The sequence below is a fragment of the Euprymna scolopes genome, chromosome 9, assembly GCF_053919585.1.
Source record: "Euprymna scolopes isolate OS-2025 chromosome 9, ASM5391958v1, whole genome shotgun sequence".
In the NCBI taxonomy this organism is placed as follows: domain Eukaryota; kingdom Metazoa; phylum Mollusca; class Cephalopoda; order Sepiida; family Sepiolidae; genus Euprymna; species Euprymna scolopes.
The window spans coordinates 128,992-190,000 of NC_136490.1; the positions used below are offsets into that span (position 1 = coordinate 128,992).

At 36.5% G+C, this 61,009-nt stretch overlaps 2 protein-coding genes across 3 annotated transcripts in view; one reads left to right on the forward strand and one right to left on the reverse strand.

The window, feature by feature from the left end:
- LOC145284410 (uncharacterized) overlaps positions 1-1,992 on the reverse strand; it is a 19,786-nt gene extending 17,794 nt beyond the window's left edge. The window contains exon 1 of the mRNA XM_080133169.1: positions 1,873-1,992. The gene's annotated coding sequence lies outside the window, so the exon portion shown is untranslated. The remainder of the gene's footprint in view (positions 1-1,872) is intronic.
- A 27,247-nt stretch (positions 1,993-29,239) lies between these two features.
- LOC145284411 (uncharacterized) lies at positions 29,240-57,037 on the forward strand. 2 transcript variants are annotated; one of them, XM_080133170.1, is made up of 4 exons: positions 29,240-29,725; positions 39,120-39,214; positions 40,036-40,060; positions 42,877-57,037. In XM_080133170.1, exon 4 carries the CDS (start codon positions 51,310-51,312, stop codon positions 53,251-53,253), a length of 1,944 nt encoding a protein of 647 aa, XP_079989296.1. In that variant the 5' UTR covers positions 29,240-29,725; positions 39,120-39,214; positions 40,036-40,060; positions 42,877-51,309; the 3' UTR covers positions 53,254-57,037. The 2 variants fall into 2 exon arrangements, with proteins under 2 accessions (XP_079989296.1, XP_079989297.1); XM_080133171.1 differs by lacking the exon at positions 39,120-39,214.
- Positions 57,038-61,009: the final 3,972 nt, after the last annotated feature.

Genomic DNA, 61,009 nt, shown 5'->3' on the forward strand with positions numbered 1-61,009 from the left:
TTAGATCCAGCAGGGATACATAGGAACCCTGCTGGTGCCACTCTCATAACTTGCTGGCACAAACGTCAGCATCTGCCATGAACGCATCAGCATGCGCGTTCAGTTCGCGATAGTCCATCGCTGGCCTCACTTTTGCTTTTTTGTGCTGAGTGACCGCCATCAGTGGAATCAGGCCTTTGGGAGGTCCAAGTTTCTCATAGGGGTAGGGAATCAATGAGGAAATTATTGATAGTGGTTTCAGCTAAACATTGTTTTTCATGAAAGTCTTGTGAGGGGAGACGGAGACCATAGATTGGAGCTCAGACAAGCACTTGCCATGAAAATAATGATAAAGTAGAGGCAGGCTCACAATATCTCTTCTGTGGGAAAGAGGTTGCATGGAAGAGAAAAGGGCATCCCCCCACTAAGCTATGAAGTCTATTTTTAACTCTGTCAAGGTAGGATAAGATCTTTCTAGCAGCTCCTGCTCAGATGTGGCAACAGTACTCCATCCTTGGATGTACTTGGCTCATATAGTTAGAGAATTGCATCAGGAGTGAGATATCTACTGGAGTGGTAGAAGGATCCCACCATTCAGTGACTTTGGCAACGGATTTGATGTATATGTTCCATTTCAGATCACTAGTAAGGGTCAAGCCCAGAAGCTTGTCAAAACATGGAGCATCCCCAAAACAAGAGGCATTCATTTTAATTGATTTCAGATAGGGATCAGAGCATTGATGATGTAAAGATAGACGCTTGGTTTTCCACCTCTTTCCCCTTGTAGCACATGCTTAAGATCAGAGGAGCAACCCCCTCCACCCTGCCAATGTAAACAGAATTTTTGTGAAATCTTAATCATTACTCTGCCCTATAAATTTCAGCACGTTACTTATGGAAAAACGGTGATGTTTTTGTAAACCGCTCATGAAAACTAATTTTTTTGGATCAATTAAAAAGCATTAAAAACTATGTAACACACAAAAATGAACCACTTTTTTTTAAATGCCCGCAAAAAATTCCTCCCCAATGTGATAAGTCATTTTACACTCATGCACACGTGACCGTAAGAACCGAAATTACGTAAACAAATACAATGATGTGTTGTGATATTTACTTATTACTTACGGAAACTAATAAAATGCTGATTTTTTAAAAATAAATATGAGTTCTCTTCAGTCTGTGCACATGCGCAAACAGCTGACTTACGCCATTATAACTGATTTTACAAAGAAAATAATCCCTTAGAAAAATATTAATATCTCCAAAACTATTAATTTGCTATGGATACGGTTTTCAGATTCTTTTTCAGCACACCGAAATCTACAAGAAATTTTTTTTTTCCTACTAACTACTCATGCTTTATTCTAAAATTTTACCAACAAATCTACGTATTCTTTTTTTTAAATAGGACGTGTTCATTCTTTGACGAGTATGTACATTTGTCTGTATTTTTAATAAGTGTAATTCTAAATAAACACATATAATCTCGCTTATTCAATATGTTGACCAATGCGGAGCATGTTTCTATTTTCAAGTTAAATGCATAATACTAAATGGATTTTTAATTCCAAATGAATCTTCATTTATTAATTTTTAACAAAAACATTAATACCTATACCGATTTATTCTCCCATTTTGTTCTTGTTACGATCTTTAATGTTTAATAGAAAATGTAATGTTGCATTATTTATTTATTTATTACCTCTTTTGTATTCTGTTAATTACAATTAGACATGCCTGGTCTGATTTATAAGTATTCATTTCGTGTTGTATAAATGATAGGGGTCATGATATTTTACCAAACTTTACTTCTTCATCCATCGTTACTTTTTAATCAGTGTGACAAGACTTCCAGACACATAAAATAAATTCAAGTAACATTATACTTACTCTTATCCAATCTTCTTTCCTATCTGATTTATAGAAATAATGGTAAAATTAATGATTAGAAAAATGTTTAGTTGTTTGTCTTTGTATTCTCGTCAAAATTCAAAATGGTGACCAGAAAAGCAGCTCCGCAGAAAAAAAAAATAATAAAAGCCAATCTCTTTGGATATTGTTAAATTATTCATATTTTTATTTATTTCAATATTTTAATGCTGAGTATGTGGAAGAGCATAATTTTGAATTGAATTAATCTTAACATAATGCAGACAATAACAAAACGCCATTTTTAATTGACCGGGACTAATATTTAATGTGTGTGTGTGTGTGTGTGTGTGTGTGTGTGTGTGTGTTTAATCCCATTTATTACTTATTATTCGTTTTATTATTATTTATGCAAATTATTTTTACTATTATGTACAGGCGAATATAATTTGGAGACAGCGAATAAACAACAAAATAATTTTTTTTTTAAGATTTAATGAAAATTGGGCGCTTCTACACTATTGAGACGAGACGAGATTTTGGCAATCGTAATACTGAATTTCACATGAAAACAATGGTATCTACGTATTCCTTGTATTTTAAGATGATTATAATGAAAAATTACGAAAATCGATAAGGTAGAAAATTATTTATTAAAGAAAATAAAAAAATAGAACTTGAAGAAAACGATCGTAAAACACTGGAGAGTTCAAAAGGGAGGTAATTTTCTGTTTCGATTCTAAAAAAGATGGCGACAATTTTTCACCTGCTAACGCGATTAAAGTTTTTTTTTTTTAATAATTCAGTAGTATTCGGGCAATTTCGACTGCATAATTTGGAAGCTACCATCGTAACTTATTAAAATTGACAAAAAAAATCAGTTGAAACTAAATAAGCAGGTCAATGCTATTTTCGGACAACAACTTTATTAATCCAAAATGATGGAGGTCTGAAATATACAATGACATTATGGTGAGACGAGTATGACATAATAATTCAACTATCTGTTGGATTAATTTAAAATGTGCTAATGGTTAGATTATGATGATGTAATGCACTATCCTCTACCCCCCCCCCCGAGTCATTTGACAGTGTTCTGAATGACTGATTTAATGTTTGTTGTTGGTAAGGATTGTGGATAGGATGATGTTATTTGCAAAGCATATTAATAGATGATAGGTGTACTGCTTGTACATAAAATAAAGAAACGGTTGTGAACCATCATTGGGTAGACTGCCCTCCATTTCGGGGATTATTCTTTCCCATGTTATGTTCATAATCCCTGAGCCACTTTGGTTCTTGTCATGGCCGATTGGAGCATCTCGGAAGCTGGTCAAAGGAAAGTTGGTTTTGTCTTACTCCAGGTGTCACGTCCCTTCTCGGTGTGGTTGGTACCATGGGTGAAGGCGTTGGAGCCTGCAGTGTGGGAGGTGGCCTGGTAGATGTAGGCGTGGGATGTTGACTGTCATCCACTACTGTTGGTGGTCTGACCTGTGGTGGCTGAGTGAAATGAGGTGGTCTACCCTGCTCAGCTGGTGTAATGCAGACAGGAGGTGAAACTGGTGCAAGCCCATTGTTGTTCTGTAGTTTTGAGTTTGTGACAGTCTGAGATGGAACAGCTGGGGTTATTAGTGTCCCACTCACTGGTGTAGGTGGGTTGGGATTTCCTCCTTTGAAGTGGTATCTCAGGTCATGGTTGATGGTGTGTTTTTCAGGAGGGGAATACACCGGCATGTACTTTCGTAGGAACTTCCTGTTGCGTAGTTTCACTCTGCCTGATCCATCCATGCGTACAACATACTGGTCATATTGGTGAACTTCAATGACAGTTCCAGTTTTGTCCCATTTTCTTGGATAAGGGCCAGTTTGGTTTTGGATCCTGACCTGGTCTCCCACTCTGAGGGTTGGTAGCCGCTTTGTATGTTCTGTTAAGCGTTCGGCGATTTTCATGTGTCGGTTGCGTAACGCTTCCTCTCTCAGAGTAAGTGTGTCACTCCATGTCTCATGAGGTTTGTAGCGGCCAGGCAGGATCGGGATGAAGTCTCGGATCGCCCGCCCAAAGACGCACATTGCTGGAGATAATTTTGTGTCTCTGTCAGGAGTGTTTCGATACTGCAACATGGCACGTTGAAAGGCACAGGTGTCTAATTCACCATTTGGTCCGGAGTTGTCTGCAATCATGCGTTTCACGGTCTTCACTCCAACCTCTGCTCTACAGTTGCTATGTGGAAAGGCTACAGATGAGAGTCTATGATGCACACCCCAGGTCTTCAGGAAATCTCTGGTTGTTGAAGCTGTAAACTCTGGGCCACCATCTGAAGATAACTCATCTGCTATTCCAAATGTGACGAATGTGCGTCGTAAGCAGTCGATGAGGCCAGAAGCACCATTGTGTGCCTTTTCAACGATGGGCCAGTTTGAGTATCTATCAACAATCACCAGGTAATTACCGCCTTTGTAGTGGAAGAAGTCCGCACATACACACTGAAATGGATACAAGGGGTAGACAGGTGGCATTGGTGGTGCACTTGGTTGAGATGGAGCATTTCGGTTGCAATGATTGCAAGAGTTTCTGAGTTTGGTGATGTCATTCCTTATACCAGTCCAAAACACAGAGGTTTCTGCTCTTGACATCATGGATGAAATGCCTTGATGTGCAGAGTGCAACACTGTAAGCACATCTTTTCTCAGTAACGGTGGAACCATTATCCTGTCTTTGTATATAATGACACCATTGACGGTGGAAAGGTGGTTGCGGAATTGATGGTATTCTCTCAAGGAGGGCGGTAGATCATTTCGGATGTCTGACATTCCACTTTCAATTTGTTGTACTAGCTTGAACATGTCCTTGTCGCTGGCTGTTGCAGTTCTAATCTTGTCCCAGGAGGTGCACTGCAATGATGTGACTGAAGACAAGGCGGATGAATAAAATATGGCTTCACCACATGGAGGGGCAGTGTCTGGCTCTCCGGTCATGACACCCGAAGCTTTGTGCTGCAGTGTTGGGATGGTTTGTGGCGCCTCACTCTGGCTGTAGCCATCAACAGAGGCTATGTCATCAATGAGAACCATACTGTCAGGCCTTCCAACTGGGTGGCGAGATACGGTGTCAGCAGCACGGTGTTTGGCACCAGGCACGTGTAGCATCGTGAACTTGTACCTTAGGGTCTTTTCCTTCAGGTTACGAAGTCTTGAATTGGGGATGTCCTCCAGTGATCTGTCCCCAAGGAGCTTGATCAGGGGCTTGTGGTCTACTGGGATGATCAACTTGTCACATCCCAGAACAAAGTATCTTGCTTTTTCTAAGGCGTCAGCAACTGCAAGGACTTCACCTTCGACGGGTGTGTACCTGGATTCTGTGGGGCTGGTGAACCTGCTGCCAACAAGGGTTATCTTCCACCCGTCTCGGCAACAGAAGGGCACGGTTTTAATGCATGTGCAATGTTTCTGGAACAGCCAGAATCCAATGCCATTCTTCGACCAGTCTGTAGCTAGGCAAGTTGGTTTGTTTTTGTCGAATATCTGGACACCATGTTCAATTTCACTGATGATGACTGCTTTTGACTCCTGAAAGAGGCGTTCCAGTGTGTCGTCCCAGTTGAATGGGGTTCCAGGTTTCAACAGTTGTCTGAATGCTTGCATCCTGTCAGTCATGCTGAAGGCATATGATACCTGGTTTACAAGACCAAACCATGATCTCATGTCCGTGCTGTTCTTCGGTGAAGGAAAGTCTAAGATTGCTTCAAGATAGCGACTACATGGTCGCACGCTGTCTGGGGTAATTTCAAAGCCAGCAAACTCTACAGTGTCTTGAGCAAAGATGAATTTCTCCGGGTTTAAGATGATACCGTTCTTTCCACAAGTTTTCAGCCAGTTACAGGATTGAAGAAAACTGTTCTGTATACTGTTTGACCAAAGAAGGGCGTCGTCAATACACTTTGTTTTGTCAGGGATGTCGGCGACGATTTTATCGAAGCGGCGGGTATAGCCATCCCCAGAGGCTATGTATCCTTGAGGTGCAGTTTTGTATCTGTACCTGCCCCACGATGTGATGAAGGTGGTGAGGTGTTTGTCCTCTTCTCTAATGGGTACACTGTGATATCTGTTCCAGGCATCAAAGACAGTCTTTTTAGTGTTGCGTGGGACGGAGCGAGCCTGATGAAATGGGGACTGCGTGTGGTGGGTCTCCCTCACTGCATGAGCATTGAGTGCTTGGAAGTCTACGGTTCAATGCGGAGTGCCATTCTTCTTTGCGCAGATCACCATGCGATGGCATCAAGTGACCGGTTCTCCAACTGGGACGGGATCGATGACGCCAAGTTTAACATCCTGATCTAGGCCTGCTTTCACTTTATCCTGCCAATGTAGTGGTACTGGGACAGGTGTGTGATGTGCGACAGGTGTAGCTTGGGGGTCGACCATGAGCCGCATCAGTGGGCCTACCATGTGAGGAAGTGGCTGATGTTGACGTATTGAAGGTACTAGATTTGTACCTGTCTAATAGGTACTGTTGAAGTTTCTCTCGGTTAGCTTCAGTTGCAAGAAATGGCAGAGCCGACGGTGGAGGGGGTGGTGATTCACGTTTGGGGCATTTACACTTGTCACTCTCCTTGCATGAAGTAGACATAGTGTCTTGAGGAGATGTTGATTGTAGCTGGATTTGTGGTGCTGGGTTGTTATTATCTTTCTGTGGACATGGGGGAACCACGCATTGGCTGATAGTGTTCATTGCTGCTTGACTGTTGCTCTGTGATTCACCGGTGGTTGGGAAGTTATATGTAATCATGCCAAGTGCTGCACATGCTTCTCTGCTTAGAAACATTTTGTCGGATTTGTCAGTCACGTACACAACTTGGGGCGTTTCATAGGTTTCCCCTCCAGTTCCTTTGCCGGAGATGCGGAGAATGGCTGCTCCAAGAATTCTTATGCTGACATTGTTAGCAGCATGCATCTTCATTGTCACGGGAATTAAGTGTTTCTCTGAGATACCGAGTCGATGAAGCATTTTGATACCGGCTAGGCAACTTTGGCAGCCTGTGTCAGTCATAGCAGTGATAGTAGTTGTCTTTGGCTCTGGTGTGATCTTTGGGTTTATGCCGAAGTGGTCGTAGTCTTTGGGATCAATATGAACAGTCATTCGAATGAAAGGTTGAGGCTGTGATGACTGGCGCACCCAGGTGTCTGATAGCTGATTGTATAGGTGATGGTCTAGATGAACAACATGTCTGTCATAGTTTTTATCATGACTAGTTGCAGCACAGAGGGAGTCAAATACAGCACCTTCGTGTTCAGTCTTAGTGTCCGTCATTTTCTGTTTGCCTCTGCACACAGCCTCAAAGTGGTTCATTCTTCCGCAGTTGTTGCAGGTCTGACCGTATGCGGGACACTCTTTCTTGCGAAGTTGGAAGGTTGCTCTGGCACCGTGACCTATCTTTCCACAATAAGTGCATGCTGTTTCTTGTTCTACTGTTTTCTTGGTTACAACACGTGCAGCATTTCTGTTGCGACGATATGTGCTGCTAGCTGCTTCGGCCCCTTGGGAATCAAGTAGTTTGGATGCAGAGCGTTTTCCAGATTCCTTGGCTTCAAAGAACTGAAAAGTGTCCAAGGAGGTCTAGCTGAATGTCAGGGTCATTGAGTCCACGAATAAGCACATCACGCAGGATTGCATCTGTGTAGTTGACTTCATGGCTGCAGCTGGGGCACGGTATTAGGAATTTGCATACTCCAGCTTGTCCACGGAGACGAGCACCAAATGAGCGCACAGTTTCTTCGCGATCTTGTGTCATATTGTTCAGCATAACCCGAGCCACCATTGTGTTTTCCTCACGCACTGCCAGGGCTCTCATGGCTGTTAGAACATCTTCTTGAGATTTTCCTGTCAGGGAGCCGCCAGTTGATCTTGTAAGGTCTCTGCGCAAAGTTTCATTACAGCACTCTAACAGTTGGATTACCAGTTCTTTGTCCTTGATTTTGGTGGCTTCGACATAATCATTCCATCGTGATAGGAAGCATGACCAGTCCTCACTTGTACCAGCTGATGAGATGGTAGGTCGTTTGACTTTTTCTACCTTGTTGTAGCTTGCAGTACTTGCGGGAGTTGTGGTGTGTACTAGCGCATGAGTTGTCAGGAGTGCTGCCACAATTGCTGCGTCAAGATCAACTGTCTCAAAGTCGTAGTCGGGAATCAGGCATTTTACCACTGGCATCCTGCTGGCGAGGATGTTGGTCTAGTGGTCTCCCAGTTGGTGGAATCCGTCCATTATAGGCATTACTGTACCTCCATCATAAATAAGCAGGTCAATGCTATTTTCGGACAACAACTTTATAAATCAAAAATGATGGAGGTCTGAAATATACAATGACATTATGGTGAGATGAGTATGACATAATAATTCAATTATCTGTTGGATTGATTTAAGATGTGCTTATGGTTAGATTATGATGATGTAATGCACTATCCTCTAGAAACTGTAGTGGACTGGTGGATATATTATACATATCCTCCAATCGTACAAAATAGAAAAAATGAATTGAAGTGAGGAAGAAACAAACAATGCGTTTATTGAAATAAACGAACTAGAATTTATTTTGTGAAGAAACACATGAAAGAATTGGCGTGCGTCTCTCGCTGTTAACTGGTGAGAGGGAAAGTCTATTGTTGTATATATAGAGAAAGAAAGTCAATCCAGTTTGGCATGCGTCTCTCGCTGTTAGCTGGTGAGAGGGAAAGTCTATTGTTGTAGGGAAGAGAGAGAGAGGGAGTGAGAAAGTCACTCAAGGCCATGGAGAGAGAAAGTGTGTAAGGTGTACGTACTATCTGTTGGGTCTTGCCCCACACATAGTAGCAGGGGACGTGAGGCGCACGGCCGTCCCGAAAGGGAGCGGTTGGTCCATCGATCGCTCAGCTCGGGAACCGAATCGAAAAGAAGGAAACAGCTCAGGTCTCTTGCTTATGTAGTTGTTTCCGGTGGTCTTTTGCGCATGAGTGGATTTCCTTTAAAGGGAAGTGACGGTGTCCATGTGTGCGTACATGTGCGTGTATGTGTGCGTACATGTGTGTACGTTAGCGTGTGTGTGTATGCACATGAATGTGAGTGTATGTACGTGAACGTGAATATATGACATGTGTGTATGTGTGCGCATATATGTTTGTGTGCACAGATGTGTATGACAAAAAAAGTGGTTTGAAGTGTGAACACGTGTTTTTGTGTGAGACGAGGAAAGGGCTCATACAAAACCATTGTTTTTTATCTAAAAACTCCATTTATCAACTACAAACTCTCGTCCCCATAATGTAGAAGCGCCGAAAATTGCATACATTTAAGCCTTGTCAGTTTATATTTTGTAAAACAAATTACTATTGAGGAAATAATTGCTTAAATAAACACAAGGCCAAACATTTCTTTTAACAAAACAACAACACAGGGTTTATTTAGAAAAGGCGAGACTGTATCTCAGACTGGAGAGAAAGAAAGAAAGTATAAATGTCTGTTTTAAAGTGTCGTCTGCCATCAGACTGCAGTCCTTAACAAGTAGCAGTGGGAGGAGTGAGTGAGAGAGGTCTGTATAGGTTGCTTGCTAGCGTCCCTCTGTCGATCGCAGCTGAGATCCTAAAGGGCTAAAAATAGTTCTTAAGGCGACAGCTAAAATCAATGTGCCCTACTAACCGATTAGTCAGTGTGGCCGAATCACTTTGGCACAGGACACTGATCCGCTCATAGTAAATAGTTTAACTTCCTACATCACCCCCTGCTTAGGCAAAAAGCCGATGAAGAAAAATAAAAAGGTAGCAGTCTTTAGAAAAATACAGAACACAAGGCAACGTAATGTTTGGAAGTGTACGCTGCCGAAGAAAGAATATATAAAGGGGTAATGAGAATAGAAAGTTCCAGTTAATTTTTTTTTTTTTTTTTTAAATAAACGAACTGTAATTTAGTTCATGAGGAAACAAATAAAAGAAAATAATATGCAATGTATATATATACTTTTTTTAATATAATTAATGTTTTGGGCAATTGACTTTTCGTCCTGTTTTTGTTGTTGGTAAAACGGAGTGTGTTCATAAAAAAGGATTTACTTATGCTTGGAAAAGGCGTTTACTCTTTTTTTTTAGGGCTGACAATTTTTTTGTTTTTTGTGCTGACATGTGTAACGAGTTGCTTGGACAGTGAGGTGAATTGTTCGTTTGGAAGGAAAATTTTTGTTTGTGTTAACGTGGGTAGTTCTAGGAGTCTTCGCAAATGAGTCTGCAGTAGTGTGTGTACATTGCCTGTACGGGCGCTTGTTGCACATTCGTTCGTGTTGAATGGGGGTGTCCAGTTGCCGGCTGTCAACGAAACTTCCAGTTGTGAGTTTATCAGTGTGCGTGGTGCATATCAACTCGTATTGTTGATTCAACTTCTTCCTATGTGTTAATAGGGATGTCCTGTTATTGTTACTTTGTTGTTGCATTTGCTGTGCGAGAGAGAATGTGTATAGGCCTATGTGATTTTGCTCCTCGCGTTTGTTGCAGGGTAATGTAAGGAAACCGTGAAAAATGTTTGTTGAGCTCGAATTTTTTTTTTAATTCGGTATAAAGTCGACAGCTCTGTGTTTATTTTTCTTTGTCGAGTCTAATGAGGGGTTTCGTCATTGTTGTTTGTACGCTGCTGGAGAAATTCTCTTTTTCTTCGCCGTCTGCATACCCAGCATTGCTTGTATTAAACAAGCATTTGACTAAACAGTTTAGCCAAATGACGAGGTGATGATGTGCCAGTTGTAGTGTAGTTGACCTTTAAAAAATAATTATTTTTGGAACAAAGTTCTTCAGTTTTTTGTGTATATATATATATATATATATATATATATATATAGTTTGAGTTTGTTGCGTTGAAGTATGTAATAGCTGGTCTCTTCGGTAAAGAAAATGGACGGCGAAATGTTGTCTGCCCAATGGTTGATTAGCACGTAAAGAAAAACAAACTGTTCGTAAACAAAATGTTTTTCGCTTTCTGTTTGTTTTTTGTTTGTTTGTTTGCTTGTTTTTTTTTTTTTTACCGGGGGTTTTTGAAAACAAAATTCTTCAGTATTTTTTTTCTTATTTTTGTTAGTTTTTTTTTTTTTTTTTTTTTTAGAAGAGAGAGACAGGAAATCTGTTTCAAAGTTTTTTTGTTATTGTTTTTTTTCTTCGACTTTGAATGCGCTGTGACACAGCGCCGCAGTGTCTATTTGTATCGGTGATGGCTGTATAATTAAGAGGGAAGGACTTCTTCACTCATAAGGGAAAGACAACAAGACACAGTAGTTCGATAAGCGACGTACATGTGTACCTTTATTGGGTCCGTCATGACAGTCTCATTTTCTTTCTCCTTCCTGGAGAGCTCGGGTTAAGGGTACATAACTCAGTGTTATGTTTACATGTTATTTTTATTTATTTATTTTTTTTTATTATTTAAAGTCTTTTTTTTTTATTATCATTATTATTATTACCACTATTATTATTATTATCATCCAAGCTGGAAGTCCTTAAATCTAGACGGTAATCGTCTGTTACGGATAGGTCTAGACCTAGCTTCAGATCTTTCATTCTGCCCTGTATCTGTCATTTTCGGGGTTCATTCTTTATTTGAGTACCTGGTGTGGAAGGTGGGGTTGGTGTTATTTGTATTTGAGGGTGTTGTTGGCTGTCTGGGCGTACTGGGTTTGAGTTTGTAGGTGACTGTGGGGAATGGATCCTGATTCTGTTTGGTAGGTCATCTGGTAGGGTGTCATCATGAGCCAGGTTGCGGCTATCCGTGCTTATTTTGCGAAGGTAATGGCGGTTTCGGAGTGTGGTTCTTCTGCTGCCATCAACTAATACACGGTATTGTCTGTGGGGGAGAGTTTCAACAATCGTGCCGGTGTTATCCCAGCGCAGTGGTTTGTGTCCATGTTGGTTTTGAATTGACACATGTTCCCCAATTCTTAGTGGGTTGAGTTGTTGCCTGTTTTCAGTGCGTTTCATGTTGTTGAGGAAACGCTGGTTAATGGCCCTCTCGCGCATGTCAGCGAGTTCCAACCATTCACGGCGAAATTTTGTGGGGTTTGGTAAGTGGTCATTCAGGGGACGAGCGAATAGAAGTTCTGATGGTGACGCACCTATGTCAGGTGGTGGTGTGTTGCGATGGAGTAGCAGTGCTTTTGCCACTTTATCCGTATCCAGTGAACCATTGGGGCTAACATTTGTTGTTAATATCCTCTTCATATGCTTGACAGCTGCCTCAGCTCTGCCATTGCTTTGTGGATAATATGCCGACGAGACTCGGAGGGATATGCCCCATGTTTTGAGAAATGTCCTCCACTCATCAGAGTTGTATGGGGGTCCACCATCACAAGCAATTTCCTCCGTCACACCATAATTCACAAAATACCTGCGTAAGATGTTGCATACTGTAGAGATCCTGGCGTCTTGTTGCATTGAGGATACCTCTGTCCAACCTGAATATCTGTCAGCATATATCATATATTTCCGTCCCGCCATGTTGAAAATATCTGTTACTGTCGACTGGAAAGGGTATTCTGGGTGGACAGGCTCCATTGCAGGTTCTTTATGGTTTGATGGGGCAATTTCGTTACAGTGCTTGCACTGATTGCGCTTTTCCTGCAATTGTGCTCCCATATCAGGCCAAAAAAAACGTTGTCTGGCATTGCTTCTCATACTGTTGACCCCCTGGTGGCCAACATGGAGTTGGTCGATGAGTTCACGATGTAGGTTTTTTGGAATTAATATGCGGCCTTCCTTGAATACTAGAGACTGAACTGTGTATAGGTCGCTTCGCATATTCCAAAACTCTTTAATATTTGGCTGTAGAAGATCCTTGTGTTCAGGGAATCCTTGTTCTATTGTTTCCACAAGGTTCATGTATTGGTGATCCATCGTGGCTTCTTGCTGTATGCGCACCATCTTGATAGGAGATGTTTCTTGGTTGTATTGGGATTCTATTCCAGCTTGCAACGCTTCTTCCATGCTATCCAATTCCGCTGCTGCGATCTTGGTGGTATGTGTAGGGATACGGGACATGGCATTTGCTCCATCATTGGCCTCGCCTGGTATTGATATGGCCCTGAACTGGTACATCAGGGTCTGCTCTCTGATATCTAAAATCCTGGGATTCTTTATTTCGTCCAAGCTACGATCATTGAATATCGGCACAAGGGGTTTGTGATCAATAGCAAGTATCAGGTGGGGGCAGCCTAAAACAAACATTTTGCAGCTTTCCAATCCAAACTTTATAGCTAGAGCTTCCCCTTCAATTGGTGCATACCGGTTCTCAGCAGGTCTAGTGAATCGGGAGCCAGCATATACAACTTTCCAATGTCCTGACCCACAACGGTGGTCCATTGTGGACGGGCATGCACAATGTTTTTGGAGTAGGGTAAATCCTATTCCTGTTCGACTCCAGTCTGTAGTCAGACATGTTGGGCGATTTATTTCGAATGTTCGAACGCCATCTCGGATGTTTTCTAGGATTGTTTCCTTGGATTGCTGGAAGAGTTGTTCCAATGTATCGTCCCAGTAAAACCTGCTGTTATGTTTCAGTAGTTCTCTGAAGGGTGACATGATGGGTGCTTGGGCAAACGCATATGAAACTTGGTTAATCAAACCAAAGAAAGATCTAACTCCTGTAATGTTTGTCGGTGATGGGAAGTTTCTGATGCCCTCAAGTAATTTTTGAGATGGTTTGTACCCTGTTAAGCTGATGTCGAAGCCAGCAAACTCTACATTGTCTTTTGCGAATTGGAATTTTTCTGGGTTAAATACTATTCCATTTTCAGCATATAGTATGATGTATCTAACGGTGTGCCAAAAGGATAGTGCCATATCATCATCCCACAAGATAAAGTCGTCCACACAGCGAGCAACACGAGGGAAATCTTCTGTAATGGTGTCGAATCTCTTTGTGTAACCATCATTGAACGCTTGGAAACCTTGGGAGGCTCGCAAATACCTGTATCTGCCCCATTCTGTTATGAAAGTGGTGGCATCCCATGCCTTTACAGCCAGAGGAACACTGTGATATCCGTTCCAGGCATCCAGAATAGTTTTCTTTTTTCCTGGGGGTATCGTATTGACAAGATTGAATGGGGAGGGTGTGTGGTGTGTTTCTCGTCTTGTCATTGCATTTAAATTTTGGAGGTCGACCGTTCTACATGGGCTGCCATCTTTTTTGGGCACGGTGATCATTCTCGAACACCATGTCGTTGGTGTCCCTGCTGGCACTGGTTCAATGATGTTCAGTGCTACATCTGCATCAAGCTGGGATTTGACAGCTTCTTTCCAGTGGTGAGGGACAGAGATTGGTTTGTGAACAGCCTTAGGTTGGTGGTTGTCGAGGAATGTGATAGTAAGCGGTTCTCCGGTCATGGTCTGCAATTTCTGGTGTGTACATGTATTAAATGCACTACTGGCAAAATAGCATTTGATCCAGCTCTCTATCTCTCCTCGATATTCCGGTGTTGCAGGAAACGGGAGCTTGTCTGGCAGTGGTGGGCATGGTGATCTGTATGGGCATTCGCATGGGGCTAACATTCGGTCAGTTGGTTTGTGGTCCATCTTCGTTGTAGCTACCAGACTATTAATTTGTGCTGGAAAGTCGTCGTCGATAATTTTGAATTTTTTCAGGGCCGTTTGTGATATATACAGGCCCTTAACCCTTGGGCTGATGTATATCACCTCCGAACATGTTGCCTTACCGAGTGACATCGTGGCAATTAAGGACCCCTTAATGGGCAGGTTGTCATCATTAACGGCACGTAACCAATGTCTGGTGCACAGCAGATGTTCAGAAGTGCACCCCAGATTGTTCAATAAGTCCACACCAGCTGTACTTGTCTGAGCTCCTGTGTCTGCCAAAGCGAGCAATTGGACGGGTTGGTGTTTCATATTTATATGTCTGAATCGTCCGAGATGTTGGTGGGCCTTTGTATCTAATGTGATAGTAACATCGAAAAATGGAGGTGGCTCTGGTCGGCTTGGTGTGAACTTGTTGTTGGTCCATGACCCATGCGGGATCCCCTCTTCTTCCTCTAGTCGTTTAGGTTGCACAGTCATTGTTGATATGAACGAAGAATCTTCATCTTGGCTGTCATTTGGGTAGTCTCCCATTATGGCATTTGACGATGCTGTGCCATGGCATGTGGTTGAGAAGTGGTTCTCTTTGCCACATTTGTGGCATGATTTGCCCCAAGCGGGGCATTGTCTTCGTCCTTTTGGGTGTGCCTTGTGTCCACAACCTTTGCATTTGCCATTATCATTTTTGGTCTTGTCTGGTGGTGGAAACTTTCTTGATGACGCAGATTTAAATTGGGCCACTTGTGTGATCTCTGCTGGTCGGAAGTGATTTGATGCTCTGGCGGTAGATTCTAGAGTCAAGAGACGTCTAGTTAAGTCATTTAGAGTTGGCAGGGACGTAATCTCTGCTAAAATTTTGCTCTGGTGGGAGGTGTCCCGTAATCAGCAATGATTTGAGATTTGATCATGTCTTTGGAAAATGACATTGTACATTGCTGGTTGCCACAATTGAAAGCGCAGAGCATCGCTTGTGATTTCAACCAGGAAATAAAGGATGTGATAGTCTCCCCATCACTTTGCCTCATTACAAAGAACTGCTGACGGTATACCTCGGGATGGACGGTTTTCACGGCAACGGATTTAATATATTCCAGCAGCTGCTCCTCTGTAGCATTATGCAGGGCATCCGGACCAATAAAATTGAATAACATCTCATTGACAGATGAATTGCATGCAGATCGTAACTCATTCCGGATTTCTGTGGGGTCGTTAAGTTGTGTCATCTCCTTATAACGAAGCCATGCATCCTTAAAAATGATCCATTTATTATCTGACGAGTCAGGTTCTATTACTGGTCGCTCGGGCTTCACCCGTGAATGGCGCGACAATGGGGTGGGGGCGTGTTGCCAGGTGGGCAGAAGGTGTGCCATGAGGTTCGTCATCTGTTCTTGCATGGTGAGTTGTTGTTGTTGCATTTGCAACATGAAAGAAATTGGGTCGATTTCGGCATGTTTTGGTGAAGCTTCGTTTGGGTTAGACATATTTGTGTTTAACTAGAGTGTCAAAAAGTATTGAATATGTATACTGACTGGATATTAAAAACAAAACAAACAAAGAAACGAAAAAAGTTTACCACGTGGTGAGGGTGCGTCTGTCCAAACTTGTTTTCCACACGCACGCACGTATATACACAACTACGTATATACACCCCAGGCACGCACGCAAGCACACATACGCATTAACCACATACGTACACACATACGAGCGTGAGGTCACTTCCTTTTTTTCTCCAAACGCATGCGCAGAAAACCAAGGTCCCACGCGCAGCCCCTTTTTCTTCCTCTTTCATCGGGTGGTTTTTGAGCTGACCAGTCGCACCAGATTTCGCCTCCCGACTACCAGTGGTCACTCCTCGTCAAAACATGTGCGCGGACGGTTAGCGACCTGCATACGTTCGCCCTTTCTTTCTCCCCCGTTTTCATAAAGCAGCAGTCGCTTTATGTGTGCCTTTTTCATTTCCTCCTCACGTTTGGATTTTTCATCTTTTGAAATGAACATTAGCTTTTTATTTTTCTACGAAAAATAAACGTGTTCAAATTTATTCAACAAGCGTTTTCATTCCTTCATTTTCTGTTTGTTTCATTGTATATTTTTGCAGCGGTTTGGTGTATTATTATATACTAACCCGTTACACGTCCTTCATCGTTCATACGTATTTTCATGTTTTATTTTTAGGATGGGTCGTTGTATTTTTCCTTTGTTTCGTTATTTTTGTTTTTATCCAACTCCTGACACCATGTATAATTAAGAGGGAAGGACTTCACTCATAAGGGAAAGACAACAAGACACAGTAGTTAGCCTCGATAAGCGACGTACATGTGTACCTTTATTGGGTCCGCCATGACAGTCCCTTTTCCTCTCTCCTTCCTGGAGAGCTCGGGTTAAGGATACATAACTCAGTGTTATGTTTACAACGGTAACATATAATGAGCGAATTTCTAACAGTATTTTGTCTAGTTTATTATTTATAACATCTTTTCCTGAACTTACCATGTTAAAGAGAGTGTCGGGCGCCATTTTGAATTTTCCAATACATCGGTAAACACTGTATGCTTTTCGAGCTTAATAAGCATGTTACATTGAATAAAAACACGAAAAATATATCCAGTTAGGTAGAACAGTAACTTATCTTGCCTTTGATAACATTTATTTGTTATATATTTGTATTTTGACAACTTTTTCGAATCTATGTGTACAGTAATACAAACCCCAGAAAACGATTAAAATAAAAAAGGAACAAACAATTGTTACTAAAAGTATGATGTTACTCTTCTACCTACCTTTTGGTGTTTTAACTAATTTTAAAATGTGTTTTAAGTGTCAAACGCAAGTAGTGCTAAGCACATCAGTGAAAACGAAAACAAAAATGGCGCCATGATGTTTCGAGTCCAAGGAATAAGTAAAAGAAATCGAAAATAAAAAAATTCAAAATTAATCTTGGGTAGATAGAAACCTCGCTAATAAATATCATCATGCCATTTATTGGGTGGATTTCTAGCAAAAGAAAAAAAATTTCTCGAGTTTTTGAAAGATTCTCAGGACATCGTTGTTTTCGTTCACTTGGGTTTCACATTTCAAGCACATTTTAAAAGAAATGTTAAAACATCAAAACCTTATCCAGGTAGGTAGAAGAATAACTTATCTTGCCTTTATTAACAATTATTTGTTATACACCCCCCCACGCACACACTTTTTCGTGTCTCCGTCTATGTAAAACAAGGTTATAGTAAGCAAACGTCTTCCTTAATTTCCTGCGGGGCACTACCGAAAGCAGTGACATGAAAGCAGTGACAGACGGAAAACTCGTCCATGGAAATCTCGTCTATCTTTGCTAGGTAGGAAAATTGGGTCATTATTGAATAAATCTCTATTGAAAACATTTTATGACGGTTCTTGAAGGAGATTGTAAAAATGACAAGAACTCTCATTTTAACATTTAAAAGCAACTTTATTGGTTATTTTTGTTAGGAAGAATAATGAAACGGGTTAATCGTTGAAAGAGTTTCCGCATTGAGATGATCATTATATAGGTTTGTTGAAAAAGAAGTGTTCAATGGATACATGTTGAAGTCGGTGATCAGAGTGTGTGTCCATGTATGGATGGGGGCAAAAGATTAGAGAGTCCTGTGGTAAAAACAGAGTATGTATATGTACCGCATCGAAGCACCAAAAACATATTTACCAGGGTTAATTCTAAGCTGTTACTGTTGAAACCGTTCGAACAGTAGGCGGAGGTGAGAGGCTGTTCCTCAGATGAGGCACTTGCTACTAGAATGTCGTCTATGTAGTTATAGACGAAGTCTAAATCATGCACTACCTCATCCATGAAGCGTTGAAAGGTACTAGCCACATTTCGCAAACCAAAAGGCATAGTTAAAAATTCAAACCCTCCAAACGGAGTTGTTACAGCAGTTTTCGGGATGTTGGCTGGATTCACTGGAATCTGATGGTATGCCTTTTTTTCTTTTTTTTTTTTTTTTACACAGTGATCACCACTTATCAAGGCCCGGAAGCCACTCAGGGATAAGGGTTATTGCAAGTACATTACGTTAGTGTGGAGATTTGATAAAGTGTTTAATAAAGGGGCGGTTCATTAGGAATTTGTAAACATTGGACTTGAAAACATCCAAGTTGTAGTCCGGAGGAAAGCAAGCAGACGGAACAGAGTTCCACAGGCGTGCAGTTCTAAGAAAGAAGCTTTGCTCATGGAATCCGCGGTTTGATTTAGGCACAGATATAGAGTGGGGGAAATTTTTCACAGTGGATTAGGGGGGACCAGAGATTGGAGTTCAGACGAGCACCTGCCATGAAAATAACGATAAAACAAGGATAGGCTCGCAACGTCTCTTCTGTGGGAGAGAGGTTGCAGAGTAGAGATTAGGGCATCCCCCACTAAGCCACGAAGTCTATTTTGTACTCTGTCAAGGCAGGATAGGCTGTTTTTAGCAGCTCCTGCCTAGATATCGCAGCAGTATTCCATCCTTAGGCGTACTTGGCTTTTATATAGATAGAGAATTGCATCAGTAGTGAGATATCTTCTGGAGCGGTAGAAGGATCCCACCATCTTTCCAGTGACCTTGGCAACAGACTTGATGTACGTGTTCCATTTCAGATCAGGAGTAAAGGTCAAACCCAGAAGTTGTCAAAACATGGGGCCTCACCCAGACGAGAGCCATCCATCACAATTGATGCCAGCTGGGGATCAGAGCGTTGATGATGTAAGGATAGGAGTTTGGTTTTGGATGCATTAAAGGTAACCAGCCACGTCTTCCCCCTTCCCCCACTGAACCACGCGCTCGAGATCAGAGGAGAGAGAATCAGAGAGAACTTTGTCATTTACAGCCTTTGATGTGTTGCCGTAGATGGTCGTGTCATCAGCATAGATGTCAACGAATGATTTAAGTATGTGTTTAGGGAGGTCATTGATGTAGATCAGGAAGAGAGTTGGGCCCAGGATTGACCCCTGAGGGACTCCAGCATTTATATTGCAGGCCTCCGATTTTTGCCCATCTACCACTACTCTTATGAGCCTATCGGAGAGAAATGATTTAATAATTGAGAAAACATTTCCAGTTATACCGTAGCTGGAAATCTTGTGAAGTAGACCCTTGTCGAAGGCCTTTGATATGTCAAGAGCAATTGCCCTAGAAAGGAATCCTTTGTCAAGAGATTCACTAATCCTGTGGAATATAACCCTCAGCACATCTGCGGTAGATCTTGCAGAGCGGAAACCATATTGTGTGTCACTAAGAAGGTTATTCCTGCTGAGGTGGTTGACTATTTCTCTATTTAATATGGATTCCAGTAACTTACTCATAACACACAGGAGACTTAAAGGTCTGTACTGAGAGGGAGATGACTTATCACCTGAATTCTTAAATACAGGCAAACTGATGAGGTCTTCCAGGGAGTCGGAAAGCACTTCTCCTTAAGGCAGCGCTTAAATAGTTTCATAAGTATGGGAGCAAGTTCTGGTTGAAGCTTTTTTAACATTGCTTTACTGGAATCTAGGTTCTTTATTAGCTTGGCGACCTCATGCACGGATATTTGTATGTTACCTAGCTTGTTCTGTGTTATAGGAGGAAATATGGGGAGTTGATGGCCTTCGTCACATAGGGTAGAATTAGCTGCAAAGTTCTTTGCAAATAGTTTGGCCTTATCTGACGCTGACGAGATGACCTCTGGTCCATTGATAATGGTTGGGATAGAATGCACACTTCTGTTCAGGATCCTATTTGTTATTTGCCAAAACTGGTGGGAACCAAGCTGCTGATCAGCTACCTTGGATTTAACAGACTGGGCATATAGCTCTCTTGCATTTTTTATTACTCTTTTACAGTGGTTGCTGGCAGACCTGAAAGCAGCTTTAGTCTCAGTGCATCTATTACGTTGGTAGCTATGGAAAAAGTGATTTCTGTGCGTGATAGCAGCAGCACATTCTGGGGAGAACCATGGCTGGCTGTTAGGTTTTTGTTGGAAATTTTTAGATGATATGAATTGGTCTATGCCTACAATTAACCATTTGGTCAGATCTGATACTATAAAGGACACTTCCTTTTTAAACATGGAGTGTAGAGGTAAATCAGATATGAATGTACATATATACACATATATATATATGTACATATATATATACATATATAAATATATACACATACATACATATATGTGTAATAGTTTATGTATATTCATTTTTATTTAATTTATTTATTTGTTTATTTTCTATTGTTTTTGTCAGTTTTAAAATTATTTTGTATCGCTATCCTAGAGTAAATTTTATCCTGTGAATAAAGGTGTTCACTATTTCTCTTCTACAGTTAAATAGATGTTGGGGTTCTTTAAAGTACAGGATTGCAAATTTTTCATGAAGGCATAATCTACATAGGTCGTCTAGGTCTCTACATGTAGTAGCTTGTCTTATTATTTTCCGTTCGACTACCGGCGAATGTCCGCTTTCCTTGAGTTCCCAGAATTTATTTGCTAGCCTTGTTTTCATATGGTGGTTTTTATTGTTGAATATACTTTTGTGGTCATAATATCGAGTTTTGAAATAGAAGGAAGTAATACCTATGTAATATTTCTGGTTATTCGGGTTTTCTGCATTGGGCTACCTTCTTGCAGAGAGCTTCTTTGGTAATTTTTAGAGCTGGCATCTTTTCTTTCTCCTTGTTATCTTCTTTGATGGTATCTATCCAATTGTTTTCTTTATCTACTTTAGTGTCCTCATAGAGTGGCCTCCAGAAGTTTTCTTGTGCTGGTGGGGAGCTCACCTCTATTTCGTCTTTAACGAGGCTCCTGTAGACAATTCTTGGGTTTGTTGCAAAAAGTTTATTTATCCTTTTGATTCAAAGTTTTTGGTTTTGTTTTTTATTTGTGCAGCTAAGGCTTTTATCTCAGCCTGATGTTCTGCCATCTTAGCTCTTAGCTGTGCTTGGTCTTGGAGGGAATAGTAAATTTTCAATTTATTCACCTTCTTTTTTAATTTTTTGCCTGGGGTTTCACAGGATAGGAATGCATATATCTGGGCAGTTTCCTTTCGGAGTCTATCTATTTTCTGCTGGAGTTTTCGTTTCCAGGCTGGGTTATATGATTTAGCCTTCATGTTCCCTCTTTTACTCTCTTGGTTTTTGGGTAAGAGTTTTAATTGAATAAACCATGCCCGTATGTTGTATGATTTATTTCACTCAATGGTGCATTAATTTCTCTTTTTTGTTTTATTTTATTTCAGTCGAAGTTCTCAGAAATCAAGGGGCTCACAACCTGGAGCTAACACTTGAATTCTATATGAAATACATAAATATTCGAATGTTCCATTTAAGTTCTTTATCTCTCAAACACTGCGTTAGTAAAGAAATTGAGAACATAATTTTTGTTTTAGTCAAAATACGTTCTGCTGAATTTATAAGTTAAAAACCGCAAGAACTTTCTTGTCAACCTGATAATATGGTGTTATGAAAATAGTGAAATCATACATATTAGTGATGTTCATTAAATCCCAATCAACATCAGTTCTTCCTACTTATACACACACACACACACACACTCACACACACATATATGCATGTGTGTGTGTATTCACGTAAATAGATTATGTAAGAATAATAGGTAGTAAGTTATAAAAATATATGGCAATTAAGCTATCTTAAGCTAACAAGTTATATTTGGTGTGATTCCCTTTCATGGGTTAATGTTTTCATAAGCCAATGTAACAGGTTCTTTCAAATAAAGGTTCAGCTGATTTTATTTCCTCTTCTCTCACAGTAACATTTATTGAGTGGATTTCTACCATTTTTTCATTTAATTTTCAAATTTTGAGTGATTATCTAGACTCTTAAGATGTGACCATCACATGTTGGGAATGTTTTGCTGTTCTCACATAAAACTCGACACTACTTGGTTTCAAACTGAATAAATGCTTTTAAACAAGTTAAACCACTAAAAACTTATCTTTCTATTGATATCATTTATTTTTTATATACATGTTTTTTACAATTGTTTTTGTTTTGTTCTCCATAGTAAAAAATGCCCTCATTTTGTTTATAAGCCAACTAATGGCAAAAACATTTTTTTGTAATGAGAGATGCTTACATTTTTTGTTATTCATTAATTGAAATTAAATAAAATTGTAAATAACGAAATAAACTTATGTATTATCCGCTGATTTCCTAAAATATATATCATTCAAAAATTTAGTTATTTATTTTAAATTACAATTTATAAATGGGTAATGTTGCTAAATGGTGCTTGCAGGTGATATGAGAAAAATAAGGCATTTAAAATGTTTCTTATCTTAAACATTATTACATGAGGACTCATTTCGTGTAAAACGTTAATTTACTTTACACATAGAAACTCGAGAAAAGCACAATTAAAATGTATAAACATTCAATAAGTAAAAAATCAACGTGGCTGCCAGTTGCCTTTTCGGCATTTGCTCTCTCCACATCAATTCATAAAGATATGAACTAAACAAATTCACCAAAGTCCTGTCAATTTATTCTGTTTGACTCGATCTTGGTTTTTGATCCCATTATAAAATGGCAACTGGCAACCATGTTGACTTTTTACTTATTGAATGTTTGCACATTTTAATCGTGATTTGTCGAGGTTCGAAAGGTAAAATAAATGCATTTTTTAAATGAGATGAGTACTCATGTAATAATGTTTAAGATAAGAAACATTTTGAATGCCTTACTTTCCTTCTATTACAAGTAAACCTATTTAGTGACATTGCTTATAAATGTTTGCTAATTACAATGTTACACACATTTATTATTATTATTATTATTATTATTATTATTATTATTATTATTATTATTATTATTGTTAACTGTTGTTGTGATCAAACATGACAAAAGAGAAACTTCATTTTCAGAAACAAATTGTAAGCAAATCATTTTCTTATTTACGTTTATGAATTCATGAAAATCAAATATAAAATTAAATCCCAAAAGAATTTATTTTATAATTTTTTTCCGTTTTAAATAAGAGACATTTTTAATTATTTTCACTACTAACAAACCTTAATAACAAGGACTATATTATTTTGTTCTTCTCGGAAACTTCTAATCAAGAGATATTCTCAACCATTTTGTTTCTTTTCAATAAATATTTAACTTAATACTGTTATAAAACAGAAATACAAATCTCAGGCGATTTACGCGCAATTCCGCAGGCATTGGCAAAATAACATTTATATTTTTCGGCCAATAACAATGCCTCCCGCCTAAATTAAACACAGGCTTTCTCAAGCCACTTTTTTTTATCGCGCCTCGATATAAAAAAGGGGCAGCATTTTCAAATCGGCAGTTTAGACAGACCGACCAGTCAAACACATCACGCTTTGCGTTCGCTGCTTCCTCCGCCGTCTTCGACGCCGTCTTAATCGTCGTCTCCACCGTCGCCACGACTGCTATTTCACCAACGCACGAGTCAAACATTCAACCACCTCTCTTCTCACCAACGACGCCACAGCCGATACCTTATCGTCGTCCCAGTCAACTTCGAGTAAATACTAACGATTCTTTCTTTTCTTTTTTTTTCTTCTAACATCTCGTTTGTCGAGAATAAATATATGCATATATATATATATATATATACACACACAATCTCCGTGTTCACGTTTTTCTTGCTACCATACGCTTGTCTTAATTATAACAATACTCTATCTGTCTTTCTTGCTACCATATGCTTAATCTGTTATTGTGACCCTCCTTTATTTGTGGGTATAAATATGCTTAAAATAATCTTCCGAAAGTGAGGGAAATATATTGTATTGTGGGGAGGGTGATGAATGTAAATAAAACAAAACAACACACACACACACACACACACACACACACACACACACACACAAAACAAAACAACAGCGCACATATCAAATTTTATGGTTGAAAATCCGAATTTTGAATGTGTTTAATTTTTCATCTTTTGTGTTTTGAAGTGTGAAATTCATTGAATATGTTAATGATAATTATCTTTCAGATTAGCAAAAAACTTATAAATTTTCATTATTTTTACGAAAAACACTATTTTTAAATCTTTGAAAAATAAATTATTAATTTTCCTTTTAAAATAGTTGTTCTGTATTTACAAACAGTTGTTACCTCCCCCTTTTCCAAAATTATGAATGATGTCTTGTAAAACCTTCCATAGTTTATAAAAAAAAAAAAAAAAAAAGAAACATTGAATTTTGGATTTTTAAATTTAAACACGGGATCTCTACATACTGATATAAAAGATGAAATTATTGGAAATTCAGGTACTTATGTTATAATATTTTTGCATATTCTTATAGCAAATCAGCGTAAATCTTAGACAAAGAAAAAAATAATAATTGAATCAAAATTTTTTTAAAAAATTGAATATTTGAAAAATATTGAATTGTTTATCTATCGATACAAAAAATGGGTACTCTTGCATAATTTGACCCGAATTCTCGTGAATTCCCATCAAGCATGGATCGGGCGAGACCGGCAATTATCGGTGTCAGCCGAGCGTCGTAACAGACGCAGACTAATGAAAAAAAACAAAGCAAAAAAAAAAACGGAAAAATACAAATGCAAATAATAAAAAAAACAAAAACAAAACAAAACAAAAACTACCTTGAAAAATGAAAATATGTTTATTTCATTTTAGTATTTAATTTTTTTTTTTTTTTTGCAAAATATTTATTAACAGAAAGTTTTGTTTTTTTTTCCTCCAAGAAAAGATTTTTTTAATCGTATAATTGTTAGGTGTAAGTACAAGTTTTTGTTTGTTTTGTTTTCTTTTTGTAACCGTTTTTTTTTCCTTTTTTAAAACTTGTTGTTCAGTCAAGTTCTTTTGGTGGCACTGTCCATTTGTACATCTCCAGGGGAAACCATCCTTGTGTAATGCACCTCATTTTGGGGGGACAGCAATTTCTTCTCATGACAATATGAGATTGTCTTTATCGATTTTTTCATTTCTTTTTCTAACATGTATAGATTTATTTTCTTGCCTGTCATTTTTCTGTTTGGTGAGTTTTGAATATATATTTATCAGTTTTTTTTTTTTTGGGGGGGGGGGGGTAGTCACTTTCTTCCAATTCGAATTTCGTCTGCTTCCATTTAGAGAGCGCTTTTTGTGTAATAATAAAGAGTTACTTGCTCTTGGTTAATATCAAGGGGAGTCTAAATAAAGTATTTGATGTGAACAGACGCGTTTCTGGTTCTTTCCTTCCTCCTCTTAAATGTAGTAGCAGCGGTCACCACATGGTAGCATAGAAATTACAGGGACCCGACGAAACATGGTGTCAGATTTTTTTCTTTCGGTAAGGAAACCTTATAATGAGATAAAAAAAGGATTAACATCAACTATTTCAAAAAGAAATATGTTTAGACTTCAGCGCCCAGAGCGTTTTGACTTTACACAACCGAACCAGTGGAGGACATGGCGAGAGCGATTTAAACGTTTTCGGAGTGCAACAAAATTATATGAAGAGTCGCCCGATACACAAATTAGCACGCTTGTGTATTGTATGGCACCGAACGCCGAACAGATATATAAGTCGTTCTCTTTCAAGAAAAAGGAAGATGAAAAGAGTTTCGACGTGATACTGAACAAATTTGAAGACCACTTCATGCCAAAAAAAAATATTATGCACGAGCGTGCAAAATTTCACCTCAGAACACAAAGGGAAGGCGAATCAATAGAACAATTTATTCGGGGACTTCACGAACTGTGATTTTCCACACAAAAATGACCAAATAAGAGACAGGCTGGTCATCGGGTTAAGAAGTGGAGAGCTATCCGAAAAACTACAACTTAGTGACGACCTAAGCTTGGAAAAGGCTATAGAAATAGCACGCAGCTACGAACAAGTGAGACAGCAAATGGCTGAAATGAAGGAAAAATCGGTTGACGCAGTAAAACAAAACGAATGGAAACAAAATTATCCACAAAAAGAAACGCAGCAACAGAGATGTGGAAAATGTAACAAAAAACACAAACGGCAAGATTATTGTCCAGCGAACGGAAAACGATGTCAAAACTGTGACAAAATAAATCACTTCGCGATATGTTGCAGATTCAAAGCCCATAATGTCAGACAAGTGGAAAAACATACGACAGAGGAATACTTTCTTGGGGCTATTTATAAAAGAAAAGAATTCAGAGAAAATGCAATAGACCCATGGCATGTGCGGTTAAAGGTATGTGAAAATAATTTAATTTTTAAAATCGACACCGGAGCGGACATAAATGTTATCAGTTACGAAACGTTTCGTAGCTTGAGAAAAAAACCCTGTTTTGAAACCAGCATATGGCATATACAAAAACCCCGGAGGTATATTGAACTGTATAGGGAAGTTTACGGTTGATACGAGACATAAGGATAGCAGATACTCATTCGAAATACATGTTATTGATAGCAGTACAGACAACTTGCTATCAAGAGAAACAGTTTATCGAATGAATTTGGTTAAATTTGTGTCTAATGTAAACAAAGGGGAAGTAACTGGAGTCATGAAAACAGACCCAGTGAAAATAGCGTTAAAAGACGGTGTGAAACCGTATTGTACCCCGACGGCTAGATGGATAGCATTTCCCATTATGCCAAAAGTAAAGAAGGAACTTCGACGTTTAGAGGATGATGGTGTGATCGAGAAAGTCACAACCAATGGATTGGTGCAGTCCAATCGTTCCGGTGAGAAAACAAAACGGAGAAGTACGGTTGTGTGTCGATCTAAAAAAATTAAATTCAGCAGTAAAACGCAAATATTATATGCAGCCGAATCTGGAGGATATATCACCCAAATTGAACGGCTCAGTGATATTTTCGAAACTGGACGCAGCCAGTGGGTTTCACCAAATTCCATTGGCAAAAAAGAGACTTTCATAACCCCATTTGGGAGATATTGTTTTAAAAGATTGCCCTTTGGAATATCATCAGCACCGGAAATTTTTCAACGGAAAATGTGGAAGGTGTTCACATCATAATAGATGACATATTAATTCATGAGAAAACAGATGAAGAGAAAATGCGGAGGAATACTGGTATAGTCACAGCAACAAATAAGAAAAATAGGACATATACAGTAAAGTTGAACTCTGGAGAAAGTCTAAAAAGGAACAGAAAACATTTACTACCTATTTTGGAAAACGTAGACAACTCCTCCAGAAGAAGCGAAGTTAAGCAAAAACAGGAGACAACTGTATCAAGCAGAGGACGTTTATAAAAAAAAAACGAACTACCTGAAAGACTTTGTTTGCAAAGATAATAAATGTTACCGTTTGTAAATAAAGGTTAAAACTGTTTGTAAATAAAGAAGAAGAAAAAAAAGGATCTCGACAAACGGAGATGTGTAATAATAAAAAGTTACTTGCTCTTGGTTAATATCAGGGGGAGTCTAAATAAAGTATTTGATGTGAACGGACGCGTTTCTGGTTCTTTCCTTCCTCCTCTTAAATGTAGTAGCAGAGCGGTCACCACGTGGTAGCATAGAAATTACAGGGACCCGACGAAACACTTTTTCTTTGTCTTAATCAAACTCCCAAAAATTCAATTAAAATAAATAAATAAATAAATAACTAATCAGAAAATAAAAAGTTACCCGCCTCCTTAATATCACCTTAAAAATTACTAAAAACATAACAGAAAAAAATTAAATAAATAAAAAGTCGCGTTAGCGTTTCAATAATGTTCGCGGCTGACACCGATGACTGCCGGTCTTGCCCGATCCATGTTTAACGGAAATTCACGAGAATTCGGGTCAACTTATGCAAGAGTATCAAAAGTGTGTGAATAGTGTGTTTTTAAAATTTTATTATTTTTTTAATTTATTTAAAATTCTATTAAACTAGGAGAAAACGTTTTATATTATTCTGCTTTTCATATGATAAAATTCAGGCTTTTATCTTTCTGGAAAAAAAGTTGCCCAAGAATAATGGGTTTGAATAGATTTTAATTCGTTTGAAAAAAAACAACAAAAAAAAACTTGGTTTCTCTTTCACTTGCGATACAATACCTGGTCGCGACGATGTAATAACTGGCATCAGAAGTTTACAATATACATTTGGTGCCAGAAGTAACAATATAACATTTGTAAAAAAAATTAATGTTGCTCAAGTAAACGATGTATGATTGTTGACAAAGCATTTACCTCCAGTTTCTGCATACCATTCTGCTTGGTGTTGAATGCTATGAAAAAGTCCTTTCTGATTAATGCTTTACCAGTCAAAAAATATTCTGTAATCCTAAAAAACGGCTAAGTTCATGTGCTTATTTTCAAGTTGGTAAAACATTAATAACGAAGGATTTTTTCAGGACATTCGACGTGAAACAGAACGGCGCGCAGAAACTGGAAGTATGTTTTGCCAACAATTACAGTGTTAACTTATACAAAGCCATAAATTAAAATAAAAAGTAGGGCGGAGGTTAACAATCCTGCCACTTTTCACAATCGCTAAAAAAAACAGAAAAAACACGGCGGACGACCTACACTGAAAGTAATTAACGCTCCCTCTGACACGTGACTGGAATTTATTTGTTTACATTTTTTCACCATACTTTTATTCTTAACCAAAAAGAGTTTCGCCAACGCGAGAAATTTACTTTAAACTAATTATTAGTTCAAAGTAAATTTCTCGCGTTGTAGTTACTAATATATATATATATATATATATATATATATATATATATATATATATATATATATATATATATATATATATATATATATATATATATATATTTCATTAAATTGTTAGGTCAAAGAATGGTTCGTCGTTCGTACACTCGTGGCAAAACTACACAAGTACCACAACATTATATTTTTGTTCTAATTTATTTGTCATATTTAAGAAAGGACCAACTTTTTTTTTATTAACGTAAGTAGATAAATAAAATAAAAATATTTTGGTTTTTCTTTCCGCACGACGTAGCAATTCGTTCATGTAAATTAAAAACATATAAAGTAAAAACAAATACAAATATGCCCCCTAACTTCCGGTCACGTGTCAGAGGGAGCGTTAAGTACTTTCAGTGTCATGGATAGGTCGTCCGCCATGTTTTTTTTTGTTTGTTTTTTTTAGCGATTTTTGAAAAGTATCAGGATTGTTAACCTCCGCCAAAATTAGTATAGACTTCCTGAAAAAAAAAAACAAAATAAACCCAAAGCCAAAATTTACCTCCGATTTTATTTTCTGCGGACCAGTTTTCCGGTCGCCATTATTAATGTTGAATTTCACCCGTCATTCTCCGCGTTTTAATTAACATATTTTAAGATTACTTTCTTCTTAAAATCAGATTGTTAAAGAAGAGTAAGTATTACTTGAATTTAATTGCTTTTTTTTTTTCGGGTTTTTTTCTACTACAGGTAGTGAGCACATCCGAACGATATATATATATATATATATATATATATATATATATATATATATATATATATATATGGTGCTAGTGAACTTATCCGCGCTATTTTTAAAATCATATTTCAAAGTTTAATTAAAGTTTTCTGATATGTTATTTTTTTTATTCAATTGTAAGGTTAAAGTATAGAATAGTTACAAAACACCCTCCCCATGTTAAGAATAGCTTTTTAAATAATAACGTTATTATTTCAGCACGGATCAATAAGGGCACTAGTACCATATATATATATATATATATATATATATATATATATATATATATATATATATATATAAATTTAGGAAAACTCGACCCCGGAAAACTCGTCCCCTGTCGCTAGGTAGGAAAACTGGTCCCTTATTTAATAAATATCGATTGAAAACACATTTTATGACCATTATTGAAGAAGATAGTGTCTTTAAAAGAGAGTACACATCCCATAATATTAAAAAAAATATATTTTTACTTGTTTACTGTTGTTTTAAAAAAATTAAATTATTTTTTGAAGTTTTCGTTTTCTACCTTGCTTTTGGTGTTTCAACTTATTTTAAAGAGTTTATGTAGTTAAAAAAAAAAAAAAGTAATGTCGAGTGTTACTTATGAACAAAAAATGTCCGGCATAAGAGGATCACGTCTTAGGAGTCTCGATAATTGCTCAAAAATAGAAAATTAAAGAGATAGCTATAGTTTTAAAACGGGCGCCCTCCAAAAGAAAATACATTTGTATATTTTTAGGCAATAAATGCACATCCCATAATATTTTTAAAATATTTTTACATGTCTATTGTTTTTAAAAAATTAAATTGATTTTAAGTTTTTGTTTTCTACCTAGCTTTGTAAGTTTTTGGTGTTTAAACTTATTTTAAAGAGTTTATTTAGTTAAAAAGGAATAACAAGTAATGCCGCACTCGACATTACTTAGTAAATAATTTTTAACAAAAAAATGTCCGAAAATTAAAGAAAATAATGAGGTAAATATAGTTTTAAAACGAGCCTCCCTTACCTCCAAAAGAAAATAAATTTGTATATTTTTAAGTATTGCACACGTGCCTCCGAAATGACTTTTAAACAATACCCTCTCCTCCCCATGTTAAGAATGGCTTTTGAAATAATAACATTATTTCAGCGCGGTACCAAAATTACATAAGACCGTGCTTTCTTTTTTGTTGTTTTGTAATAACACAAGTCTTATTTAAACTAAATTAATTTTTCTAAATAAAATAATTGCTTTCTTTTCTTTGATAATATGTGTTTTCTTTCTTTATTTTTGTTTCGTAATGACACAAAAAGTGTTAAAATTAGAGTATTTTTAAAAAATAAATATTTGGTTTTGTTTTTCGTATCTTAACTCCGTAATCAAGTTTATTTTTTTAAGCAAGAGTTAAAAATAATTTTTAAAAATATTATGGGGGTGCATAGTCTCTTTTAAAAACAATATCCCCTTCAAGAACGGTAATAAAATGTGTTTTCAATTGATATTTATTCAATAAGGGACCAGTTTTCCTACCTAGAAAAAAGGGGGGATTTTTTGGGTATGAGTTTTCCGGAGACGAGTTTTCTGGGTACGGGTTTTCCGGAGCGAGTTTTCCAGGCACCATATATATATATATATATATATATATATAGTTTGGTGGTTAAATTTTAAATTCTGAAAAAAAAACAACAACATATAGGCACATATATTTGAATTAAGAATTTATTGTTTCACAAAAGGAATATATAGAAGGAGTTATGTTTATATTCCTTTTGTCAAACAATAAATTTTTAATTCGAATATATGTGTCTTTATGTTGTTTTTTTAGAATTTAAAATTTAACCGCAAAACTTATATATTGCTCTATTCTTAAATATTGAACTGTTCCTTTTTGGATAGGATCACCCTGAACACTAAAAATATATCCAGTTAGGTAGAAAAGTAACTTATATTGTTTTTCATAACATTTATTTGTTATATATTTGTTTATTGACTACTTTTTTTAATCTATGTGTACAGTAATACAAACCCGATTATTTTCATATATATTTTAACGAAAGTTCCAATCAAAGACAATTATTTTGGAAATATTTTTTATTGGATACGTTATTTTTTAATGACTTTTAGTTTAAAACATTATAAAAATTACCAACATTGTTTAAAAAAAAAGTTCATAATATATATTTTATTATAAAAGTTCTATTTTTAGGTTTGATAAAAAAATCAATTCATAAATATGTTGCCTATCACAGTTCTATTTTTATGTTTAAGGTAAACCAAAAAAAATTTTTTAAATAAAAATTACCTATACCTCTGATGTTTAGAAAACAGTCCATAATATATATATATTTTTATTATAAATGTAAAAAGAAACAGTTCATAAATATTTAAAAAAAAACAGTTCCTAAACATTTTTTTATTATAAAGGTTATAATTTTGTTATAAAAGTTCAAACAAAGACTGTTTGAATGAAACTTTTATTTTTATAATTGCATTAAAAAAGACACATTATATACAGTTTTTGTCATTCGTACATAAAATTTTGTCTGGCGTCACTTCCGTCATTGTAAACAAAGAAGTGCCAACCTAAACTAAAGCCAAATAGTCTTTATTTGAACTTTTATAATAAAAAAATATATGATAGATTGGTACAAGAGGGGCCATTCCCATGTTTTTCACCTTTTTCTTTTTAACTTGTTCCCAACGATTATCATAGATTGCAAACTTAAGTATCATATTATCAGAAAAAACTTTGAAAAAAAAAATTAATGACTTTAAGAAGGGGGTTCACTTTCTTGCTATAATGTTCTACTTCATTGCTACCTGACTCAGTGTCCATTTCTTTATTGACATGTCACATGATTAGTGACGTGACCAGTGAGATTTCCTTATGTTCCTTTACAGCAAAATGGTGGTAATTCGTGGGCTGGTAGACCAACACAAAACCTACACCAAAAAACTTGTTTTCTAGGGGTTTTCAGGTGTGTTGAAAACGAATATCACATTTTAAATTGGGTCATGCAACTAATTTTCAAGATATTATAAAGATATTTTGCCGCATGTTTCATGTAACATAGCGGCTATATTTGTAAAATTTTGCTTGGTTCCACCGTAACATTTTCCTTTAAAACTACATAGGTTTCAGATATGCTGAAAACAAATATCGCATTTAGATTTTCCACAAATTTTTTTATTTTTTATTCAATTTTCACCCCAAACAAGGCACAGTGCCACTTTGAAGCAGGGGGCTACTATTAAGGACTTAATTAGAGGGGTCATTATGAAGGGAGATGAGTAGAAAGATGTTTGTTAACATTACACTTGAACTTCTGCATATCATTGCAGTTGGGAAAGCAGAATCCCGGAAGGGAGTTCTAAAAACCCGCGGTTCTGGGGAAGAAACTATTGGAGTAAAAGGCTTTCTTGCACCTAGGGATCTCTACTGTAAAGGGATGAGACTTAGTAGCTTGTCGGGTTTGTCGGGGGTAGTTACGTCGGGGAGGTACAAGTGTTTGCAGTTCGTCAGAGCATTTACCATTCACAAATAAGTAGCTTTCTGGATATTAAGCAATATAATTCTTGTTATGTGATAGCCATTGTTGTACATGCAAGCACGCATGTTTTTTAGATATAAAAAAAGATTAACTCTTCATTTTCACATCGTTTCTGTTTGGAATAACAATGGCCACCACGTTACATTACTACATGAAACCTGCGGAAAAGTATCTTTTCAGTATTGTGAAAACTAGATGTAGGCTTCAATTTTTAAATGCGATATTCGTTTTCAGTGCACCTGAAAATCTAGAAAAAAAGTTTTTTTAAAGTAGGTTTTATGTTGGTCTACCAGACTACAATTACCACCATTTTGTTGTAAGAGAACTTAAGGAAATGTCACCAGTCATGTGGCTTAAAACTCAGACAGCCATAAAGTAGAACGTTATAGCAAGAAAATGATCTCCCTTTTTTAAAATTCATTAAATTTGTTTTTAAAATTTTTCTGCTAATATTATACTTAAGTCTGTAATCTATAATAATCGCCAGAAAAAGTTTTAAAAGGAATGGTGAAAAACATACGTTTTCATGGGTTGAGCACTTGTACAGGTTCGACAAATATTTTTCTGAAATGAGGTGTTTTTCATAGTTTTTCAAATTGTATTCAAATGAACAAAAATATATTTTAAAAGTAGTTTACATATTTAAAAAATTAAACGCCATAAAAAACATTTCAATATAAAATACTAATTTATTTGTAGTTTAGTGACATAAATTATTTAACAGGCATAAAATCATAAAAACAACTTATTTTTATATAAAGCACATTATTAGACCCAAAGACTGAAATAAAACCAGAAAAAAATTCATATTTATTATTTTTATCAGATTGAATGTACGACATTCAATGCCACAGAATGTAGCCACCATACTGTTTTAAAAGTTTGGCCTTTTTAAGGTTTGACAGATTGGCCTTTTTTCAATTTTTTAAAAATATTGTAGTACTTATATATTTTTCGTACAAAAAATTAAAAAAAAAATTACCAACACCTCTGATGTTTAGAAAACAGTCCGTAATATATAAAGCTAAAATTATAATATTATTTTGAAAACCATTCTGAACATGGGGAAGAGAGGGTGTTTTATAACTATTTGGTGCTTTCCACCTAACAATTAAATAAAAAATATTGTGAAACTTGGATTTAACCTGAAAAAAACTATTTAAAAATAGCATGGTACCAAAATACATAAGCACCAGAATTTTTTTTTCTTATTTTACACCAAGTAATTTTCATTTAAACCTTTTTACATTTACACAATTACTTGGGATAGAGTTATTTGTTCCAAAACCTCTTCCAAGGAATTGCTTTTAAATTTTGCCGCCAAATAAACTCTGCTAAGTACAATTAACTATGATTCAAAAATGTTTTATTAAAAAGTAACCAAATTGAAAAAAATATGTTTAATATTAATATTGTTAATAAAAATTGAAATTAAAGGTTTTTTTTGGAGAAAAGTTTGCATAAACTTTTCAAAAAGTATGAGTTATCAGCCTCTGTTATTTGGCTGACAAACGACCTATCAGCCGTAATACACACATTTGTCTTATATTCCTGATCTGCAGAAGTGCCTAAAATAATTTTATTATAATGTTAAAAAATCTCATTTTATTTTACTACTGGTAAAAATTGTAGTAAAAGGGACATTTCAAACTGAGGCACTGTGATGTGGATGGCTTTGCAGAAATCCTTTTATGATGAGATTAATGGTAAAAGTATTCTGACAAGATAGAGTGATAAAAAGGAACAAACCAACTTATGTGCTTATCAATGTTTTTATTTATTCTAAGATTTCTTCTGGGTATATATATATATATATATATATATATATATATATATATATATATATATATATATATATATTGTAAAATTCAAAATGGTGTAATGGAAACATATAAGGTATTTATAGCTTCTCTTCCAATTTTTGGATTTTAATCATGTCAAAACGCATTTTATTTCCTTTTGATGGATTGATTGTTTCTATTTCTTCTGATGAATTAAGGGTATAATAGATTCACTGATTGATATAATTAAGTGATTGATTTTGCGCTATCAAATAGATACTGTCAAGAATTGTAATTGTCAACTGAATTAAAGGAATAAATTATAAGATGGTAAACATCATGAACTTTGGAATATAGTTTTTTGTCATTTATTCACTATATTGCTTTGTAATTACATTGAGCTTCTTAAATAAGGATTGTTATATATCATAAGATAATATAGTTCCACAGAAATATATATATATATATATATATATATATATATATATATATATATATATATGCGTATATATATTAGGTATGACACTAATTGTTGATACCCATAACAAAAATACAAGTGAAAACTAGTAAAATTGAATTAATTCATCGTAATTTTTTTTATCTTATAATTAAGAGGAAAGATCACGGTTTAAATCATATATAAACATTCTTTATTTTACACTGAATAAAATTGACAAAATTGTAATTGAATGTCACAAAATACTCAAAACATAAAAACATGAGAAATAACAATGGCGTCTTAAATATATGAAAACTAGATTTGAAAAATATAGAAAAAATTTAGTATAAATATACATTATATCATTTTAAAGTTTTTGTTCAATAATTATTCAAGTGAAATATAACAGTAAAAGTCTTACTTTTGGCTTGAAATATTATGAAAAGGACATATATAGATATGTATATCCAGAAATATTTCATACTTTAAGCAGACAACACCTAAAACAGTTAACTTCCAGTTTGATATGGAGGTCTTTATCTGAAAAAAATTCCTTTATTATTAATTTTCAGTATCGTAATTTGTTGACCAAAAAAGTTATATTAAAATTATTTTTTTTTATTAAATTCGTCTTCATTCTAGGAAATATCAATTTTTAATTCCTAAAGCTAAACTTTTTAAAAGTCTTAACTAAATCCTTATTTTAATTATCAGAAACTTATTTTCTATAGAAAATGTTTGTATGGACTAATAAACTAACAGTCACATGTTTATTTAATATTAACAGATTTTAAAACATAGCAGTGCACAAAGAAATTTAATTAACTCTTAAATCATAATTGTTTCAGTTACTTGGTTTAAAAATTATATTTTTGTTCTTACAAAAGAAACGAGTAATGCTATAATTTTTATCAGTAAAGTGCAAACAGATTACTGCATCATCAGTCTTCCAAAGGAAAAATTATTTATGTTCGATTTCTAGATATATTTTTTATTATTTACTATTTTTTAAAAATTATTAACAATAAGAGTGTCTGTTTATTCATAATAAGTTTTAAGATGGAATCTTCCACGTTTTTTTTAACAAACCTTGACAAATTCAATCATTAAAAAATAAATAATTTCGGAAATCTTTTGTAATTACGCAGGTGAAATACTAATTTTAAAAATCTTTGTAAAACTTAAATAATTTTAATTAAATATTTTCTAATTTTTTTCTGAAAAATCAAGAAAAGTTGTATATATCAGCAAAATTTGTGACCTAAAATTCAATTAAATACATTTAATTTCATCATTCCAGTATATTTTAATATATAAAAATAAATAAGATGTGAATCACCTCCCCCAAAATTTTTAAGATCGCATGGGGGGATATGAGAATTTTTTGTGTATTAAGTAAGTCTAAAAAAAACATAGTGAAATTGATCAATTATTTGATTTTCGAAAAAAAATTTTCAAAATCAAGATAACATGCAGTTCCATTTTTCCCATTTTTAGCTTTTGGGGGAATATTTTGAAAATTTAGTGGTTTTACAGAGAGTAAAAACATTATGAGATTTTGTTTTAGAATCTTTCTTCTTGAAATGAATCAATTTTATTTTACAAGTTTTTACTATTATTATTTGCTATGGGGCGAAAATTCCGCCTATATTAGTTTCATTCTGATATATATATATATATATATATATAATGGACTTTGCTTAGTATTCTCTTTCATCTTATCTGTTAACTTTTACTTTACTTTCAATGTTATTTCTTGACTGTTTTCGAAAACTGAGCTAACCAGCAAAAATAAATACTTATCTATACTCACCGTTTGCTAACGCTTTTTCCTCTAAGAAGAGTTTTTCCTTGAAGCTCCATGGAATAAGGAATCTTTCAAATTTATTCCATATTCCTTGTTTTGAATAAAATATTGTAAATTTATTTCTACAATATCTTGACTTTTTTCCGTGGAAAATAATTTTTCAATAATATTTCACCTTTTATTTATACCAATCCTTAATTTATGAAGATCATTGTAATTACAGAGCATATAAAAAATAAATTAGAAAAGTCTATTCCAAATTTTATGATGGTGACCATCTTACAATTTATTCCTTTAAGTACATTGACATTCACAATTCTTGACAGCAACTGTTTCATAGCGCAAAATCATTTATTTAATTATTATAACGATCAATGATTCAAAATGGTGAAAAAGGTAAATGCAACTTCTCTTCCAATTTTCGGATTTTGTAGTCATGCAAAATGGATTGATAGCTGCTATTTCTTCTGAAGAGTTAAGGACAGAATAGATTCATTGATTGATATAATAATTAAGTGAATGATTTTGTGCTATGAAACAGTTGCCTTCAAGAATTGTGAATGTTAACGTACTTAAAGGAACAAATTATAAGATGGTACACATCATGAAATTTTAAATATAGGCTTTTGTAATTTATTTGTTGTATATTGTTTTTGTTCTAGGGTGCTCTGCTGTTAAAAAAAAACATGAAAATCTGCTTTATTCAAGAGCAAGCAACTCTTGTCCAAGTAACTCGTGTCATGATATTCTTTCGCTAGAATAATTGTTTGTGTAGATTTCAATAATGAAAGTTACCATATATAATTTTCCTATAGGTCATATATTGAGGGAGGTATTATGACAAGACCTATCCTAGTAGTTGTTTCGGTTGGTGTGTTATCACTAGGGCTATGACAAAAGAATATTTCTTTCATTATTTTGACTCACGAGTATATATCAGCTAATATCTTATATGTTTTTAGATAGACTGATGTGGTTCTCGATTGATTAACTGTGTCTGTGTCAGATATATACTTGAGAGTCAAAACAATGATAAAAATATTCTCTTGTCACAGCCCTAGTTATCACTAGACTGATTTTCGTTTGTGGGCTACTTTGGATGTGGTATTGATAGTGGTGTGTGTGTTGGTGTTTCAACAGGATGCATGTTTGGCATATTGGTGTGTGGAGGTGCAGTGTGATGTGGGGCTGTTTTATCTAAAAATGCCTGTGTGTTGTTGGCATTGCTTACATTCTTTAGATGCCTGCAGTTTCTACAAAGAACCTGTCCTGTTGTAGTTTAAAAATATAGGATTGTGGTTCAGTACAGGCTTGTCTGACAACAGTTGGAATCCATTTTCTTATATTTTGATTTTGTACTCTTACCAGTTGTCCTGTATTTAGGTCCATGAGGCCTTTTACACATTAATCATGCTGCCTTCTCTGCAACAACTGTCTATAGAGTTGGCGATTGTGAATTTCCTCTTTCCTGGTATTGTTGTTGAGACATTTGGTGGGGAAATTGCAACCATAAATGTAAGTGTAAAATCATTTACATCCAAATACTACAGTTAAGAGTACCCACTCGATATTTGCATAGCATTCTGTTTGGGTGAGGGATTTTGAACCAAAGACTAATGGTTTGCCATCTTGCATTAGGCTGCTCCCAAGCCTCTAGATGATTCATTGCCTTGTATTATGGACTTTTTAAAATGGTTATAATAATAGAGTAGTATTTCTTTGCATATCAAATCCTTTATCTTTTGCAGTGACTTATGGTACCTGTTCATAGTCAGCTTCTTTCAAGAGTTCCCTGAGGTTTGTCATGAGGTCCAAAAGCCTAGATATGAAAGATGCTGTCTAGGTAATTATTCTTAGTACATTTTGTAGCTCTGTGACGTTAGTTGGACTGGAGAGTGATTTTATTTCCTCCACTTCTTAGGGATCTGGATATATCCCACTTTTGTTAAAAATAGCACCGAAGAATTTGACTTGCTTCTGGTTGATTATACATTTCTTACTATTAAATGTGAGACCTGCTGTCCACACTGTTTCTATCAGCATTCATAGGTTGTAGTCATGTTCCTCTTTGCTTTGCCTGAAGACAATCGCATTATCGATGAATGTTCCAGTGCACTTGAATAGACCTAATCAAGAACCCAGAGAAAATGTTCCACATAGAACACATCTCGTAAGGAATAACTAGGTGACTCTGAACTGAGCAAGAACAAAAGTTGGAAGGACATGGATCAACATCTATCAATGGAAACTGGCAACAACAAGCGATGCTCTTGCGAAAGTCTTAGACAGAAAATATGACACATCGTCAGTGATTGCAGTGATAGAGTAACTTGTACTTACAAAGAGTTGATGTACTATAATCTTGATACCAAATGGTAAATCAAGTATTGGCATTTATTTAGGAATAAATTAAGCATTGCATTTGCTCAATAAACTATGTGATCAATTATAACACCAAGATAATTCAATAAAAGCATCTCTAAGATTTTTTTTATAGATCTTTTTTTATAGAAAATGGTATTTTATCAAAAGTTAAGGATATTTATCCCTGAATCAAAATATAATTAATACAGTTTTTTAATTTAAAAACAAAAAAAATTATAAAGCCTTAAAATATTTTGCTCTAAAAACCTTTTCTTCATTGAATATTATTTTTTTTTTCAGATTAATTACAAGAATCCATAAAAATGTAAGTATATTCCCCTAGCTAATACTCTCCATTATCTGCTCATTTCTTAATGATTTTGTTTTGATGTAAAAAAGGTCAGAAATCTTCTTAACTGTCAGTGTTGTACTTTTCTTTTTCTTCCTATCTCACACAAACCCCCATGAATGAGATATTGCTCTCCCAATAAAAAAGTTCATGTCTTTTTATGTTGACACTCAAACTCCAACAGCACCCAAATTTGCCTTGTGAAAATTGTCTGGCCTTCTTTCATTGACATACTATAACCTCTTACCTGCTCTCTGAAGATGCTATGCTGTCAGAATCTTCTGATGAGAGGACACTGCAGTGGAAGCGCAGGTCCTTCACATGTTTGGGCATCCCATCCATCAGGATGGACTATGGACTAATTATCACTTTTACCTAATCCTGGTAAATTTTGTCATACAGCAACTCTCCAGTGCCTTTCTCAAAACAGTTTCAAACTTGGTAGGGGCTGTGTTTACGACTTGCTGATGGTGGCATAATATCACCTCCCTTCACCTCATAACCGTAAATGGCCTTGGCTGGTGTGGTCAAACAGGAGTCAGTGTCATTTGGGATTACATTGTATCACTAGACAGCCTTCAGTTTGGAACAGCACGCCATGGCCATGATTCATTTCACAGTACGATGGTATTTCTCAGCTATGCGATTGTCGAATGGGACATATGTGCAACAAAATCTCAGGTTCATGCCCTATTTGTCTGTGAATGTCCTGAATTCCTTGCTGTAGAAGGCTGTATCATTATCTGTGAGTAGCTCATGCACTGGCCCACATTCACAAAAGATTACTTCCAGTTCATGAATCATGCTTGCTGCACATTGTTCCTAGGTTGCAGCCAACATGCATCTTCTAACACATTCCCATGTCTTTCCAATGTATTCCCGGTTACTGGCACACTGGTATCGACCCATACATTCACCACCCCCTCCCCGTTCATGCACCAGTTCCTACAAGCTGAATCATTCTGATTCACCAAATCCACACTCGCCATCCCAGCCATTTATTAATGAACTAGCTCTTCTCTTAATCACACCATATACCACACACAGCCATGTACATACCAGGAATTCCCACATGTGTCCAACAAGCCTCCTGGATAAGGAGAATACAGTTCATTGCATGACGATATTAGGGATTTCTGAGATTGCATATTCTCACTTTCACTGCCGAATATGATATTCTCTTGAAACTGTCAATCTCAGTACTTTTGTGCCCTTCCCAGTTGTTCTGGGTCCTTACATTGTAGTCCAATTCAAGCCAAATGTTCCTTGACTTGAGATGCAAGCACGACATCTTCATCAACAAAGATATCAGGAATATAGGCTAATGTTGCGTGTTCCATAGCTTCCTCCTACGATAGAGCCTGCTGATGATGGCCTTCATGATTAGGAGAGCTACGTTCAATCTAAACACCAGATATGTCAAACAATAACTCATCTCATCGATCTCCACAATCTGGTATGGCCACATTGTCATGTGGATGTACTTAGAGATACACTCTTCTAAGGTCCAGCAGTGACATGTTAGCACTTTTTTGGCACCATTCACACACTTTAGCTGTTGGCTGTGAATGTGTTCATGTGATTGTTAAGTTCATGGTAGTCGATCACTGGCTGCACCTTTGCCTTATTTTGCTACATTACGGTCATCAATGGAATTAACCTTTGGGAGGTCCGAGTCTTTTTTCCAAGTATTACACAGACTAACACTTGTCCATCCATACTCATTCTTGATCCTACTCTGATTGAATCACTGTAAACACAATACATAGACACTCCATTGTGTAGTCCTTCATGTGTGCAGTCATTTGCCTATTTCCATGCTGTGGCCCATGCTTGTTTTCAATGGTCGAATGTGGCAGTAAAGTCAGGTTCACTGGTGGTGATCGTCACACATGTGGGAACTCGCCTGTTGTCAATCAAGACTGTCAATGTAGGTCTAACAATGATGCCTCCCAATGCTTTTATAACATCGATCCCTAAAAACAAATCAAATCCCAGTGGTCTGCCACATACAACCAGCACGTTGACTCTGACATAGTCGCTTTAGTTTGTGAAAATGATGACTACTTTCCTGAAACAGCATGCAACATAAATTTACTCGGTATAATTAAATATATAAATAATAAAATATTTTATGACATGTTAAAACGATGAATGTTTTTTTTTTGTTTTATAGCATATCAAATCTTTGTTGGTGATTTTTATGATTTTATCAATTTCTTACTAATTCACATTTCCTAATGAACCGCCCTCTTAAGTAAACACTCCATCAAATCTCCACACTAACGTAATGTACTTGCAATAACCCTTATCCCTGAGTGGCTTCCGGGCCTTGATAAGTGGTAATCACTGTGTAAAAAAAACAAAAAAAAACAACATATTTACTCCAATATTATTTAAATATGAAATTTGTTTATGTTATTAATTGATAAGTATTGCAACAAATATCTGTATCAAATTTAAAGTTTTATCAATAATTAATTTGACATCTCAATAGAATTATATATAACCTACAGTTTCCCTTTTAGCTCACAATATGAATGAATCTAGACCTACCTCGAATTTGACCATTTCAAAAATAACCCTGTATATATCTGTCGAAAATCTTAAATATAATTTTGTTTGCAAAGAGATTTTCTAAAAATGAATATCTTTTAAAATATACTTTTTTTTTAATTTTCATATTTGCAGAAATTTCAACAATGAAAAACTATTGCATTATTAATTTAAATGAATCTATGTTTTCTTATCTGTTCTTGAAATTTATCTTTTAATCTTTTTTATATTTGCAGAATATTCAACTTTCATAACAAAAACGTATTATTGGATTAGAATTGAATAACATTGGATTTGTGACTTTAAATATGCAAATGGCATATGGAAAAATATTTTGAAATGTGTTGATGTAAATTGCTCTGAGTTAAAAACATCAAATGAGAGAAATCAAACTTTTATGAACAATACCAATTCTTTGTTCATCAAGTTGAACTTTGTAATAGTAGGTTGAAAAAAGCATATTCTCATGAAATCTATTTGTATTTCTTTTCTTTCTAGATGTTAAATATAATCTTAACTGGAATACTTACTACAAGTGGGATGTACATGACTAATGCATCTAGGAGTCCTTATCAAAAACCGAATTTCAGATATCAAAATACTTAAAGAGAAGCACATACTGCAATGGTCAAATCTTTAATTATATAGCTTGATTATCAGCTGTGAAATACCGTAGGTTTTGTAAAATAATATATTAAAATATGAAGAAAATTATCCATATTGGGTTTAATCGGATAATCTCTATGCATTTTGGTATTTACATAGTGTTTAAATATCATTTCAATAAGATGTATAAAAACATACGGAACATAATTTATGTTCTATTTCAGATCTCATTACTTCTCAATTTCAAATCTATGGATTTAATAATGAGTTGCAATACAGAAAGACACACAAGTGTAATATATATATTATTAATTGCAGTTAAAAACAAGAACTATTTTACTGAAGCATCAGTAAAGTGCTAGTCTCCATTCCTTTAAACGATCTAGTTAGATATAGATCCAGAAACAATTGTGAACGTTTGACAATTCATTCTGTTTCTTGCACAAAAGTATAAATTGAAATATACGGAGAAATATATTGTATTAGATAAACCTTACATATTTCCAAAATGAATAATGAATCTGATATTAGGGAGAAATCATATTCTTGTGAAATATGTGGCTGTTCTTTTGCAACAAAACAGCATATTTTGCGACATATGCAAATGCACACTGGAGAAAGACCATTTTCTTGTGAAATATGTGGCTCTTCTTTTACACAGAAAACAAATATGTTGCGTCATATGCGAACACATACTGGAGAGAAACCATATTCTTGTGAAGTGTGTGGTACTTCTTTTGCAGATAAAAACAGTGTGGTAATTCATATGCGAAGACACACTGGAGAGAAACCATATTCTTGTGAAATATGCGGTTCGTCTTTTACAACAAAATCATATTTAGTGCGACATATACGTACACATACTGGAGAAAAACCATATTCTTGTGAAGTATGTGGCTCTTCTTTTGCAATTAAACAACATTTGTTGCATCATATGCGAATGCATACTGAAGAAAAACCATATTCTTGCGAAATATGTGGCTCCTCTTTTACAAGGAAACACAGTATGCTTATTCATATGCAAACACATACTGGAGAGAAACCATATTCCTGCGAATTATGTGGTTCTTCTTTCACAAGGAAGCATACTGTAGTGATTCATATGCGAACGCATACTGGTAAGAAACCATACTCTTGTGTAATATGTGACATTCCTTTTTCACATAAGCAACATATGTTGGAACATATGCGGACACACACTGGAGAGAAACCATATTCTTGTGAAATATGTGGCTCTTCTTTTACACAGAGACAACATTTGTTATTACATATGCGAACGCATACTGGAGAGAAACCATATTCATGTGAAGTATGTAGCTCTTCATTTACAAGAAAATCACATATGTTGCAACATATGCGAACACATACTGGAGAGAAACCATATTCTTGTGATATTTGTGACTCTTCCTTTACTCAGAAAGATAGTATGTTGCAACATATGCGAACACATACTGGAGAAAAACCTTACTCTTGTGAAGTATGTGGAGCTTCCTTTGCAAGTAAACCCAATCTGTATCGACACATGCGAACACATACAGGAGAAAAGCCATATTCTTGTGAAGTATGTAGCTCTTCTTTTACACAGAAACAAAATATGTTGCTACATATGCAAATGCATACTGAAACGAAACGAACTTCTTTTTAAGTATTTCTATCTGTTTTTAAAGAAATACAATATCTTGCATTGTTACACGTTCTCCAAACAAAACTATATAGTATAAATCTCTTACTTTTTACATAGATGTACTTGTTACATATAGGTTTTTATTAAGAGAGTTTTATTAAAAGATGAGTCTTAGAGAGAAATGCTTAGAAGGAGTCTTATTACAGTGAGGGATGTTGAAAGACTCCAAGAGAGAGATTGTTCGTTTATAAGAGACTTAGAGAGATATGTTGGAAGAGACTTAGATAGATTGTTCATGTTATGAGAGATTCTTATATATTAAAAGTTCATTCCTTAATTGTGTTGAATGGAAGAAGAAGAAAGCTCTTTGAGTGAGGACATATTGTTCAGACAGTTCGGACATGATGATGTTGAGACGTGTATGTAAAGACATATAACACAAATATATAATACAATTGGACTTTACCTTTGTATAAGAATCATAAACACAAGACGAGCTTTACAAAAAACACTTGATGGTTTATTCTTCACATGGCCGTGATTCCATCATCAAGAATTCAAAGTTTCACATTTTTTTCTTGAAGTGACGTCTCGCTCCTAGACGACTGAATCTCTCTGAGTTTTCTCACTGACTGTCTAACTCTAACTAAAGTTTTTCTCTATTCCTAGAACTTTCTATTTTCCGTGACATCATATACATGTTAAAACATGTGCCTTCTTTCACGTGTCCTGGACATACGTGTCCAAAACTTTTCCTATTTCTCAGTAACCTATTTATCCAATATGTTAAAAACATTATCTTATAAGCTGCATTCTTTCAATTTAAAATTTCATAACAAACTTGAGAGTTCACATTCTTTCCTTGAAATATTTATCTATATTCTAAACAAATGTTTGTTTTACATTTTTAAATTCTCATACGTAATCTATTTCTAAACCCAGATTACGAGGTTCGAATTTCGCCTATGCTATTTCATTTTCATTTTAAACTAAATTCTCCATTTTTATACTTACATGAAAAGGGGACAGCCCTTATCATGTAACATCCCTCCCTTCCATATTTCACAAAAAAAAAATGTATGCATTTTTAAATTTAGTACATTTTTTATTTTTACATCTATACAACCACACGGCTAGAAAGATCAGGCTAAAAAAACACAAAAAAAATCTCTTTCAGTCAGCCCTTCACGGCCGACTTCACAATTATTTATTTTTTTATAAGATCAGAACCTTTCTGATCTTCGTGGCATTTACTTTTTGGGTGTAGGGTCTTTACCTATGATTCACATCAGCTATTTTCCAGCCACCCATATGCCGCAGACTAGAGGTTTTCACCTTTCTCGAAATGGACGACTTCCTTCGTCTCAAAAGTGTTCTGATCTCTCTTTCCGCATGGTTAGTCTTATTAAGTATGGCTTTGGTTTTTTATTCTATAACTATCTTATTCAGGACATACCAAAGCTCATATACTTAAATCTTTGTGGTTGGCTTCAGAAGTTTAAGATATACCTTTTTTTCTCTCATACGGATTCACTCGGATTTCCTTGCTTGGATTCTTGAAACTTCGATGAGGATTTAGAAATATCACCCCTAACTAACTAACACCTTTCGCGCCCAACACCTTAATAGCGCTCTAAATACTATCTAATAGCCCGATTTTTTTGTGATTTTTCTTTTCTCTCACCAGCTTCTAAGATCCAGCAGATATATCCCACATTCATGCATCTCTAAAAAAAATACAAGGTTATATCTTTCTTACGTAATCTACGGCATATTTTTGCCTGTCTCTTACTTCATTATACTATATGTGATTGCCTCGGGACTACCTCTCATCGGTTTACTGGTCCCCTTAAGAATTTTCGTATTCTTTCCAACGCCTGTTTATTAATTAGCCAAGACTTACCACTTTGCTTGGAGTCGGTACGTGCAACCAGCTTATTTTAAGCACTTAATTAACCAGGTTCCCAAATTTTTCGTATAGGGGCACTTCTTGTGCTTATCAATCCCTACCAAGTCACTTTTCTTGGAGAAAAATTTTTAGGATCTCTAAAAAAAAAAAACAACAAAACCAAATGCTAAAACAAAACATCGTTCTTACAGCTTATCACATCTAAAAACTCTCTAAATACCCGTTTACGTAATTTTAATTCTTGTCCCCCTTCTAAAATTCTAACTGAATCTGTAAGCCAACCATACGTCTTAACTAATTTTATTTTCACCTAGACTGTTTTAAATCTAATGTATATTTACTGATAACTGAATTCTTGCTGTGAAAATCAAAAACATTACATACGAGACAATTTACAATATTTGTTCAACATCATAAAAACATTTTCAAAAACAATACCTTAATACAGTTAAACATTTTGCAACAGTTATAACTTTTTTCAACAACAAAAAAAATCATCTGTAACAAACAACAATTTAACAGTCTGTCCAAAACAATTGTCCCTTTTTTTAAAAAAAAAAAAAATTCAAATGAAACACAAAAAATAAAAAGCCGAAAAGTTCAACTATGAACACAAAATTGCATTTCCAAAAAGAATTTACACGCTGTTTCAAAGACTACATGCGACCTTTGAAAAATCCCTGTTTGATTGACAGATTAAATTCAACAATTCGTCCAAACGATTTCATATTGACACAAATTTTCTAATGACACTTCATTCAAATTTCAAAACAATACTGGGTGACCCAATCTCTGCCTTTGTGTGTATGTGTGTGTGTTTTTTTTTAACAATCCAATTCATTTATCAATGAATTACTCATGGTGACTTGTTTACTATTTTTCCATTCATTACTACGGATTTCTTTTACGGCATATCGGCCTTTTCTTCTTTTTCTTTTTAATATTTCTTGTATCTTTTGTTCTCTGTGTGCGTGTGTGTTCAATTTTTTTTTGTTCTTTTTTTTCGCATTTCTGTGATCGTGTAGTTTTTTTTTCCGTGGTATTATTTATTTACTTATTTTTTTTAATTACCTTGGACCCTTTTAAAACGTTGTGTTTTTAATTTTTTTTTTTTTTTTTCGTGGTATCGACCCCAGGTTCGGTTTCTGCATCACTGATGCAAACTGGTTCACGGGACCAAATATGTATATGTTGCATATTGGTTTTTTCATTGAGAGAGTTTTATTAAAAGATGAGTCTTAGAGAGAGATGCTTAGAAGGAGTCTTATTACAGTGAGGGATGTTGAAAGACTCCGAGAGAGAGATTGTTCGTTTATAAGAGACTTAGAGAGATATGTTGGAAGAGACTTAGATAGATTGTTCATGTTATGAGAGATTCTTATATATTAAAAATTCATTCCTTAATTGTGTTGAATGGAAGAAGAAGAAAGCTCTTTGAGTGAGGACATATTGTTCAGACAGTTCGGACATGATGATGTTGAGACGTGTATGTAAAGACATATAACACAAATATATAATAAAATTGGACTTTACCTTTGTATAAGAATCATAAACACAAGACGAGCTTTACAAAAAACACTTGATGGTTTATTCTTCACACGGCCGTGATTCCATCATCAAGAATTCAAAGTTTCACATTTTTTTCTTGAAGTGACGTCTCGCTCCTAGACGACTGAATCTCTCTGAGTTTTCTCACTGACTGTCTAACTCTAACTAAAGTTTTTCTCTATTCCTACAACTTTCTATATTCCGTGACGTCATACACATGTTAAAACATGTGCCTTCTTTCACGTGTCCTGGACATACGTGTCCAAAACTTTTCCTATTTCTCAGTAACCTATTTATCCAATATGTTAAAAACATTATCTTATAAGCTGCATTCTTTCAATTTAAAATTTCATAACAAACTTGAGAGTTCATATTCTTTCCTTGAAATATTTATCTATATTCTAAACAAATGTTCGTTTTATTTTTAAATTCTCACACGTAATCTATTTCTAAACCCAGATTACGAGGTTCGAATTTCGCCTATGCTATTTCATTTTCATTTTAAACTAAATTCTCCATTTTTATACTTACATGAAAAGGGGACCCCCTGATCATGTAACATACTCTGTTAAAGCACACCTGAACACATACCACATAAGAACTATCTTTCAATGTGCCTTTTTATTTTCAAACAAATGTAATATGCTGTTGCTAAAATGAAACCATATTCTATTAAAGTATTTGGGTCATTTACAATGTAAGAAACAAAATATGCAACACAACCAAACACATCATTTGTAAAAGTATTATTTTATATTGTGTGGTTTGTTTTTTACTGATGTTAAGTATGTTACGCTACACGCAAATATATGTGGAAACAATATTCTTATGAAATATGTGGCATATTTTTTACAAAGAAATCTGATATATTGCTACTTATAATGAAACTAGAGAAAAACGTGAAGTATAGTGTGGTGTAAATGAAGAAAAAATAAACAAGAACGACCGACCGCGTTTTTGTGTGGCTTACCTCGTGTTCATAATGAAGAAGAAAGAAACAAAAATGGCTGCCCTGTTTCTTTATATGCCTACAGGGTGACCATGAGGTATGCAAATGAGATGCTCCTGATTGGAGATAAAAGAGGAGTGATTTGGGGAAGGAAGGCATTCTGAAGTTAGATTGCAAGCAGAGAAGTTGTATTTGTAGAAGAGAAAAGTCGGATTCGGGGAGAGAAAAGCTAAAGTTGCAGAAGTTCGTTTTGGAGTGGAGAGAAGACGCGTCAAGTGGTGACCAGAAAGTGAAAGTTCGGACAGCAGTGTCATGCAAACGACAAGCTATTTTGGCACATCAAGCAAATTAACATGGCTGAGTGGAGACTGAGCACTCAGATGTTGAGACCCTTTACTGGCGAGGGTGACCTGATTAAGTGGCTGGAGAAATTGAAAATGGTGGCGAAGCTGCAAAAAAATAGAAGATGTGGTCACCCTGCTGCCGCTATACTTAGAGGGGGAAGCCCTCACGATTTACCAGCAGATGCGAGATGAAGACAAGGAAGACCTTGCCTTAGTGGAGCAAAGGCTGAAATTGGCCTTCGCTGAGGGCCCATTTGAAGCACTTGGCAAGCTGTCAAGTTTGAGGTGGACCGGCGAGTCCGTTGACGTCTGGGGCAGAGATCAGGAGACTGGCAGGGTTGGCTGGTTACGTGGGGAGGAGCCTGGAGATGACGGTAAAGCATTACCTAGTGAACGGCTTCCCAGAGGACGTCTCTGCGAACATGCAGAGAATCACGGGGATCCATTCTATGGAAGTGGACGATCTCTTGGTCCACGCCAGAGTCCTAGTGAAAAATGTTAAAAGCCCAATCGTGGCTGCAGCTGTGAGTGGAAATATGTGCATGAGGCCTCACTTGAATGAGAGGCAGCCGGCGAGGCGGCAGGAGGGGAGACCTGCCATCAAGTGTTTCCGGTGCCAGGGTCCTCATCTGATCAAGGACTGCAAAGAGCCGAGACCAGGGATCACGTGCTACCCATGTGGACAAGTGGGGCATATTAACCGCTATTGTGTTGCTGCACGGGACCAGGAAAACGAGTGAAGGGGAGCTATTGCGCCAGTGGTTACCCCTTCTGTGTGGAAATGGCGCATGATGGAACATTGCCTCGGTTACCGGTGGTAGTCAATGGGAAGAGAGCCATAGCCCTTGTCGACACAGGCTGCATACAACGTTGTTAGCGAGGAATGTCGCGAGGTCATGGAGCAGAACCAGGATTATTAGGACCGTGGATGGCAGGGATGTGAAATGCTTAGGAGAGACGACAGCGGAAGTAATGGTGCAAGGGGTGCCCATTGGACTGCAAGCCCTAGTATTGAATCATCTGGTCGGTGGTGTCAGCGTGATTATAGGTATGAGTGCAATTAACCGACTGGCGGGCGCTACGTTAAGAGGGGGCCAAGTGACGTTTGGACGTCTCGGCGCAGTGGGGATGGCAGGAGTGGAAGGTGATAGAACCGTCAGAACCCCAAAACCGGAGGTTTGCTGCATTGAGGACAAAGATTTCCTGGCGAAGTTTGATGGCGTGAGGTGGACGGTGAAATGGAAATGGATCTCCGGGCCCCCAGAACTACAGAATAAGGTAGGCTGCTACGAAAACACCCTGCGAGGAGAAATAAGAAAAGGATTCGAGGAAGAAGTGGAGAAGTGGATAAAAGAAGGAATTCTGAAACCGTGGACAGGGGAAGAAAAAGGAGTGTTGCCACTACTGGCGGTTGTTCAGCCTTCCAAAAACAAGATTAGGCCTGTGCTGGATTTTAGGGAATTGAACAGACACGTAGCCTGCCACACTGGAACAGGGATCGACGTATGTGAGGAGGTCATGAGGAAATGGAGAAGAATGGGGCGGGCCACTAAGATTGTCGATCTGAAATAGGCATATCTGCAGATCCATGTAGATGAAAAACTCTGGCAGTACCAACTGGTCTGGTACAAGGGGCGGGTGTATTGTCTGACGAGGTTAGGCTTTGGGCTAAGTTCAGCCCCCAAAATTATGACTGCCGTGCTGAAAACAGTGCTGAGCAAAGACTGTGCAGTGGAGGAGGCCACTAGTTCGTACATTGACGACATCCTGGTGGAGGAGGCAGAGGTGACAGCAGAGAAAGTAAGAAGCCATGTCGAGAAGTATGGGTTAACTGCAAAACCGGCGGAGGCCCTAGATGGAGGAGCGGTGCTGGGGTTGAAACTAAGGCGAGATGGAAAAGAAAGCCTTGTCTTCGAACGAGGGAATGCAATACCCGAAGTCGGATCTGAGCTGACGAGGCCAGAACTCTTCTCAGTCTGCGGGAGGCTGGTCGGGCACTATCCTATCGCTGGCTGGCTCAGGATAGCATGCAGCTTCATTAAACGACAAAAAGGCACTGATGGCTGGGAGGGCCGTCTGATGAAGGAGGTCATGAACATGCTGCAAGAAGTCATTGCGAGAGTGAGGAATGAGGACCCAGTGAAAGGGAAATGGTATGTCAGCGGCGAAGACGCGGGTGTGGTTTGGTGCGATGCCAGTAACCTGGCGTTGGGCGTCGTACTAGAGATAGGAGGTGTAACTGTGGAGGATGCGGCGTGGCTAAGAAAAAACAACGACTTCTCCCATATCAACGTAGCAGAACTAGATGCCGCTATAAAAGGAATCAATCTGGCCCTGAAATGGGGATTGAAAATAATTGAAGTCAAAACCGATTCGGCAACGGTAGCGTCGTGGATTTGGTCGGCAGTAACTGGCGATAAGAAAGTTAAGACCAGGGGTGCTGCGGAAATGCTGATCAAGCGCAGACTCGGAACGCTCACCGACCTGATAGCGGAATTCCAGTTGAGAGTATCTGTTGTGTTGGTCCCGTCAGAAAAAAACAAGGCGGATTCGATGACACGCATGAAGAAGGCCTGGCTGCAGGAGGGAAAGGAGGTCTCCTCGGTATGCTGTGCAGGGGAAGAAGTCAAAGAGTCACACGAAATGCACCACTTTGGTCGAGATCGAACGTTATTCCTAGCCAGAGAGGTTTACCCGGAGACCACCGAGGAGGAGGTTAGGGAGGTGGTGAAGAACTGTCGAGAGTGCCAATCAATTGACCTTGGACCGTCCAGACACGAAGCAGGAGAGCTACACGTTGCGGAGGACTGGAAGCGATTGGCCATTGATGTGACACACTATCGCCACAAATTGTATCTGTCGATGGTCGACTGTGGACCGGGAAGGTTTGCCATCTGGAGAGAGATCAGGGAAGAAGCGGCATGGGCGATCGGAGGGGTCATCGAGGAGATATTTTTGGAGAGAGGGCCGGTTGAGGAACTCTTAATGAACAATGGCCCTGCTTTCCGATCAGAAGCCTTTAAAGGGATGTGCGATAAGTGGGGAGTAAGGCAATTTTTCAGAGCAGCGTATCGGCCGAGTGGCAACGGAATAGTGGAGAGGAATCATCGCACCATTAAAGCCACTGCGGAAAAAAGCAACGTATCACCCATAGAGGCGGTGTTTTGGTATAACATCTCGCCGAAGACCAAACAAGATGAGACAACTGTGCCTCATAGGGCCGTTTTCACATATAAGTGGCGGCATCCGTGCAACAAAACAGCAGGAATTGAGAGTGAAGAAGCCACTATCAAAGTAGGTGAAGAGGTGTGGGTGAAACCCCTCAATGCACAGTGTACCACTCGTTGGAAAAGAGGGGTCATAACAGGATTGCAGTCGAAGAACAATGTGATGGTGAATGGCGTTCCCCGGCATATCTTAGACCTGCGTCGTGTGACATTGCCGGTATGCAGTGAGGGCAGTGAAGAAGAGGAAATCGAGGGCCACCGAGAAGCAAATGATGCTGCTCGACCTGACTTAGGCCCGCGTTGTTGTGAACCTGAAAACGTTAACCCCCGAGAAGTTGTCCCCCAGAGGCCTCGACGTGAGAGGAGGCGGCCTGCTTGGATGGAGGATTACGAAGTATCCTATTGATCTCGAAGATCAGGGGGGCGTGTGGTGTAAATGAAGAAAAAAGAAACAAGAACGACCGACTGCGTTTTTGTGTGGCTTACCTCGTGTTCATAATGAAGAAAAAAGAAACAAAAATGGCTGCCCTGTTTCTTTATATGCCTAGAGGGTGACCATGAGGTATGCAAATGAGATGCTCCTGATTGGAGATAAAAGAGGAGTGATTTGGGGAAGGAAGGCATTCTGAAGTTAGATTGCGAGCAGAGAAGTATTTGTAGAAGAGAAAAGTCGGATTCGGGGAGAGAAAAGCTAAAGTTGCAGAAGTTTGTTTTGGAGTGGAGAGAAGACGCGTCAAGTGCTGACCAGAAAGTGAAAGTTCGGACAGCAGTGTCACGCAAACGACATATAGTATGTTGTAGCTCATACCATAGATACAAAACTGAAGTATATTGCTCTTTTGCAGTAAAATCTCATACCATATTCCCAAGTATGTAGCTTATATTTTTAATGGAACCAAGTGGGGTCGATGGTTGTTGAGAGGAGGGTGCACATGGCTTCACAATTGGTGTCAGTGATGGAAGGTTCAGCAATTACATGAATAAAATGGAGAACGTAAAAAGAAAGTAGTGTATAATATAAAAGCATGAAAAATAATAAAAAAATAATAACAAAGATATAGTGAACAAACTTGCATAAAACAAAGATCGAAAGGAAAAAAAGTGATCGAAAAAGAATGAAAAAATAAAGACACAAAAATGTTTCGCTAATTAAAGTGGAAAGAAAAATGTAGACAAAAAAGACAGAAAAAAGATCTTTCACATGAAAGCTAAAAAAGAAAAATATACAGACAACAAATTTGTGCAAACGTTTCTACTGACCAGCTTATAAGTGAATAAAAATCGAGATAAGACACTGTTAAACTATTTCTTATTCTTTAATTACTGGTAGTGATTGAATGTCTAGAATAAGTGATTTACTGAAAGAGAGACAAAGAGGGCTTACAAATGGATAATAAAATGAGGTCGGTGAACAATAGTATTAGAAGTGGTAGTAAATGGAGAAACAACTCTGGAAGGCGATTGAATTTAGCTGCATAAAGGCCTTTGATGCCATGCGTCTAACCTAAAAATAGAGAAAAAGAAGAGTGGAGAGAAAGATCAGCTATGATGAAAGTGAGCGAAAAATATGGCCAAGAAAGGCAGTAGTAGAAGGCCTAATTCATTTGCGGTGATACCATGTGATTTTTATGATCTTACTAGCTGACCTGTATGCATACTGTCATTATACAGAGTATATTACTTGAAATATTTAAATGTTCTATTCGTAAGTTTGTAATGTCGCAAAACTATATATTTTTCATTCATCCATATAAGAAGATAAACATTTTGATAATTTCGATACAAGATTGCTTTTATCTTTAAAATGTGACTTCGAAGAATGGAAAGTTTGCCTTTCCATTTTCACTTCAGGAATAGATAGTAACTTATCATAAATCTGAAGGTAAAGACAAACATTTGAACAAAAATGCTAAATGTTTTAGAAATAAAATGCTCATTCGATTAAAGAATAAAGAGAAAATAATAGTAATTAGGTGTTTTTCTTTTTTCAAATTTAATAGGCAAATTAACTTTGCGACATATATATAAGCAGTATATAAAAAGGTTTGTGTATTTTGTAGTTTAATTAGCTTAAAATAGTTTTTACTTTGTGCCTAATTTTTGCATTTGTTAATTTGGATTCAATAGCTCAAAGCAAAATTTCACAGTGGATTTGTTTAACATGTGGAGTTGTTATTCTTCGCATTGTGCCAAAAACACTCATATAATAGAAAAGAATGAGTTGATAGTGTTAATTTCAAAGGTTTTATTTACAAGATGCTATGGGACAAAGTTTTTAGCAAATTTAATCTTTGTTTTCTTAAAAATAGTGAATAACATTTTAAATGATTTCATCAAAATTGCTATATTTTTCAACTTTAACGTTTCATAAAAAGGCATATATATTATTATATATGCATTTTTTAGACTGAATACAAGCAGTATTAAAAATAAAATAAGGTATTGGTTGTTGTATTATGGAGTATTTAGTGATGATGTTAAAATGGGTTATAAGATGTATAAAATAAACGAATAAATTTTCCCAAGTATTTAACAAATTCTGCAAAAAATAATGCATTCAATTTTTCTCAATATCAAAATCTGTCGGTTCGATTTGAATGTGTTTATACTATTAGATCCTATTTAGTGTCAATTTCGTATCCATGAGATGATATAACTCCCCAGTTAATAAGAAAAAAAATTGGAGTAAGTTTGCTGGGAGAATAGTAGGTTTTACACAGAAGGTATTGTGTGATATTTATTTGCTCAGGAATTTCATGAGGTCTCCACCTGTTGAGCAGGTTCAAGGGTTGGTGGTGCACCTTGCATTGGTGGAGATGTGATACTTTGAACGTTGAATCAAGAGGTGTGCATAATACAGTTGGTATTGGCCATAGTGTGAACTTGGTTAAAGAATTTGACACACAAGACATTTATTGCTATATTACGCCGGGAAAATAGGCGTCTGATTATTCAAACATTAGATAGGTATATGAAAGTGAAACTGTTGACAGCAACTGTATCCTTCACCCTGCATGAGCAATGCAATCGATTCTACAACACAATGGCAGATAGATAATGACCGAGAACTGTGTTTAGAAAAAGAAGGATGTATAAGATAATATTTGGAAAGTGGGTTAATGCAGAGTGGACTGGAAAAAAATCAATGGTTGGAGACTGGCTAGGAATAAAGCTGACTCAAACAGTAGCCATTAGTTGAGAGAAGTCGAGAATCTTAGAGTTTTAATGTGGTAAGGCCAAAATACACGTGGAAGACGTGAAAATAAGGGGAATAGAATTAGGATCTTGTTAAGGTGGAAGAGGTAGAGGACCCTTGTAAAATAAAAAAATGAAAATGAGAGCAACAATCACAAAAATGGAAGGAGACTTATAAGTTTATATGTTGAAATTTTATTTTTTTTGGTGCTGGTCTTTTTTGTCTTGATAAATATGATTATCTTCTGTTATAAAAAGGACAGAGATATTTTTATGTCAAAAAGTTTCATTTGTTTTCCCAAATAGACAATATTCCATGCTTTTTTATTGTCTGTTAAAAAATGTCAGGAGAATTTTTTAACCTCCTGGTAGGACGTGAAAAACATTCCTTCTGATTTTTTAGGGAGAGGGATTAAAATGGTAGAATGACTGGTAATATGAGAAATGTGGATAAAGTGCACTTGGCAGGAGGTGAAAAAGTTCCAACTGCTTTTTTTACGTGAAGAAATAAAATCGTAAAATACATATATGAGAGGTGATTTAAAGTTGTCCTAGTAGTAGGTGAAAAATCCTTCCTGGTTATTTGGAGGGGAGAATAAAATTGTAAAATACTTGGTAAAATAAGAGCTAATTTGAAAATTAGTTGAAGATGTGTTAAATGTCCTGTTGGAGGTTAGCTAAGATCTGTCCTGTGTGTCTATTTTCTACCTTGGTGAAGTGACGAGGTTGAATTTCTCGACATTGTATGGAAGCCTGTATCAGTGGATAGGAGCATGTCCAAAAAAGAATTGCTTTACTTATGTTTTTAAAGTTACTCAAATACACATTCATTGGCGTGACGGTTAAATGCACCCTTGTAATTCTCGTTTGGAGATCACCGATTTTTGTTTTCCTTGTTTGGGTTGACTGTCACATGTCTGCTACTTCGAAACTGAAGTAATATGGATGTAGGATTTGTTTTATAAGTTACGTGCATAATTTATGTAATAAATGACAAGATGGGCATGGGAAGTGTGATGCTGTTGACACCCCCTTCCAAGGTGTAAGGAAGTGATTGATAAAAAAAAACTTGTCAATAAATTTAGGAGTCAGAGCTAGTTTTATAAACAGTTTTCAGTTTAGGACAATTGACGATTAACGACTTGGAGTTTTCCCTCGAGAGTGGTTGGAATCAAAGTCGGATCAAAGCGAATAGTGGAGTTATTAATCAAATTGACATTTTGTTAAAACTGCAAAAGTATTTATCCAAGCTAGTAGGGACGTCCGGCGTAACCAGGTAATAAAATACACTTAAATATGATATTTTAATTCTTGCAGATTTCGTATGTATTATTATAGAGTTAATGTTCTGTCGATTTTTTATGTATTATAAAGTTATGATTTCAAAAATATATCTATATGACTTGAATCAAAACTTGATAAACTTGAATCGAAACCGAATCCCAAACTTATGACTTAAGTGCCGTCAGCTAATAGAATCTTGCAACATTTCTGAGAGCATAGACAATATCAAGTAGTGTCTACATTGACAGACACAGTAGGCTTCCAACTATAGATTGATACAACTTTTGTTTGATCAACTCACTTTTTTAATGGCTTAAGTTAATCTTGCTGGTAGCTTACTAATAAATTTCTCCCAAATCATTATGATGAATAGAAAAAAGTGGCAGAAGTTTAAATTCTCAGAAAAAAATATTGAAATAGATGCCAACGGATGGCAGGAAAAGTAGGGTCGTATATATTAAGTAAGGTGTTACTGACAAATTAATAACAAGAAATTCTCACAGCGAAATTATAATTTTGAGAAAGTATTTTGGCAAAAAAAACGCCAAAATTAGGAAAGAAAAAGAATCAGGAATTTATTTCACTAATCTTCCTCTTTCCAAGAGAAGAAAAAAATTAATAAAGGAGATAGGTTAAAATCCAATCAAGACGATCGAAAGACTTGGGCAATATTTCATGACTATACAGCAGTGCGAAACATAAGTTTACATGGTGAATGTAAACCAACCAATTCGCCAAGATGAACGTAGAAGAATGTTAAACTAAAAACAGAGACCCCAGGCATCCAGAACCGATTTCTTCATCAGAATGAGATATAAACTATACATTTATATCGCAATTTCTTAAACGCCACTCGCAAAAATTCATAAAGTGATCACGTTTTGTTTTAACGGTTAATTAAAAAAAAAAGTCTTTTGGGACGCTGATATTAAAACTAAGTCTTTTCAAATAAGTTTGCACTCTGAAGATGAATGCGTGTTCGAGATAAGTGTATCTAAATTTTTTTTTAATTTCTAATATTAATACCTACATTCTATTTCAGTACTTAATTTATATTTTTATCTCCTGATTGTTTTATTTAATGATAGCGTTTTCTCGTCATAAATGTTTATTATATCTACCATGTTGATTGTATGAACAGATTAGGAAATCGTACTCATTGTTATTTCGTGAGAGGGTAATCTATCACCATACGTTCCCTTTAAAAAACACGGCAGTTGGACTTTTATTAAGTACAATACTTAATAGATTTTTTTTTAAAGGAGAGTAGAGAACGTTTTGTGGAAGCATTGTCGGCAGCTCCCGTTACTCTCGCTTCTCTTTATTTGTCACTCAGTCCTCATTTTTTTAATGAGTGATTTTTCTGCCAAAGGGAAAAGAAAAAGCTGTATTCTAGGTTGGCAGTATTTTGCGTGAACAGTCGGCAAAGATGGCGGAAAATTTCTGTTCTATGTCTATCCTTGTAGCCATGTCACTAGTAAGGGTGCTGGAGGTAAACGTTTTATCTGGGCGGACGTTATCCGCCTGATAGTCAGGGACCCGAACCTTGGATTAACCACTAAGAAGGCTGTCCTATCAGCAGGTGCAAAGTACTGGGGCTGCTGTATTGCCATTTGGTGAATGGAATCTGGACCATGCAGTAGCTTCTGGTGGGGCCTCTCGATGCCATACTTGTGGGTAATTGTTACGGCTTTATCTTATCATGTGCTACAAAAAAAAAATTCTTCGTTACTTTTCTCTCTTTGTTTCCCCTCTCTGTCCTGCTCTAAGCAAATCTGACAACCTAGTCCACAAACTCCAAAATTCCATCATGACAAGTTTCAAGAAAAAATACACGATTAAACCCGGATCTGAAACTTCCAACGTAGACCCCCACTACCATGTCTCCTTCTCCAACATCAGGGGTCTACGTTCTAACCTTCCAGAGGTTGAAGCCCAATTACAGGAGACTACACCAGACCTTTTATTTTTAAGTGAAACTGGAATTGGACAGTCTATTTCCCTAAATGAGTTTGTAATTAAAGGATACTCTAACCTAACTTCCAAAACTGACCCCAAGATCGTCATGGGCATGGAATATGTGCCTATATAAAAGATGGCTTTCCATGTGGTAGGGACATCTCCAAAGAAGATCCTAACTTACCCTATATGTGCTTCCGAGTAGCACTAGCTCACACTACGGCATTTATATTTACTCTCTATCGCCCCCATAACAGCGGAGTTACTATCTTTAAAAGCATATCTGAGAAAATTGACCAAGTTCTATCAGCATATCCTTCAGCTAACATTCACGTATGTGGAGACTTCAATGTTCACAATGTGGAATGGTCGACCCACTCAAACAAGACCGATGATGAGGGGAGATTCTGTCATGATTTCTCCATTGCTTATGATCTCACTCAGATGTTCATGAACCCACCCGTGTGCCCGACAATGACGACCAGTATGCAAGTCTCCTAGACCTTTTTCTTACAACTTGCCCTGAACTATGTTCAGTTTCCGTTCTGTCTCCCCTTGGATCTTCCGACCACTCAGTTGTATCAATTAAGATAAAAATGAAATGTAATAAGTCCTCAGACGTACCTCTCCATCGTACAGTATATCGATACACTATGGCTGACTGGGATAGTTTCCGTACATTTATATTGGATTTTCCTCTGCGTTCCATGTTTAAAAAGGATGTGTCCTCTATAGCATCAGACCTGACAGAATGGTTAATTGTAGGTATAGACAATTTCATACCCTCGAAAAAGTTTCAGCAAAAACCTAACAGCCAGCCATGGTTCTCTCCAGAATGTGCTGCTGCCATTGCGCACAGAAATCACTTTTTCCACTGCTTCCAACGTAATAGATGTATGGAAACTAAAGCCACTTTCAGGACTGCCAGCAACCATTGTAAGAAAGTAATACAGAACGCAAGAGAGTTGTATGCTCAGTCCGTCAAGTCCAAAGTAGATGAGCAGCGGCTTGGTTCCCACCAGTTTTGGCAAATTGCAAACAGAATCTTGAACAGAAGTGTGTGCTCCATCCCAACTATCATCAATGGACCTGAGTTAATCTCGTCAGCATCAGACAAAGCCACACTCTTTGCCAAGAACTTTGCAGCTAATTCTACCCTTTGTGACCAAGGCCGCCAACCCCCAATATTTCCTCCTGTATCAGAAAACACACAATGTGATATACAAATATCTGTATGTGATGTTGCCAAGCTAATCAAAAACCTTGATTCCAGTAAAGCAACCGGCCCTGACTATATTCCAATTATAGTACTCAAAAAACTTCAACCAGAACTAGCACTCATACTTACAAAACTGTTTAAACGTTGTCTTAAGGAGAATTGCTTCCCATCACCCTGGAAAATCTCATCAGTATGCCCTGTATTTAAGAATTCAGGTGATCGTTCATCCTCCTCTCAGTACAGACCAATAATTCTCCTGTGCGTCATGGGTAAGTTGCTGGAATCTGTGTTAAATACAGAAGTAATCAACCATCTCAGCAAAAATAACCTTCTTAGTGAAACACAATATGGTTTCCGTTCTGCTAGATCTACAGCAGATGTGCTTACAGTTATATCTCATAAGATTAGCAAATCTCTCGACAGAGGCAACCTTTCAAGGACAATTTCTCTTGACATATCAAAGGCCTTTGATAGGGTATGGCATAAAGGTTTACTTCACAAGATC

What these genes read in the sequence shown, in the direction of transcription:
- LOC145284411 (XM_080133170.1), top strand. Translation starts at nt 51,310, where the DNA reads ATGACTGCCGTGCTGAAAACAGTGCTGAGCAAAGACTGTGCAGTGGAG.